This window comes from Chlamydotis macqueenii, chromosome 3, assembly GCF_036417535.1.
Source record: "Chlamydotis macqueenii isolate bChlMac1 chromosome 3, bChlMac1.mat, whole genome shotgun sequence".
NCBI classification, from domain to species: domain Eukaryota; kingdom Metazoa; phylum Chordata; class Aves; order Otidiformes; family Otididae; genus Chlamydotis; species Chlamydotis macqueenii.
Window position 1 is genome coordinate 84199242 of NC_141558.1, and position 70981 is coordinate 84270222.

The 70981-nt window shown below is 42.9% G+C and overlaps 2 protein-coding genes across 3 annotated transcripts; one reads left to right on the forward strand and one right to left on the reverse strand.

The window, feature by feature from the left end:
- Positions 1 to 7758: 7758 nt before the first annotated feature.
- On the reverse strand, positions 7759 to 24152 carry SLC4A1AP (solute carrier family 4 member 1 adaptor protein). The gene is made up of 14 exons (XM_086745447.1): positions 23637 to 24152; positions 22610 to 22796; positions 21773 to 21895; positions 20831 to 20891; positions 19835 to 19974; positions 19550 to 19710; positions 18754 to 18823; positions 15473 to 15662; positions 14510 to 14621; positions 13674 to 13905; positions 12860 to 12934; positions 11718 to 11788; positions 9421 to 9493; positions 7759 to 8214 (listed from the first exon to the last, which is right to left on the reverse strand). Exons 1-14 carry the CDS (start codon positions 24150 to 24152, stop codon positions 8165 to 8167), a joined length of 2061 nt encoding a protein of 686 aa, XP_086601573.1. The 3' UTR covers positions 7759 to 8164.
- Positions 24153 to 24234: 82 nt separating this feature from the next.
- SUPT7L (SPT7 like, STAGA complex subunit gamma) lies at positions 24235 to 42963 on the forward strand. 2 transcript variants are annotated; one of them, XM_086744997.1, is made up of 5 exons: positions 24235 to 24267; positions 24720 to 25385; positions 32344 to 32668; positions 34454 to 34691; positions 39436 to 42963. In XM_086744997.1, the coding sequence occupies exons 2-5, from the start codon at positions 24973 to 24975 to the stop codon at positions 39696 to 39698; spliced, it is 1239 nt and encodes a 412-aa protein (XP_086601123.1). In that variant the 5' UTR covers positions 24235 to 24267; positions 24720 to 24972; the 3' UTR covers positions 39699 to 42963. The 2 variants fall into 2 exon arrangements, with proteins under 2 accessions (XP_086601123.1, XP_086601121.1); XM_086744995.1 differs by lacking the exon at positions 24235 to 24267 and adding an exon at positions 24372 to 24436.
- Positions 42964 to 70981: the final 28018 nt, after the last annotated feature.

Below are 70981 nucleotides of genomic sequence, written 5' to 3' on the forward strand. Positions count from 1 at the left end.
AAGAGCAGATGACAGTTCTCAGGCAAATCTGCTAATTTGGAGAGAGAAAACGGTTTCATCTGTTTTGCGGTGAGACACCTGAGAAGCCAAGAGAGCTGTTTCAGGAGGAAGAACAGAGAAGGTCTGTGTACTTACAGCTGTGCTTTCAACACTGGAAAATAAATCATCTTTCCACCACAGGCCCTGTTATAATTACCCTCGCATGTAAGAGCAATTAGGATGTTACCTCCTTGCTGTTACGCAGCCGTGTGGATTGCTGTTTCTTGAAGAGGTGTAATGGGAACGGGATGGTTATTTATGGTTGGGGAATAAGGAGTAAGTTATGAGATTTCACATCAATATTCCTCCGTCTTTTTTTTCCAAAGAAAAGTCATCCCACCCTATCACAAGCTGATGGCTCTGCCATTTCCCTCCTCGAAGGAATTTATAGGAGTAAATCTCAGACCTTCCCTGACTCCGCTCTGACTAGGGAGGACAAGAAGGGAGAGATTTAGCTATCCAGCTGCTCGCGTTGCGCTGCTTCATACCGCGAGCTCATAAGCCAGCAGCCTGCTCAGCTCTGCTTGAAGGGCAAACACACCTCCTGCCCAGGACAGCTGCCAGTTTGGGAGCCAACCCTTTCCTTTGACTCCTGGCAAAGGTAAGCGCAGCCTGCAGACTCAGGCTGCGGCTGGAGCTAAACCAGGCAACATCAGGTTGAGCCAGAGACACTGCCCACTTTGTTCTGCACTGGATGGACCCCCAAAAAAAAGGCTCCCAAAGAAAAGAGGCAGCTGGGAGACAGGCACCCCACAAAAAAATATTTCATTCAGGTTCCACTGGGACTGGAGGTTCTGCTCAAAGTTTTAAAATACAGGCTCAGATTCAGTTTCTGCTTGGGGGACGGGAGGGGAAGGGAGAAAATTGTGGTTCAGGCTGGCTTCTGGTTACGTTCAACTCCCAGCAAAACCACTTGTGCAACTTGGGCACGGGACAAAAGTATGAAGGGGATGTTTTGGAGTACGGCTAAGGTGGAGGAGGAGGGATTGAGGCTGAAGATGAACAAAGGAAGCAACTCAGCATAACACGGTTCTGCCCCATGGGGAACGATGAAGCTTGAACCGGACTCAATGTGCTGGAGAAGCAATGACAGAACAGAGGAGAACCAGCAGCAGCAAAACAAACCCGACCAAGACTGGTGGGAGAAAAGATACAAGATCAAATGAAATCAGGAAAAGTTGTTTTCAAGGGAAGGCTTCAAAATGTGTCTGCTAGTCCCTGGCTTCTGCGTGAAAATAAAATAATTGATTGCCCAACAGAAGAAAGTGTAAGAAGCTGCTGAGTAAATCTTTCCCTTTTGGAGTAGACTCTTCCCACTTGTATTACATACTCCAGCTCTTAAAAACTCCCTTTTGCATGAAGATTTTGCAGTTCACATGGACATCAATTTTTGTCAGAGTTCATGTCTTGCATTATAAACCAAAGTAGTGCACACATTGCGTACTGACAATATGGTCAAGACTTCAGCAAATACATCCTCATATGCAGGGGTACAGACACGATCCCTATGAAAATGGAGGCTCCGTGCCTTTGCCTTGAGTCTGGGGGAGCTGGTGAGCCTTCCACGGTGCGTCTGAGTGCGTCCATTGCTTGGGCCAGCACAGGTGAGTTTTGATCTTCTGTTCCATGAGCCCAATCTCAATTAGACTTCCCTTGAGCAATCACCTGCAGGTGGATTCATATCACACGCTATTCTTAGTCTGCATATCTTGTTTCTAGGTGTTACAAGAAACTGGATTTGAAACAGGTACTAGGCGTAAACAGCAGAGCCGCTCGAAATGCTCTAAGACTGCAGTTTCAGCAGACAGCATCCAGCAAAAGCATAAACTTGCGTTTCAAGCGGTTTAACAGGTCAAAGCAGAGAAACAAAGCAATATATTCATGGTCGAAAGCGTGCATACACCTGCATACACATCCACTCAGCTGTACAATCAAAAAAACACTTCCACAATTTAAAAGCATAATTAAGCACATCGGGCTGATATATAGACCTTTCACTTAACTTAAAGAACATTTTTCACATCTTACCTCACATCCACTTTGAAAACGAAACTGAGAGCTCCTAAGACAGCCCTTCATTTTCAGAATGTAAAAATTAAACCTAAACCTCCCCCCCATATCATGTCTACAGCTATGCTGAGTGTATGTGTATAACTCTGTGCCTCAGAACAGCAGAATGTGTTGCTATACAGGTATCAAAATACATATTGCTTTGCACATGGAACTGCAAACCAAAATATCTTGCAGCCAGCTGCCCAAATATGAGGTGCTTATGGGCCTTAGGGCTTTGATGCCCCATAAATTTAAGAGTATTTATTAGGTGAATACAGAACTGGAAGTTTTGTAGCAATGGAAAATAAGTATGGTAATGAGGTAAACACATGTTGCAAAGAAAATACCAATTAATTGTGTGCTTTATGCAGGAAATAGCAGTGTTAAACAACCAATTCTTGAATGCTGGAGCAAGGCCTGTGAGCTGGCTACAGGATGGTCTACTTGTTAATGACATCTCTCCGCCTCCTGCAGCTTTTTACAGTGCTGTAAACCCAGTTTGACAAGTAGGTAACCAACCAGGTGTTACGCTCCTTTGAATGCTTTGAAGGACTTTATTAATGCTCCTTTCCATTCCAGAAAGTGGAGTGCATGGACGTGGCTTCAGTTTTGCTTAGGTAAGCAGGAGGAAGCATTCTTTAGGGGACCATACCCACAGATACAGCCGAGATGGTCGGAGGAGACCTAAGGTAAGGTGAGGTCTGTGCACCATGAGCTCCATCTGGAGGTTGTTTGCTCTCATCTGTGGGTTTGAAAGAAAGAAAATGCAACAGTGCTGGGTCAAAATCACCAAGTCCCAGGGGCACCTGGAAGAAATGACCTTGCAAACCAGAAGATCTGACTGATGTGGAGGTGGGATGCACAGAACAGCAGGTGGTGGGATGAGCTCCATTTGCCTTTGGTGGTGGGGGACCTTACAACTACACCTGAGATGCAAGCCTTGTTTTCTTATCCATTGGTCAATCAAGCAATGAAGAGGCAGAAAACCCAGCACACAGTCAAAACTGTCCTGTTAGAACGCTTAGGGCAGAAGCAGCTGCCTTCCCAAGGTGGGTATTTGAAAGTCTGTCTTTACCCCCACCCTCAAATGTAAGAGTGATGGTGGAGGGAACATCAGCCTGACCTGTGGCTTCCACAGAGCACATGTGGCAGTGGGAATAGCCCATCCAGAAGTTTGGGGCTAGGTAATACATGAAAGAATACAGGTTTGTTAATTTGGATGAGGTATTGCTGCATTACGCTTACAAAGCACTTGTTTGGGGTGTAGAGTAAGTTTCCAACAACCTCTGCCAGATGTTCAATCCTGGTGATTCTGCTCAGCTCTGTTTCGAAGCTGTCAGCTTGCACAGCTTCAACTAGAGTCTTCCACTGTTAATTTAAGCACTACAAATTTAGAAAAAAGTTTCAGACTGGGTCAGTGCACTTCTACAAAGTCAGAGAGAGCTGAGATGTGATCAGACCTTCTGCCCAGCTACTCTTAGTCCCCCTTCTGATGTTACAGACAAAAAGTGCTGTACGATTGAGCCCAAAACCACCAGCGATGATCTCCATTTTGCTGGGTCTCACACCACTTCCAGCAGTGAGGAGTCTGACATGCAGAACTGCTGAGTGGAGCAAAAGAGCTCCATGAAAAAACAGAGTGAGTGGTCTGTGTACAGGCAGGTCGTGGTAGAGCAGGATCCTCTTGTTCAAGGACCTGCTGTGTGTTAAGGTACTCATCATCCTCCTGTCTGAGGGGGAAAAAAACACTGGGGGATTCTCAAGCCAAACAACAGTTCTAGATATCCCAAGACCCCTTTCCTCCTCTGACACAGTGAACACCATTATGGTATTGGGGGGGTCAGGAAAGGTATTTGGGGCAAGAAACCTTTGTGAGCTTTGCCGCACAAGCTATAGTCACACCCGTAGCTGTAAATATTATTGCTGTCTCTGCTTGGTACATAACTGTGCACCTAATACCACCACGGGAAGAAGATGCCCCAGCTGCAGGCTGCAGCGCAGGTCAGGGGAACCCAGATTGTTTGGTTCTGATTTCACACGAAAAAGTCCAAGATCTATGTGGAAAAGCACCTCAAATGTAAAGGCTGAAAGCACGGTGTGTGCCATGAACAGGCCTATAATGTAAGCCAGCAGCAGAGCTCCATGCCCGTGCTCAAAACCCAGACACAGGGCAGGGCAGGGCAGGGCTCTCTTCTCTGCGAGATGGGGCACATGCAGGAAACTGGGTGCATGGCCCAAATTACATTTTTGGCACAGAGTTAGTACCAGATGCCCTGTGGGATGAAGAAGGAGTGGAAAGGAAAACTGAAGGAGAATGGGAGCTTAAGGGAACACATAGACTTTACTCAGCTTTTTAATGACAAGAAGTTTCAGGGCTACGCTTCTCTAATGCCAAAGGCCGTGATGGCTACTTGGTTGTCAGACAGCTTCTGAAAGAAAAAATGAGTGTGTAATTAATCACCCAGGGTGCTAAATTGATGTACAACTAGAATTTTCCTTTTCATAGACTCTTCAAATTTTTCACCCATGAAACTAAGCACCCTTCCCTAAGTGCTGGGTATCAAGGTCTGCAAAAGTTATTTCCTCCATTTTTTTTCAACGCTGCTGAAAATCAAAGTTATATAGGCCCTGTTCCACAATGGGATTATGAGAGGGTGCACAGCATGATGCTTAAGAAGAAAAAGCAATTCTTGACACGTACACAGACCATCAGAGGAAGATCTTTGCCTTGCAATAAGAACTAAGTTACTACTGCCAGCAAGATGTAAAAATTTTGAAGGAGGTCTGCAGATCATACAGAAATAAGATTATGGTGATGGCCTGTCAGACAGTCTATGAGACAGTGATGCAAAGGTGAAGGTTTATCACTGTATAGATCCCTTTCTGTTTAATACAGTGGCCTCTGCTTGCATATCTGCTTTATGGCTGTCATTGGAGGAAAATGACATATTTGACTTCCTCTATTCAATGATATATACCGGGCCAAAAAGGAAAATATTCAAATCTGTCATATGTTACAAAGTTGTGAGCATCAAGTGTAAACCTCCATACTTCTGGAATGGCTAAGTGATCACTGATGGGACGCCAACACCTTTCAAATATAATGGGTGCTTTTTCCACAGTTGTATTGAATGCTACCATGAAAATGACTGGAACCATCCAGTGGGGACCACCGTTGGGTATTCATATTATACAATGCAACAAAAGATGGACCACCTAAAGGCAGCAGGTTTTAACATCAGATCTGTATGGGAGCACAAGTGAGCTGCTATGAAAAGAAAGAGATGGGGAGCTCATGGTCTTAGCCAGGCCCAAACTGCCCAGTCCCTGATCCCCAGAGATGTGCTTTTTGGCAGCAGGACAAATGCCATTTGTCTGTACTACAAAGCAGCGCTTGATGAAAAGGCACATTGCTGTGATTTTGCTAGCATCTACTAGCATCTATCCTTTCATCAGCAAAAATAAAAAACACCCTCTGGGGAACCCAAAAGTCCTTTTTTTTTTTTGAGAATTTCAACAAACTCACCACCTACTTTGGGATGGTCAAAGTAAAGGTGTATCCACCTTATGGGCTCTTTTTCCCTGTGCTTCTCACAAGCATAAATGGCAAACTATAATTTCCCTTGTGCTGCACTCTGTCTGAAACCTGCCAGGCCCCCTGCACCCGCAGCAATGAACAGAAGTCCCTTGCAGACACCTGCTGCACCCTGGAACTGAACAAGGCTCCGGAAAAGAAGGGCTGCTGAGTCTGTGAAACCTATGAAGTCTGGCATTTTGAATGGAAGAGCAACAGCCTTTCCTTGGATTATGTAAAGCTATGCCTCTGAGAAAAGCAGGAAGCTTCAGCCTGCCCAGCCTGGTGTACAGATGCTGACCAAAAAAAAAAAAAAAAAAAACCCAAAAAATAAATGTGTTGAAGATTACAGGCAGAAAAAAGATATTGTTTTGCAGCTTGAGTATATTAAATAAAACCCTACAAAATGTCAAGCTGCCAAATCGTTTTACTTCCTCTATGGGGTAAAATTGGAGTGAGCTCCATTGCTCCAACATCACCGTTGCGAGAACCAGAGGAATTGTAGTGTTATCCCTTCCCCCCAGCCTCTGATGCACCCTCCTGCAATTTATCCATGAGGATGCAGCCACTGTCCAGTGGAAGCATGCCAAAGGACGCATGACCCTGGAGTGCAACACTAGCATTTCTACAGCTTTCCTCACTGCTGTATGCTTGTGTCTAAAGCTTTACAATCCCTCACATGCCCTGCATGACCCTTACCTTTACCTGAACACAGGCTCTGGGACAATTTTGAGTCATCCAGGGGACTGGAACCCCTCGAGTCAGTGACTGTTCAGGTGAGCTGAAAAGCAATGACCGAGTTGGAGTCTTCAGGTCCCAAATCCTACCACTACTTGCAGTTTGGAGAAAAGCATTGCTTACAAGTTAAAGGCTTGAATCTAAGTGCAACAAACAGAAAACATCCATTTTCTCTGAGAGCCCAGAGGGACTGGGCAGTGATAGACAGACCTGGCAGCCCCTTGTTGGCCTCAGAGTCCATCGCCCGGGGGCACGCTCCAGCTTTCTCACACCCCCCTGCCTTCTTTAACTCCCCACACACACTAAACAGAGCTTGATCGGCAGCCTTGGAAAATAGGGGGCATGAACCCTCCCTTTGCTTTTGCTTAATTACTTCCATTCACATTTAAACTTTCATTATTAATTTCATTATTAAGGAGTGTTTATCCAATTTATACCTGCATTTTTTTTATATATATTTAAATTATAAATTTGTTTATATATAGCATATGCACACTAAATAGGCACACATATAAATATATATAGGAAATAGACGCATAAATAACACAAATATTTATACATATTTGTGTCCTTCTTCAGATATATACATTCATATTTGAGACATACAAGCCGGTATTGTTATATTTGAGCACTTCCTGGTCCAAAGGAAACAGGCAGCCAATCAGAGGATGTTTTGGGATCACATGAGTAGGGCGGGCTCACAAATAAATTGGCAAGCAGCCAATCACAGAGCAGTATGAAAAGAGGTGAGGCCTGGCCTTGTGCTGTGAAGCAGCTGCCATTGCTATAGGGGGAGGGGTCAGCTGTGCTTACATACTGCAGGGTACGAGGAGAGGATTAGGTCCTTCCACTGACCGTTTCCCTCTTTATAAAGATACCCGTTGGGTGTTTGAACCTTACTGTATTGTAGCTCTAACAACCTTAGAATTTTGTAGCCTAATTATAGACAATCAAAAGTGTATTAATGATAAATTAAGAGCTGGCATGCCTCAAATTGCATTAAGATGTAGCTTTGCTCTTATGTTGTGACAGGAGAAGAACAGGCTTCACTGTAAGCTTTTCCGGGATACCCTTCCATTGGTTCTTCTGTTGCCCTCTGACTCAAGATAAGCACTGCCAGCCTCTTCAGTTCTTTGGCTTCTACACTTTATAACACTGTACGCTCACCATTTCCAGTCCACTCCTTACCAGGTATTCCAGCAGCTGCACAAGGGAGGAGTGAAACCAGGTTTATTTTCAAAATACAAGGTTTTTTTTCCATAGGAAAGAAAAAAAAAAAAAAAAAGAAGCCTTCAAGTTTTAGGTTGTGTTTACCTTGACAGTATTTTCAAACAGCAGGCACGGAAGCAAATCAGTAGTGTTTCTCATTTTAATTGCATAAAACCCAACACTAATAAATTTTATCAAGTCTGTAAGTATACAGAGGTGTATTTTTTAAAAATACTTTTTGTATATTTTTATTTACAAAAGGAAAAATGAACCTACAGTTTCAAGCCAAATAAAAAGGACAAGGCTAGAAGTGAAAGATATGGCAGAAAAATGTGTAAGGTTTACTTTAAAAAAAAAAAAAAAAAAAAAAAAAAGTATCTGGAAGACAAACAGGACACACAGGAAGAGCTAACAGCCAGAGTGGCTGCTGATGCCCTTGAATTTGGAACAGCATCTGAAAACCCAACTCTTATCCCTCACTTAATGTGTGGTGAAAGAGTCCAAAATAAAGCAGTCCTTCAAACCTCAGATTCGCTCTGGGGCACTTGCAGCTTAGTAGCCATATTTTTCATTGAGATGAGTCTTGCCATCACCACTTTGACCTAATGGACAAAAAGGAAGAGTTGCATTATTTTTTTTCCTCCCTCATCCAAGATAAATTTGTATCCAAGTATGAAATAGCATCTAGGCACCAGTCAGACAAGCACATAAGGACTAAAAGTCAGACTGGATATTACAATTCATCTTTTGACTCCTCTTAACCTTACTAATAGTGTCAAGATTACATCACTTCGTTTGTTGTTTGGGCTTTTTCCCCCCTCCTTTTTTTCTCCTCTGGTGTCCTCATTATAGTAGAGGAGTATAGTAGACTGAAGACAAGTCTGATTATTAACAGGCAGAGACAGAAGAAGGAGCTCCCTCTTATGGACACAGCTTGCCTGGCTATACCAGATCAGACCTTTGAGTTTCTGAATTGGGTATTTTGTTCCAGTGGATTCATATGCCAGAGAAGTGCAGTCTTTTCACTGAAGGATGATTCATCAGGTTATAGTTTTCTTCAGTGAAATTTATTCTAATTTTTCTTATTCCCATTGGAGCCTATCTATATTATAAGCCTGCCACAGCCTTATAAAAATTACAGTAATGAATCTACCAAATGAAAGCTAAGCTTTGAACTTACTAAGAAAACATCAATGCATGAAAATGAGTTTTCCATTTTAGGGAAACTGAAAATTTATTATACTCTGTAAGAATAACCTCACTTAGCTAAAAACACTCTGGAACAAAAGTACAAAAATTGTTCAACTGTAACATATATTGGATATGTTCATCAATTATTCAGTGCCTTCATCAAAGCATTACCAAGACTTCTCTCCAAAACACATGACCCAAAGTTTGTATTCCAGTGATTTTTGCAGAGGATTTTCAGATTTCACAGACTTCTATGAAAACTGAGAATACCAAGATTGCTGAAGCATTTATCCCTAGGTTTGAGCTTGTTTTTCAACTAGGTCATCATATTACTATGTGTGAATGGAGTTAGCTCGCTCAGTGTTACAAAACTAAACAACAAACTTCAAGTGTATCAAACCATTGAGAAAAAGCCTCTACAGATATGGTCTGTATTTCACTGTAACACTTGCATGGTGATACAACAAATATGGGGCATAACATGCCAGAAAACATCGGGTTTTGGATAAAGTATTCCTGAATTACTTTTTTCTCAAGAAGTTACAAGGACAGCCTGACTACTTATTAGGTAGATTCTTGAGTTGTAAGGCTAAAAATGGTACGGAAATGGTTGATACCTGCAGGAGGAATCCATATGCAATAGTCTGGGTCATCATCTGGGTACTGCGAGGAAAAGAAAGGTTGTTGGACCTGCAAAAGGAGAAAGATTTTTCATGTGCTGCATCCTTCCAGCAATGTGTCACAGCCACTAAATCTCTCATTAATTCAGAGAAAAATACTGAAAGGTGAGGGTTATTTCTATAGAGTCAGGGATGAACACAATAAAACTGAGGAAAGAAGTATCAGACCCTCAAATAGATCCAGTTTATTCCCAGTAGAGTCACAGAATAATGGAAATGTTGGTTAGATGGGACCTCTGGAGGTCATCCACTCCAATTTGCCCCTCAAAATAGGAATATTGCCAACTGCCCACTTCTGGACAGTTTAATCTTGTCATCCTAATGTTTGGTAATGTCATTCAACACAGAATTTCTTTATGCAGGGAAAAGCTTTAAGTGTCATGGTTTAGCCATGCTTTACTGATTTCAACATCCAATCCCACTGAAAACTTTAGGTTGAATGTGAGTTTCAATATAAAAGTTCAGCTGTTATATAAGGGTAACTTAGTTTTTCAAAAGAAAAGGAAAAACAATTTTTTCAGGTCTTACTGGCATCACTGAAATGTTTAAAGCAAACCAAAACAGGTCACTTGCAATTCAAATGTTGACACAGCAATGTCTTTTAGTCCCCAGATTTCTAAGTTTTGCCACATCAGCATCATTTTCTCAGCAATTTTTATTTTCAACAACTGCAGCTAGCTATAAAAAAAATTCATACAACTATAGAGTGCAAGACTTATGAGCTCAAAATGTAGCCAAGTTACTCAGCACTGATTTGCATTACTCTGTAGTATCATGACTCAGTCTTAAGTTATGCAGTTGAAGCAATTTTTCATTCCCTCAAAAAACTTTCCTTCCCCAAATTAACCTCTAAAACAGTTCTTTTGAAAGACTAATTTTTCCAAAACATTAGACTGCAGACTTGAACAGTTTTTAAATATATGTCTTGTGAACCAATCACTTTAAAATTGTTTTTCCAGTTTTACATGACTCAAAGTTTTTCCTCAAATATTAAAAGAAGAGAAAAAAAAAAAAAAAAAAGCTGACTTCTGGTTGATATTTTCCATGCAAGATCTCAGCCCAAAGGCAGAGACAGCATGTGGAAAAAAAGTGATTTGTGATGGGAGAGAGAATACAGCTAATCCATCTGGTATTTGGAGAATGCTCAGTGGCAGAGTGAACAGCTCTGTGCTGATGAGAGGTGCTGACTTGACTGCCTCAGCATGAGAAGCTGCCTTGTTCTCCTATATTCATAGAAATGGTATACCTTGGGCTTTAACAGTATAAATTTACTCTTGCTTTCTTTATCAATATGCTTTATAAGCCAGCAGCAAAGGACAATTCTCCAGGCTGTGCCCATCCAGTCCTTGGATGCTTTGCCAGGACTGACAAGGCAGCAGTTAGCACACACAGGCTGCAGGCAGTTAAGCTTCTTTAAGTGGTGCAGGGCTAAAATTAAAGGCCACCACAAAGAAATTGTCAAAATGCTCAGAACTTATAGCCCACCAAGTACAGTTAATCTTCTTTGACAGCAATCAGCAGAAGGGCGAGATGCACTCTGTAGGGAAGAACCTCACAATAATCATTAGGCTAAGAGCACGCTGTCAGAGAAGTTCCTTCCCAGCTCCAGGAAGGAAACAATTGCCTGCATCCCAAAATATGCAAGGCTCATATACTTTGCATTTTAATGGAAGTCTTATGCACAGGAGGACCATTGTCTGGTACATCTACTCAAATTTAGTAAAAATTGGTTGGAAAAGACAATATTCTCTTAGACTTCTCTCCTTCCACATCTACAGGGAAGGATAAAGTTTGGTAATGGCAATACAGACTAGCTACAATTTTAGTCCACCATGTTCTGTGTCAGCCAATACACGCTTCCCAAGCTACCCTCCAAGGAAAGTTTTGCAATGCCATTCCTAAAGCCCAGAGAGCACCTATGTCCTACAACACTTGTGACGCAGGAGAAGCAGCAGTTATCAGAGGCTAATTGCCAAGTGAAAAGCTGAAAAAACAAATTTGTGATTGAATTGAGAGCCTCTATCGTACTTGAAATGCTGTGCTTTACCTTCTCATTGGAGACTCCAAAATCTGCGTCCAAAGGCAGTGTGTGGTTCTACATTTGTGTCTTGGCAGAAAAGCACTACTAGCACCAAGTTATACTCAATCAAATTGTTACTGTTTCACTAATAAAGAGCCTACTAAATGATTCCTAGGAATTCTTAAGCTGCAGGAGTCATGGTATCATAACTGACCTTGCTTGAGCTATTGGTTTTCTTAACTTTCTCAGATGTCTCTTCAGGTTCCTTACATACTGCCTCAGAGGCTGAGAAGAGAGAAGATTTGTTTTATGACACATCATGAATGATCAGTTCTATCAGAAACAACCTTACAGAAAGGTCACATAAAAATGGATAAATCCAGAAGGAAATCCAAGACAGCTCACTGCAACAAAATTCTTACTCAAGATTGCTGAACATATATTTGGTTTTCACAGATTTATTAACTTATGTTTAATACACTGTCAGTCACCTATCTGAATGCAGTTTAATAAGGTCCTATATTTGAGGTTCTGCAACACATTTTTAGTTAATGGCAGATGTTTATCTTCTAAAAGATATTCTCTATCTGTAATCACTGCAATGACTTGATTTAGAAGGAAACAGTAGGAAATGCACAGGATCAACATGCTTTTGGGTTTTTTTAATCTTTAAAAAAAAAAGTGTTCAGTAACATAGGTGAGAGGAAGACAGAAAGATAGAAGTATGCCTGTTTTTTCTGCCACTCAATCTGTGAAATATTGAGACTCATGCAACTTAAGTGTATGGGTGAGATGATGAGGACAGGACTACATACTCTTAAGAGCCTGAGCCATGACGAAATAGAAAATTCATACAGATCTGCTCCAAATGTTCAGTATACCAAACACAGTCTTCATTTTGAGGATCTGATTTTGGTTTTGGTATACATATGGAGGGTCATCTGGGTTATTAACAGAGTGCTAGCTAACGTTATGTAGTATTTGTCACTTTATAAAAGGAAAGTTCTGGCCGCCTTTGCTGTTATGAGCTACTGCAAGAGAATAAGGCAGGAAAAAACCATTATGTTTATGCTCCTAAATGAAAATAATTTTTTCTCTCTTCTCATGCTATTTTTTAAAAAACAAAGGATCTCAAATCTGTTAGCGACTGTGAAAAGCAACTGAAACATAGTTGAAGCAACCTGTCTTCACTTACCACTTTCCAAACAAAACTCAATCCTTCATTTGAATTCTAGATTCTTACTTTAGGCTCTAGATTAGGCTTAGTTTCCTTCTACTGACAGAAGATGACAATAAGTCCTTTAGACAGTTTCTGAACCCACATGCTACTGTACAAGTCTAAATTGTACTGCTTACCTTGAGATTTCTCTTGTGAGAGTCCCATCTGAGATTTATTCCTTAATACCTTTGGCTCAGGCAGAAAATGAACCTCTTTGAAGGAAAAAAAAAAAAAAAAAAGAGCTAGGTGAGCACTCTGCAGTAACTCTGATGAGTAGGTGCTAGCATCCCTGAGATGAAGTACAAAAAGGGAACTCTTAGCTACATTTGTCTCAGGAAGAACTCTTCTCTCAAAAGTCCTCCAAATTATTTCATCCACCAAGTCCATCACAATACAATATTAAAGCAAAAGTTGTGACCACTTAAAACATACTTTTCAAGAGGAATCTGTCCAGCATTAAGACAAGAAGTTAGAATTAGGTTTCCGTCATCAAACACATCATTTACTGAGAAATATCATTACTGAGTTTTCAAATGCATCAAGTTATAGAGAAAAGGATGGATTGGAGGTAAACCATACAGATACAAGGAAGACATCTCTCCATTACCACTTAAAAAATTATTTTCCTCCTTACAAACTGGTCTGAAGCTTTACACAGACATTTGTTTTCTTACTAAGTCACTCTCCCTGCCAAAAATTTACTGTATTTGTTATCATATGGTCACTTACTATTGAGTCCAGGATATTATCACCAAAAGCATGAAAAACTGATGTGAAACTCAGCTGTTGACTCACAGACTTTGGACTCATGGCAAAAAAAAAATCTATGGAAATGAAATCTGCTGGAGAACCCGTGTGTGACTCAACCCTTAGGAGATTCACACAGCTCTGAAAAATTCAGCAGTAACAGGCTCAGTTTCATTACTGGAAAAATCAAATCCAATGGTTTACCATCCTGAGGGGATTCTAGATTCTTGTTGTTGCAAGAAGAACCATTGGGAGCATTAATTTCTTCTCCTGTTTCTTCCTCTGCTGTCATTTTTATTTCCAGGTTTGATGCTTTGCTGTTTATTGCATCTACTTCTTGCTCTTCCTCCATTTCTTCCTCTTCTTCCTCCTCTGGTCCATCATCTTTCATTTTTAACAAGCTTTCAGGGACGTCTGGACGCTTAGCAGGCACCTTCTGCAGGAGAAAGACTTGTGCATTAGTGCTAAAAATAAATGGAGGTAGATGTCACAGACAAGCATTACAGGAGAAAGTGCACATATTGCTGTCAGAGACAGCTGGTAAGGAAACAGTTTCAGGATGAAGAATAGTTACGTTTTAAGGAAAAGTTATTAGTAGAGATGGAAGATGAAAAAATATGTCCAGTCCACAGACAAGAAGTCCAGTCTTTTCATAAGAGACACACTGGAAACTGAATCAATCTTGGATATGATCTTTGTTAAAAGATCAAGAAAAACAAAAGATAGTAAAGCACCCACTGTTGAAGTATAGTAGCAGTTCAGCCTGATGTCCCCGGACTGCCTCCACTCTATCCACTGCCTTTGGACCGCAGCCGTGCCCCAGGAGACTGGCTGTACAAGGGCACAGAAAAGCAACTCCTGGCAGCAAACAGCGTCTGACAGCCATTGCTTGCTCCCTGTGCACCTTTCACTACCGCAGGCTTGTGCCGCCATGCTGTTTTCATACACGTGAAGACATAGTTGCCACGTACACTCTCCATAGCCTGAGAAGATGTCTGAGAAACAGCCTCTGACTCGCAGCACTTATGAGTCCAACTCACCCCTAGGCTTCCAGTTTTTAGCTTGAATTTGCTCCCTCCTTTCATTGCACCAAAGAGAGGCAGGGTAATCTTTTTAGGCTTGCTCTCTGCTCCCAGACTGTAACTCCCACTCCTAATAAAAAATAGATACAAAAGAAAACAGTGTACAAAGTATCAAACAAGTCTTAGATTTAAAGATGTAAAAAGTCTGCAAATTAGAAGTAGATACATAAAAATGATTTCATTTCTCTCTCACTTGGAGCACCCAGAGAGGAGGCTGCAGGAGATGACTCCTCTGTCATACATTCAAGCTGTAGGATTCAGATACTTGCCATATAGGAAGAAAACAAAAAAACATGTAAGGAAAAAAAAAAAAAAAATCTCCATCAGACTCCCTTAAATCCAATTGCACACACATACTTACATATGTATATACTACATATGTATCTATAAAAACACACTCAGAGGGCAAACCTCAATGTAAGTAAATTAATTAAGTAATTAAAATTCTACTCAAGCTGCCACTAGCAAATGATGAACCCAGCACACCCTCGTCTGAATTGCAGCAGTGTTGCTAGGCAGTAGTTGAACAGCCACTACACTTGACTTCCAGCTACGTTTCACAGAGTGAAAGTGGTTTACATGTTGTACATAATAAATAAAATTTTTCAGCTCCTTTTGGATGCTGGTTGGTGGGAAAAAAAAAAAAAAAAATTTAAAAGGCTGACTCCATGCTTCGAATCCCTTCCCTGTTATCCTCCCAGCGTGGGCTTATCTTACTGCAGTGTTGTGGTGCATCTGCCTCAACCATAGATGCAGCAACGGCCAGAAGCAACAGCAGCCCTTTAAAGAGATCAGCCAGGTAGTTTGGAAGGCCCTCCTGCTTTTGTGTTTGGAAAGCTGTGTACTTACTGGGCTCCAACAACTGCCCATGGACAGTAACCACAGTAGAAGTAATCATTTTACACTTTAGCCAAGACTTACTGGGGCTTCAGCTCAGGTAGTTCTGCAGGCTTGACAAGCTTTATTAACGCTTTCAGTCTCTGTTGCTCTTTCCTCAGTTCAAACGACCGCAAATGAAGCTTCTTTCGTGCCACGCTGTCTAAGGTGCATCCTGATTTCATTTCGGTCATGAATTCATCCAAGGAATCCTGAGCTGCTGGCTGGGACTGGACTAAAGGGAAGGTACATGTTGTTATGAGTGTGGAGTTGTACTCAAATCCTACCTTTAGAGTATAAGGTATATAGGAACAACCATTCTCTCTGTTGAATGGTGAAATAATGGAGGTTGTTAGCCCTGGAAAGATGAAAGCATTTCTCCTAACAAAAGCCCAATGGTAAACCTTAATCCACTTACACAAGAAAACCTCTCTTAAAATTGAATGTTTTTTATGAGTAAGTGTCTCTGTTCTAAGTTGTTCATCTCACTTCAAGATCTGCTGTCCCTAAAAATGTGGCTTACAGATTCTTTTTTGTAGTCACAGACTAAAAAAAGCGCAGCTACAAAGAATCCCACACCACTGCATGGGGAATGCCATTTTGGCTTTCCAGGAATGTTTATGTGGTAACATTTACAAAGTTAGAAATGAATCAACACATGATGCTGCCTCCTACCCCTGGATGACAGAGTCCATACAAGGATAGTTTCATACGTTAAGCCAAGCACACAAAATTTACATTTGTTTTGACTGGATTTTCTAACAAGAAAACACTTCTCTGTACTCAAAAAAAGAGTAATGACAGTCTTTCTATTCCTCCAGATTTCAAATATTAATTTTATATAATACACATATTCGACTATTTAAAATAAAACTCAGGAGGAAAAACTAAACTCTAATGACTAAGAAGACTAAATACAGAATTCTAACACATAGATTTAAAAAAAAAAACTAAACAAAAAAACCCCAGGAAAACTCCTTTCTTGGGCTTGAACAATGCTTCAGAAGTTTTTATATTGTGTTCAAAAATAACTTGGAGGTAAACAAAAGAAAAATGTAGTTCCTAGAATTTTAACAAGCCTTTTGACAGGCAATCTTCTGCCTTTTCATATTATATGAAAAGTGGCAAATCTGATATTTATTTGCTGCATTATAAGCATTTATGAATATATGCAGAAGAATAATTATGTGACCAATGAGTTATTTTCAGTTCAGCTTGAGCTAGATAAGTAGCACTTGAAATTTTAAACGTGTACAAATAAAATTGCATAAGTTATTGTTAGGAGTACATATTCAAACAGTTTTACAAGACTTAAATATTTAGAGAAAAGTGTAATAATACTCATGTTTACAAATGGACTGACTTGAAAAGGATATTTCTTATCTATATACACAGCTCCAAAAGATAAGAAACAGTTGTAGCATCCATCTCCATGCAAATATAAATGATGACAAAACATGTCAAAAAAGAAATTCAGATAGAAGTACTCTTTTATTTCCTCCTAATTATTTGTATAAGCTGAGACAAAAATCATCAATGAAAAGGTATTGTTAACAAAGTTTCAAACTCCTAGCACACAGGAGCTGAGCAGGATGATCACTTAATTTAAACACCAATTTCAAAGATAAGGTTTCGTGCCTAGACAGATAATTCAGAACAGTTAACCGTACAGTTCCACAGCTCACTTCTTTAGCTGCAGAACAGTGTAAGAGTGCTTCAATCAGTGAGTGATCTTCAGCGAGTCAGACTACCCTTCTTGCAAATAGGATTCTCTGCTTGATTCCACCAACAGTGCCTAAGATCAGGAAGTTCAGCTTACAGGGTTACTGTTAGCATTCAGTATCTGTTGCAGCAGTTTTCTGCAGTATTGAAGTAAAATTTTACATTGCTAGGAGGTGAATCAATCATGGCTATTATACTTTATATTCCAGGAAAAAAAGCTATAGGGCTATTTACTGCACCATCAACTTATTGATAATTTTCTTCTGAACAGGCAACCAAAGATGACACTGAAGAGCTCTATGTACCTGATTTTCCTTCAGCGTATCAGTGAAGGAGATACACCAAGTCAGTCCATCAGTAGTTAGTTCTGAAGAACTCTAGAGAACAATTTGTGAACTTCTACTGCAATCTTTTAGACAACCACTTAATTTCTCCAAATGCTTGGTAAGAGGTATTGCGATTTAGCCTGTCATTCACTCATTGATCTCTCTACACTCTTGCCCTTAGGCTAAAAATAATCATTTTGTGCAAGCAAAACTGTGTTAAGGTTTCAGAACTGTATGTAATGCAGCAGCTTTGCCAGACAGCTCATGACAATGGTAAGATTCACCCATGATCAATAAGCATGCTCCTGGCTTACACTTGTACTTAACATCTGTGATTAACCTGAGGCATCCAAAGAAATCAGAGGAAACACAGGTATCTAGAACACACACACACACACAAAATAACTGATGATGCAATATGTTTTATCCTGGCCTAGTTGTAGGAGATTCCCATCCAATACTGAATTACACTGTATTGCAGTAAGTGCTGAGACTGTAGTTTTCCCAAGGCACTTAACTAGCCATGTAACCAGTTACAATTTACCAAACCATGATAACACATATCGGAAATATATGCTGTTAATAGAAGTCTATAAATGAACCAATTCTTCCTTCTCCCGACCTCTACTAGAATATGATTTAACAGTCTTGTTGAGAAACAGTATCAGCAGAAACAAAGGTATTGTTACAACTGGAACTACATGTCTCAGACAATATAAAGCATTAGCTTCTTCTGCTAGTCAATTGTTAACCACTTATCAGTACAGTCATGCTGAAAACAATTTCTTCAAACACACTGAAGCAATTCATCAGTTAGAATGCTTAGTAGAACAGCAAGGTTTTCTGAACAGAGATGTGGTATAATCAATCACTGACAGAACTGCTGATACAAATGAGTTTCGGTGTGGGGCTGAATTACTAGAGAGAAACATACTCGTATAATGCACAAAAGATAGCCCAGCTGTCAGATTGCTGCTGGGCTTCCTGGAGACAAAATTCTTCTAAGAAACTGACATTGCAAACTTTATTAATGCTAACTCTGTTAAAAAGCTTTTTGTATGAAGAACCAGGCTAAAAAACATTTGCTTCATGAAGAGCATAAGTATCCTTTCCAGTTAACTCAGTGACCTGCAAATCTTCCTACCACTTTGGAAAAGTGAACACTAAAAAAAAAAAAAAAAAAACAAAACTCTTAAGACAGATATCCATAAGATATATATTAATCTCTCTACTGTTCTTTATGGAAAGCACTACAATCAAATAAATGTCATGCATTACCTTTCCCTGAAGCCTTCAGCTTCTCTGTTATCTCAGAAAGCTCATTTTCAGCTTCATTTAGCTTTGTGACCTAGGAAAGAACAACATCCTTAGGAGATCTTTTTATCTTCTTAAAATCCTCTTTTATGAGTCAAATATCCTACCAAATTATCTCTATTTTTCTGCTTCTGATCTTTGACCAGGAGTTTCTAAGCTCAAAAAAAAAAGAGTCTAAAGCGTTCCTAAACAACTTATCAGTCCTTTCACATACTGTTCAAATAATTTTCTTTCCAAAACATGAAAACATGTATAATCCTTCTGCAGTAATGTTATGCCACCATTGTGGTCCTCCAGCCCTCCCTATATCCTGCTCTCCTGCGCCCTATTGTTTGTTAGTTGTCATACGCCTGTCAATCCAGGCTGCTTATTTCTTGAATCAGAATGAGATCCTTCTGTGGAATGTGCCCTGTGCACTTGAAAGCTTGCAATTACTTTCTGATGCTTTAAAAGTATCCTGTTCTGGTATTTCATTCACCCATTGCTGCAGTCCACCAAGTAGAAGGAAATACTAAGACAGGCAAAAGCAAGGTAGTATCATTCCAGTATAATAAAGTAAGCAATATTTTCAAGTATTTATAGATATTGTCCAGAAATAAAAAAAAAAAAAACACTATTGTATTCTAACTTGGCCAATTGAGAGCTAAAGGTTTGAGTTCAGGCTATCAGAAAAAGATGAGAAAATATTTTTTATTTTCCTTCTTAGTAATAATACATGCGTAAAAGAGTAAGTCTCACATGTCATAATAATTCCTCTTACCAAGGAGTCGTAAGTCTCTGGTTTTTCTTCTATTTTACCAGCTTTTTTCATTCTGTTCAGTCGTTTCTTTTCTACAGCACCAGTTCGATCAAGGAAGGTGTCATCATCACTGTCATAAAAATCCTCATCTTCCCAGTTCTTTGATTTCCTTTTTCGGGATACTGGGAAAGGTAAGAAACAAATTTATTTGCATAGCAGTAAGTAATAAAACAAATTCAAGATAGAAATCTCAAATCCCAACTTTATGGCTTTTAGAATGATCACAGCACTTGACCAGTTATTCACCTGCTTCTTGCCTCAGTACTCCCCGAGCATCGAGTAGCCTGCAAGCTTCCAGCGCGCACTGTATCATTGCTTCCTTCTTCTTTCCTGAATGGAGAACCTCTGCCACCAGCTGCTTCCCTGATGCATCATCCACAGGCAACCTGTTCAATTTGAAGGATGAGGAGAGCAGCTCAGATAAAAACAGCTTTTCACAGATGCTACTCAGATATTGTATTTATCACATTGGCAGGATAAATGTGATAAATTGTTCTTTCCATTTCATTCTAGTCTCTTTTTGAGGGTTAAACATTTTCACTTTTCATTTCATGCAGTACCAATCAAAACACAAGCATCGATTTCCTAAAGCATGCAAGTAATTTTTTATTTCACTAGTCCAAACAATAATTCTTCCTATATTCATTTCATTGGGAATACCAGAAGTTAAAAGGTTAAACATCAATCCCCAAGTCATTTTAGGCACCAGTATCTTGCATCCATGCAACAGTGACAAATATTTTACACCATGCTGAAGCAAAGGTTTCTTAAGCAGTTCAATCATGGCAACGCTATACTATCCTGCTGACCTAATTTCTCCTGTCTTATAGAAGAATGACATTAGTGGCCTCTTGCAGGAGTATGCCTTATACCATAAAAGAGCTGAAACTCAGTAGAATGAATGATTTTTTTCTCTTTCTCATTAGGAATGGAAAGATATTGCTTCCTAGTTTTTTTTTCCTCTTGTATTTCAATTTAATGTATTTCTCAAAACAAAGGAAATTGAAAGAACCTACACTCCTGCTTTCCTGATTTTCATCTCTAAGGAAAACCAAATGCTGCCAGACCAGAAAGGAGTGCAGACACTGAACTAGGCACTGATCCTTGAACTTCTGTCTCAGTATCAGGGCTTAGGTCTAATTCCAGCTGGCCTCCTGACAAGACAAGTAATTCCTTCAGCTTTTGTTCACAAATTCAATGAAGACAGCTTCTGTGTACAAAAGTGCATGGATATATACGTACTTGATCCTGCATAGCCAGCTGTTGTGCCCACGATCATCATATTCATATTCTAACTCTTCTCCTAGAGAGGAAAAGAAAGTTGATGTAGTAACCAAAATTGAAATAAGCAGGAATAATCTTTACAGCAGAGAAGAATGTCATTGTTAAACAAAAGAGATAAAATGTCCTTGTTACATATCAAAGGACTGAATTTGCCTTCTTTTTCTTTAAAGCCATGGGATCTTCAGTTGGTATTACGCTCATCTGGTTGGTTTTCACAATCAAGGCTTTTCCAGATTTGGAAAAAAAAAAAAATATATATATCTCTAAGTGGCCTGCTCAGGAATATGTAGTTCAAAGAAAAAACAATCTTGCCACTGTACATATGTGAAAGTAAATGACATTGAAGTAACAACAGTTTGCAATCTGGGTTCACAGATATTGTTTATCCTGAAAATTAATTTTTCACTTTAGCAAGTGAGTCATCTGTAAGTTTCATTAGCAACCATTGAAGTTTAGTCCAATTTATTATTGCCTTTTGTCTTTTTATACTTTCCAATTCTATCTCACATCATCATTCTATCTCACAGTCATCTCCAAACACAACAGTCTGGAATTTGATGGGTTTGGATTTTTCAGCATAGCTTCAAAGCATGGGTGTGGTTTGAGAGTCAATCCAAAGGAATATAAAGTGCGCTCTGCAATTCCCAGTTTAGAAATCAGTAACTAAGTCTCAGATATACAATGGTGAGCTAAGTTTTAATTAAAAAAAACAAAACAAAACAAACACCATCAACTCCCCCCTAAAGCTTGACCAAACAAAAAATGTTACCCACAATGTAACAGAAAAGTTTAGCTCCTACACCTTAATTCCCAAAAACATGAGCACAAATGTTACACTTGGCTAAATAGAAAAAACTAATTTAATGGGGAAAAAAAAAAAAAAAGAAAAGAAAAGAGTACCTTCTCTGTCAAAAAAGCCCTGTAAGGCCTTCCTAGGATCTTTCATATAGAAGGCATCTTGTATATCCTGAAAATCAATAGCAATAGGGTTTTCTTCAACCTCATCCTCCTCTGCATCCTCCCCTAGAAGAAAACAGTGAATAAATAAATAAATAAATAAATGGTGAAACATTAGAAAGAGAACACTAGTATATTTCAACTGTCGTTAGTTTGAAAGAAGTATCAGCTACATATCCTAAAATTATTTCCCTTAATTTTAATATTATTTCTGCATCAAAAAACCCCCACCCTGCTTCTTTTTTGCTATTAGTTATTCCATTATACAATAGTTTTGCAGATGAACATCACTGCAGTTTCAGCGCTTTCAAGGGTTTACATACTTATATATTTCCATTAAAAAAACTAACTCATTTTGTACTGAAAAGCCCATTAATTACAATTTATCTAGCTTTAAGGTGTGGACTTCCTGTTTAAATACAGCTATACTGCATAGAAGTCTCAAGCAATTAAATTTAACCTCTTGGGCAAAAGTGTGGGCATCATCACAGGAACAAAACACACAGCATTGACCTCAACTCTCAGCTTCAAGGCCCTTTATAAGCACGGGCAAATTACTTCCCTGATTTTAGAAGGAGCTCTAGCATACTTCTCACCAGATATAAGATTGCCTTGTCACAGCACTCTTCTTTTGAAAAGGAAAAGGATTAATTTGTTCTCAGAAACTTCCACTGGATTGAGGCACTTGGCATCCAGCTGGAATTTCAACCCTAGCATACACTGAAAAGTGGCTTACAGACTTTCCAAGGTGTATCAGCCGACTTATGCTTCATCACTTACCCATTCCCCACGAGCAGCTCATATCAGTGTTCTGAATCCTCTCATTTCTTCTCTCTTCTTTTTCCTCTTCCTCATCAGAGTCCTCTCCCAACATTGTCTTTTCTAATTTTGCTTGCTGCTGCTTACGTAGTGCCTTCAGTTGTGTCACAGTTAGTTCCGACTCAGACTCCTGGTCCTCTTCAGGTCCCTGCGTCACAAACAGTAACTTCACATAAGTGTTTTTTAAAAGAAAAAAAAAAAAAAAAGTATTTTCAACACACATGGAGATTTTGTACAATAACATACACGAATCATTACAGTGTATTTCAAAAAGTAGAATTATTAGACCATGTTATGATTTGCATCCCCAAATATATTAGTTTTAATATCCTTTCTAGAGGGGGGGAAAAAGAAACGACCATTACTGTGTACTGGGAGGGAGATCAATCTCAACTATAACTGTATTTTAAAAGCAGAATGCAAATTTATTTTTTAGCAGTGCCACATAGGATAATTTGAGGAACGAGCAGCTAAAACCTCTGAGTGCACGCGGGGCGCTCTAAGCTCTTACTAATAAAAGTACCCCTCGATCACACGGAATATTAGCGCTTTACTTTCCTGATGCATCATACTGTCAGAGACTTTCCTGATACATCATGCCTTTTGCACTCATCGCGTGTCGGCAGAAGCTGCCGTGCCTGTTCTCAAGCTGCACCCTCGGCAGAGCCGCCCTGTGCCCAGTGCACCGGGGCGAGGGGACCCCACGGCCCTGCTTTGTCCTTCAGCCCCAAACCTCACGGCAGAGCCACCAGTGGATTCCTACGGCTGACTGCTTTTCCCCAGCAAAACAACTACAACCGCGCCGGGCTCCTTGCAAAGCATCCAAACCGCCTCACAACCCAGAGGCGGCTTTCACCCCCCGAAACGCCAGGGAGATGGAGAGGGAGCCGGGGAAGTCCTGCTCTGGAGCCGGGGAAGCCGTTACCACCCGAGCCACCCGCCACACGCCCCGGGGGGCGCGGCGGGGCCCCCTGGGCCCCCGACCCACCTGCAGGAGGAAAAGGCGGGAGCTGCCACCGAAGCGAAGCCCGTGGCCCACCCGCACCCGGCAGTAAGTGCGGGGCGGCACCCGCGCCTTGTTGAGGAAGGTGCCGTGCGTGCTGCCCAGGTCGTAGACGTAGAAGCCGGCGGCGTCGGGGCCGTCCCCTGCGCCGCGGTACTGCAGCACGGCGTGGTGCCGCGACACCGAGGGGTGCTCCAGGGCCAGAGCGCAGCCGGGCAGCCGGCCCACCAGGAACCAGCTGCCGCCCTCCAGCCGCACCGAGCCCAGCGCCACGCCGCCCTTCAGCACCTCCAGTCCGTAGCCGGCGTCGGCCGGCGGGCGGCTGCCCCACGGCGGCTCCTCGTAGCGCACCGCCGGCGCGGCAGCTGGGCTGGCGGGGGACGGCGGGCTGGGCCCCGGCTCGCCACCCTCCGCGGAGCGAGGCGCGGCGGGCAGCGGGCGGCTCGGGCGCTTGAAGCCGGCGGGCTCAGCAGCCGCCTCCGTCTCCATGGCCTCCGCCATCTTCACGGTCCGTTGCTAAATAGAGTCCTCCGGGAACGAGCACCGTCGGGGCTGCAGTACCGGGGGTACAGTGCAGCTCCGAGGAAAGGCGTCGCTACCTCAACCGCCGCCCGAGGTACCGTGAGGGGTGAGGTAGGGAGGGAGGTGGCAGCTGGGGAGGCAGGAGCGGCGGCGCTCGCTTGCCCACTCCCGGCCCGCAGGCGCGCTGGTGGCGGGGGAGCCGCTTCTGGTGGCGGACCGCGGCCGACTTCCGGCGAGGCGCGGAGCGGCGGGGGCGCAGCGGGGTGCGGTGGGGGCTCCGCGCCGGGCGGGCGGGCTTGGCGAGCCGCGGGCCTGGGCGAGGGGCGGCTGTGGGCCCGGGGCTAGGCCCAGGGAGGCGGGGCGGGCAGGTAGCGGGGCCTTGCGGGCGCGGCGGGCGAACCGAGCGCGGCCCGCGGAGTTTCTCCCCGCGGGTCAGGGCGCTCAGCGAGGGGCCGGCGTGGCCCAGGTGGAGCCGCACGGACCCCGGTGACAAACAGAAGTAATTTCCGCCTCACGAGTGCGTTTCGTTCCTCTTTCTCCCCTCAGGAGAAGCAGCCATGTGATTTGTTAAATGCCAGTGCTGCGTCCTGATGCCGTCGTGGAAACCGTGCTGCTCAGTGGGGCACTGAGCGAGAGCCCTCCTCTCCTTGGTAATTCACGTTATCCGGAGCATCATCCCAGCCCCAGCTGCTGTTGCTGCCCAAAGTCTTGCACTTTTCCCTGCAACGAGACTCCTTTGTACTACAGTGTATGATAGCTGCCTTCTGGGCTCTGAGGGCAACACGTGACCTGTGTAAAAATGCTGCGATATTGGGGTGAGATTCCAGTTTCATCTAACCAGGCCAACCGCAGCTCCTTTGACCTGCTTCAGCGAGAGTTCCGTACCGTGGAAGTCCAAGATCCTCCGTTGCACCAGCCATCCGCAAACAAACCCCGGCCGACCACCATGTTGGACATCCCCTCAGAGCCCTGTAGCCTCACGATTCACACCATTCAGCTAATCCAGCACACCAGGAGGCTGCGCAGCCTGATCGCCATGGCTCAGGCTCAAAACCAGCAGCAAGCGGAGGGCATAAAAACTGAAGACAATGAACCTCTGCCATCTTGTCCGGCCTCTCCACCTCTCCCTGATGACTTGCTTCCTCTGGATAGCAAAAACCCCAAAATGCCATTTCAGCTGAGGCACAGTGACCCGGAGAGTGATTTCTACAGGTGTGTTGGTATTTCTTTGGGTCAGTTCTTGGCTGAAGGAAAGCTGAGTGTTTTTAAATATATATGTAGTTATGTCAATTCCCTTGGGCTGAAAGGTTGAACAGTTGTATGCAAAGTATAAAGCAGGCTTCAAAAAGGAAAGATGGAGATTTCTCCTGCGTGGATAACATGCACATTGTTTAAAATAAATGCACTTTTTTTCCCAGTCTGTAAAATGTGGAAGTGTAGTGCTGATTTCTGTCTTGTTAGTGCTACACTAAATGTTTGTGAATGGTTTTGCTATGTTCAGTAGCATTTTGACGAGTTTAGTTATAGGATGTGAAGTCTCTTTTATTTAGATCATTTACTCACAATTGTACTTCCCTTATCGTAACTGAAAATCCAGAAGACGTGTGACTAGGTTTTGACTGTTTAGTTGTAGCTTCTGAAAGGATGATTTGATAACGTATTTGTAAGATTTCAGTGGCCAAGGACCTGTGAGGGAGTAACTATCACATTTCACCCTGTTTGGTAGTGTTATTCTGGTCAGAGGTGGCGATGAGTATGGGTAAAGGGAATTCTTGTCTCTGATCCTGGCTCCACCTGCCAAGGACTGGAGACGATGTAAAGGCAGATTGCATTGCTTCTACCTCTGCAGCCAATCTTTGATTAAATAACATTGTCACCACCTCCCTGTCTACCCCTCTGACAAGCCCCAGCATGGAGGTGTTCCATTTCTTGCAGGATATCCATATACTTTGTAGATTATGTGCATGTAAATTCAGGGATTAATCCTCACTGCTACAACTTTCTGTTCTTAGGTTAAAGACTGTCGTGGTTTTGTTAGTGAGGGGGGGGCCTCACTATGCTAATTAACATGATGTAGGAGAGGGTAATACATTTGAGTTTTTAAAATGGGGAAAGTGTGCATCAGTAAAATATAATTTATTGGTTAAATGCCACTGAGATCTTTAAAGGCTTGAGGTTGTATAAAATGCATTTTACTGAAAGATGTCGCTTTTGGTAACATAGTCGCTCTGAACAGTAGAGTGATTCTTTAGTGCTGTTTGTGGAGGAACGTCATCATCATTCTTCGTACAAATAAAGTAGTTAGCCTGGAGGAGTGAAGGGAAATCTAGTTCTGTGGGATAAAGTCTGAGGCCTGCTCTTTCTGGCCCTGTAGTTTGTAGAACTGAGCACCGTTCTGCTGTGTTCTCCCCTGTGGCTTCAGCTTTAGGTTCAGTTTTCTGTGGCTCTGTCCATGTTTTGGGGGCTGCTTTGTCTTTTTCTTGTCCCTTGCTAGTTTCTGGGATCCGAGTAAGTAAATGTTATTTAGCAATCAACCGCTTGGGGGAGTTTAAGGACTAGATGTGAAAACTGGAGAGACAATTTTGAAATGAAGTGTTTTGTGTCTGGTAGTGGATTTTTAATGAGCTGCAGTGTAGATTAGAATTCAATTGTGTGCTTGCTCTTGCTAAACCAAACAAATTTATGCTTTTCCAAGAGGAAAGCTTTGAGTTTGTTGTTGCATGTTTGTTCTTACCTGTTTAAAGACACTTAAATGAGTTAAGAGCAGCAGCTGCTGTTATAATAGTAAAAATGAAGTTATATGATTTGCTGATGCTTGTTCTTAGTATGTAAAAACAAATTAAGGAAGATCATTCTTCCCCTTGATAAAACATGGTAGTACTTAATTTTATGCTGCCTTCTGAAGTGCTATTGTCAGAGTTACAGTATTTGACTAAATTCATATTTTAATTCAGTTTTCTTTGGCAGTAACCTGGATCTGAGCAGCAGTGTATACGTATATTTAGACACAGGAAGAAAGAGATAAGAGCAGCCAGCCTGAATCAGACCACAAGTTTCTTTATTTTAATCATGTCCTCTTCTGTTTCCTTGTTATTCACGTTTATCCTTTTACCTTACACCCTTGGCTTTTATTTTGTTATTCGCTGGATTCATTTTGATTTTCCTCCTCTCTGCCCCGCCCTATACCTGTAACCCCTACTTCCTCGTCCCTTTTGAGATGAGGAAGAGGCAGAACCTAATTTACTGCTATTTTTCAGTTCAGTCTTTTCGACTCTCCAAAATCTATACCACCAGCAGTTTTAATCACTACACTATTCCTCTCCTCCATTTCTCCAGATTGTTTATAAATATGTTGAAACAAACCTTGATTCTGGCACAGATCCTCAAGGGAAGACCTGGATTCTGCAGTGGAGATCTCTTAGGTACTTCCTTTTTAATGGATTCGGAGGACTGTAGTAGGTTTGTGAAGCAGGTTTTCCATTTACAAAATCTGTCTGAACTCTTTCCAAGTGTATCGTATTTACCCATGTGCCCTCTAATTCTGTTCTTATAATTTCTTTAAATTTCCCTGATGCACCAGAATATATCAGGCTTCCCAGCCTGCAGTTCTTCACATCTTTTCTGAAGGTATTAGAAGAAAATGTTTTCACTTTTTTTTTGTCTTCTGATCCTTGTGGGCCAGGGAAGTTTAAAGCAAGAGGTGATTCACCACAGCTATTCAACTATTGCATCCCTGAATTCCTTTAGTATTCCTGGATGAATTACCATCTGGTTCTGGTGATTTGCAACTGTTGATGTTACGGTTCTTGGAATACACAATAAGAGATTAACATTTGGTTTTGGTTGATGTAGAAACAGAAGGTAAGCTTAAAGCATAATCAATGAAGAATTAGTAAGGAACTGTAGACTTCAAACTACCATTTGAACAGGTGGCTCTTACTTTTTCCTTCTTGTCTGTTCAGTTTCCTCCGATTAGCGGGGATCTGTCTTCAAAAGAAACCTAACCTACTCATTATGTGCCTCTTCAGATGCTTTTTCTTGTGTGTGCATGGTTGCTTTCTTAACAGATTTCTCTGCCATTCTGTCATTTGCATTCCTGACCACATCAGTTGTGTGCTTTGCATTGAAAGAAACTCTGGACAAAATCGGGAGCTTGCAATGGGAAAACAGCTCACGGCAGAAGGACTTGTAGTTAAGAAATGTCTGTTCAGGAGCAGGGAAGCACGTGCCAGTGGGATAGCTGGTTTGATGCTGGGAAGGATTTGGAGCAGTGGAAATTAGAGCAGGCAGAACGTACTTTCCTTGCTGGACTAAGCACTTGGCTTAGCCCCTAAACTGTCTGGGCTTCTGGGTTGGGCCACTGGGACCCAATTTATTTGCCAAATATTATCTATTAAGTCTTGTCATTATCTATTGAGCAGCTTTTTTTTTTTAATACCTGTGCAGCAGAGGTATTTAAAAAGAGGCTTACTCAGGATGAGGTGGAAAGAGACCCTTTTCCAAAAGGAAAAAACTTTCTTGTTTGAGTTAGCGTGCTGTGTTCTTTGGTGCACTGACTAGTATAATCTTGTTTTTCCAATGTTCTCCTTTATTTTACTGTTTTGGGGGAAATGGCTGTGAAGCAACCTTGTTGCACTTCATTTGGTAGAAATTCAACTCCACAATGTAACGTTTCATAAAACTGATGTGTTTGTAGGAAAAACAACCCCTCCCTCCATCTGCTGCTAGCTTACGCTCACCTAGGAGGGAGCAGAGCACTCTGATCCGTTACTGCAGTTGATTGAACCTCAGCTGTCGATCCTTGTACTGACTCAGACCAAACAGTTTCCCCTGAATGTACTTGCATGGGAAATGAATAACGAGATCTCAGTCCCTCTAAGAAAAACAGCCTTACAGGTGAGGAGCTTGGGTGAATGGATTGTAGTGCCTCTGGGGAATGTCTTGTTGACACAGAAGATGGGCCTTTCATGAGTTCTGAAACCTTACTGATCCTGAAAATAAGCCTAGTTGGTATAAATGGACACTTTTTTCTGTTATGAAGTTCTGCATGTTGAAGGTTTGCTGGCAGCAGTTGGAGAAGGTTGGGCTTTGGGTCTGATGAATTCATGGACTGGCAGGTAAATTTTTGTCTGGAACATAATCTAGCATTGGTGTCTCATATATGGAAATATAGATCCTGTTGGAAATACAAAATTGGAGAGTGACAAGTTGGCCACTGTTTGTGGTAAATGTCATACTATGTATTCTGTAGAGATGATCACCTCCAAGTCACAGGCCTAATTGCCAGTCTTGTTAATCTCTGGTGACAGGATTTTACGGATTAAAGCGCTCTTCTTTACTTGGAGCTGTATGACCCTGGTAATATGTTAAATAGGCTTGGCTTTGTACCGTAGCTGGATGGGGAGCCTTTCAGGAAAGCAATAGGTGCTGCGGAGGCTGGCATTCTGCATAGTGATAGTATCTGGAAGGGTGTTTTTATAGGTTCTAGGTATCTGGATGAGATCAAAGAGCAAGGCTTTTCACCTATGATCATCAAGAAAAAGTAGTTTGCTACTCCTTTTTGAGAAGGCTTGACATTAGCTAGCTGCTTTCAGCTTAAATGTGGCTGTATGGCGGTTTTGTTTATGTGCATTCTTATCCAAAGGTACCTGAAGGTTAAAGGAGATGAAAAAAAAAAAAGATATTTTCTCATTTGTTGTTTTCCATTAACATTACAACAATATTTCAATTGTTGCTGTCTAATCAGGCTTTTAATCATCTTCCACTATTGTTTATTGTGGGAAACAGGAAAACAAGAGAAGAAAACGTAAGAAAATCAAAACATAATTGACTGACCTTACCAAGAACAAGAGGTGGGAATTTGGATTTGAGTACAGTACCTGAAATTTCTTTTCTCTCTGTCTTTAATTGATTAGATTTCAAGTTGATTGTATTCCTTTAGGCATAGTGACCTGGCTGCATTTTAATGCTGGCAATTAGTTTCTTTTCCTCTAGGAGTTTAAAAGAGATATAAAATTCTCTGCTGCTTCTGAGCAGTGATATGCATTGCTAAATGGTTGTTGTGCTCCTCTTTACAAGTGGCTGAGTATCCTGCTTGGGCTTGCCAGATTCTGTGTCTAGTTTATGTTTGTCCATAGTGTTTTGATTGAATGGCAGAGCGTCAATAATGGCTGTGTATTTGTCTCAATAGTAGTCTAGTGTTTGGGGGTTTTGCTGGTGTAAGATGCTCTCAACTGACGGCTGCTGGACAGCTAGGTATCTTCTTTATATGTGTTAAAAAAGAAGAGATTCTTTTTTGTAGGCATAATTTTTGATGGTTGTTTTCTGGTTGGTTTGGTTTGATGGTTGTTTTCTTCTTTTGTAACCTCCTGGCCCCAGTGCTGTATGAGACATATGGCTGTTTGTGAACTTCAGAAATCTGTCGCTTGGAGGTGGAGCGGAGAGTGAGCGAGACGTAAAACCAGTATGGGTAACACTTGGTTTATAAGGGAACTGATGATCTTTTAATTCATCTTGTCAGAGCACCCGCTGTCTTCTTTACAAAGCAGTTATATAATTGAGTAGGAATTGGAATGTGAGTCATTTTCCAGCAATTAATAACTGGGATGAATCCATGACCTGAGATCCATATACTATTCTTGATATCCGCTTAGAAATACCATCATCTGCAGCTCTTCATATGGTGTGATACACCCCCCCCCCCTTTATTTGAATAATCGGGAAGTGCTGAGCTGTGTTCTTGAAAATGGATGATTTTGGTCCCGATACTCTAAGTTTAACCTTCCATTTTCACTCCCCTGAAACGCTGCCTTTTTTTACTGCTTTGTTGCAGTGGTTTTCAGGAGGAGCTGAGACTCTGTGCCCAGTGTCTCAGCAAGACTGAAGGGTACCTAATGCACCTGTTGGAGAAACAAGAGTAGTGAGAATTTTTATCAAGGCATCAGTGCTGTCTGTGTACTGTTTAATCAAGTCTTATTACTGGAAAGAGTGTGTGGTGATATGCAAGTAATGTAGGGTGAGAGTGAGGCAAATCTCAGGGTGGGCTGAGGAAGTTGTTGAGAGAAATTGATCAGAAACAAATGAAGAGTGAAATTGTTAGCTTAATTCTGCCATTGGTGTTGAATGAAGTGTAAAAAAGCATATAAATACCATACTTAGCAGAAAGGAAATTTGATTTTTTGATGTCAGCATTTGAAGACTGTGTTACTGATATGGGCAAATACATCCCATGCATTTAATTGTGAGTTGAGAAATCTGGTAGAAATATATTTACCTTTCAGAGGCCTTGCCTTATCTCATCTTCTCTTTTTCCTATGTGGAATTTCTATTTGTTAACTCATCTTAATGAAAAATTCGGTTACCTGACTGTAAATGAATGATGTTTGAAGTCCTCATGTCAGTTGTTCCCCATCTCCTCCATCCTGTGTGGTCACTCCTTCCTGCTTAGCAACACCGAGAAGAGAGATCTCAAAACCAAGGCTGGGGAATGCTGCTCTGTGGCAGAAGCTCTCTGGGCCTGGTGTTCACTTCTTAGATTGCATATGGGGATACTTCTTTCGGTGTCGTGCTTAGTGACCACTGGAAATGAGGGCACGGAGACAATCTTTTTGGCTACAGTTACCTTTATGAAATGTATGTATATGGCGTTTCTTACTTATTATGTATGTCTTTTGCATTATAAATTCAGATCTTGTCTATCCCAGAAGCCTTTGTATCTGACTATTAGGCCTGTGACATCAGAGATAATAAGGAAGAGAAATTTAATTAACTGAAAGGGGAAATGATTTGCATTCATGTTATTTAAAATGCTTTTTTTGTGTGTGTGTGTGTCAAGGACCCATTTAATTCACATCTCCAGGAGAAAAGCTCTTGGGTAGGAAGGGGGTTGCTTAAGGGTTCAGAATATTTGCATCCCACATTCGTGCATCACTCAAGGAACCTTTCAGCATTAGAAGGGAAAATGAGAATTGGCAGTGCTGTTTTGGAGGGAGGGGAAGAAGGGAAAGCAGATAAAGCCTTTCTAGGTAGTGTTCATATGTAACGGGGAAGTTGTGGAGAACCCCAGTCTGCTTTCCCTTTCTGCATCACCTTGGTATTGACAATATCTCTTCAACTGATACATTGCTTTCAGTTTGGGACGCCTGTTATTTTTGTCTTTTCTGGTTTTTAGAGGAAAAGGGGAGCCAGTGACTGAGCTGAGTTGGTCCTCCTGCCGGCAGCTTCTCTACCAGTCAATGGCCACCATCCTGGCTCACACAGGCTTTGAGTGTGCCAATGAGAGTGTCCTGGAGACCCTGACAGACATTGCCCATGAGTACTGCTTGAAGTTCACCAAACTGCTGCGCTTTGCTGTGGATCGAGAAGCTCGACTTGGGAACACCCCTTTTCCTGATGTCATGGAGCAAGTCTTCCATGAAGTGGGCATTGGCAGTGTGCTCTCACTGCAGAAGTTCTGGCAACACCGCATTAAGGATTATCACAGCTACATGCTTCAGGTGAGAAAAGCAGTAGCGACACGGTGGCACCAATAAAGGTACCTCCAGTACAATTGCTTATTCCTGTAGCAAGTCCTAGGTCTTACTGAAGCAAAATCTGATTAGAAAACCTCTTGAATGTGGAGGGGAATCATCAAGAAAAAGAGTAACGGGATTTTTTTGATTGGAAGATGGAGTCCCTTATTTGTGTGCCTACTGATGGGATTAAATAAGTTTTCTGCTTTAATGAGAAATTTGGCTGCTTACCATTTCAGAAAACAAGTAAGCAGATGAACAAAAATTACTTGGCTGTACAGTGGCTTCAGTGTACAGTGTTCACTTAAGCAAAGAGTGACTTGCTTAAGCTTTAAGAGTATAGGGTAGTCTTGTCTAATCTGAGTTGTTGCACAGGTGCTACCTTCCACTTTAGAGGGGACTGTGCTTCTGTGGAGAAAGAGGAGGAGTTGTTAAATTCCTTGGAGTAAGAGGTGCCTTATCAACATAGGTTGTAAGAGTAAGGGTATGGTTTCTCTTAGTCCAGGTATTCTGTGAAATTAAACATAAGCATTTTATTTGAATGATACAAGACTGTCTGCCTGTTGTGGATTTACAGAAATGCAAGGATTTGATGTGGGAATTTTACTCCTAATCATCAAAAACCAAGACTTGAATCAACTAGGTAGCTTGTGACCCAAGGCAAAACGTGCCATCCCTTCCTCCTTGTCACATTATCTGAGCGCCAGTTGACTCATCCTGGAGCAGCTACATTGTGCACCTTCTTTTCCGAGGGTTGGGACCTTGTGTCTTACAGAGGCACCTGTAAGTGCATGTAGTATGTAAATTGCGATGGACTCTCAGGTTTGTGCATAAAAGTAACATAATTAAGATCTGTCTTCATTAATAACATTTTTGTTCAAAAAACCAGTTTGTATTTTTTCAAATGTTTTTGTTCAGATGTCTCCTTTTGTAATTTGGGTTTTCTGCATCATTCTGCTGATACAGTTCAATCTCATCCTGCAGATGGTCATTTTCTTATTTGCTCTCTTCTTCATGCAGGGCTGAGGTCCACAGTAGCTTCTGTATTTGCAAGTATATCTAGAAGGGGAAATAAGCTTTACTCTTCTTTTTCCTTCTTGCTTCTGCTGTTAAAAAGCCTTGGGCTTTTCCTGAGCACAGTTCACTGACTGTTGGGATTCAGTGGTATAAACAAGCATTTGTTAGAAGCAGATGAAATCTGATTTTTTTTTATTTAATTGCATACAGTTGTTAAGTTTCTAGCACAAGGTAGTTCTAAATCTCATTCCTATATTTGTTTCACTTCTTTGACTGACAAAAACTTCTGTATTTTTTGCTGTGAATCTGACAGAAGTTACCCAGGTTTTTGCCCAGTGGTGACTACAGAGCTGATGAATATCAGCTGGAGTAAATTTGTTACTGGCTGATGGGGGATAGTCTTCTATGTAAAACCACAATGTAAGACTGAGACACTTTGCTTTTATTTTGTGCTCTATTTAAGTTTCTGGGCCTCATCATCACTGCCTGTGAAATGAAGCTGCTCATATTTATCAAGCAGATGGGTTAATGGATTAAACCTCTTATTAAAGTCCCCTGTTACTGGACAGAAGGTGTTCTTAAAGGGAGAAAAAAAAATCTTTCCTGTGTAGCTGATAACCTGTTTACTTGTTCGTTCGGGTCAGATGTTAATAATATTCTGGGAACAGAGCGCACTGCAATGTAATTGCCATCGGAGTCTCTGAAGTCCCTCTGACCTTTCTGGCCTCTTTTTCACTCCCTGGTCTTTGACAGGTTAGCAAGCAGCTCTCTGAGGAGTATGAGAAGATTGTCAACCCTGAAAAGGCAGCAGAAGACACAAAGCCTGTGAAGATTAAGGAGGAACCTGTTAGTGATATTACTTTCCCCATAAGTGAGGAGCTGGAAGGAGATCTGGCTTCTGGTGACCAGTCTTTGCCCGTTGGAGTCCTTGGAGCTCAAAGCGAGCGCTTCTCTGCCAACTTGGAAGTAGAAGCTTCCCCGCAGACTTCAGGTAGGGGTTTCTTGCTACTGCTGGCAAGTCTGTCAACTGTTCTGTGTGATCTTGTTTCAGTTTTTAATAGCAGATACCAATGTGAGAAAGGAGAGGGAGAAAAAAATTGGGGGTTTTAATAAAAAGGTTTGGATGGGAAAGAAACGGTTGCTTGCTTTCTAAATACAAAACCAAAGAATCAAAGGTATCAATTACAAGGGTTTGTTAGATATTTACTCCAGCTACAGACCCTGTAAAACACAAAATGCTTTATATGGTGTTTATTTTTATGAGATTGTTGAAGTTCTTGGCTTTGTTATTGGTGTGAGGTAGATTGTTTTTCTACAGCGATGGCCCAAGGGCTTTATTGTTGTTCTGTTAACTAGAATATTTGCTGCAGATGTGAGGGGTTTTTTTTTTTCTGATGTAACAAAGACAAAAATAACTTTTGGATGTATATGTGTATTTTAGTTTAAAAGAGACTACGGTTTTATCCTTATTTCTAGTAAGGAGAGCACCAGATACTTTTTTTTTTTTTGCTTTTTCCTGGGTAGTTTTGGATTCTTGTCCCAGAGATTCGTGTTACTGAAAAGGTGAAGGTCGTATGCCTTGTGGCTGGAGTAAATACAAGACCCTATATAGGTTAGGCACCGAGTGAGTTATGGAAATACTAATTATACTTGGTGCAGTCCTCCTTCAGAAGTCACCCTGGTAGTGACAATCATTGTTTTATGAGAGCTATCTGTGACTTATGTGAAATGGGCTTGTGGGAGTCTCTCCTATTTTAGCGTCTCTACCTCAAAGCCTCCTGTAGTTACCTGAGACTGTGGAAAGTGAAATGGTGAGTGAAGTAGTTGGGTTCTGGAGACTGCACTGTTCCTCAAGTTCATCCCTTGATGTTGGCGTTGAAGCACACTGGTGGCCAGCATGGGATAATCTGCTACTGCTGTGCCTTTTCTATATCTATATACAAGTTTTATTCAGTTTAGTAGTGCTAATTTTTCTGGAAAATGGAGAAGACATTCTTCTCCCAAAGAAAGCCAATTTTTATTTTTGTGTGGAACCTTCTGAACTCTGGAAATCCTTGCAATAACAACTGCTTCACTTCAAAATCTGGTTAAAAAACAGTGAAGCCTGTCCTCCTATTGACCCTAAACTAAGTAGCATATGTAGTTATTGTAGTTCAGCCCCAATCAGGACCAGACTACGCAGTCTCTCTCTCATTCCCCCCACCCTCCGAGAGAATGGGGGAGATGATATAAAGGCTCAAGGTTTGAGATAAAGACAGGGAGAAATCCTTAAAGTCACCGTTATGGGCAAAACAGACTCGACTTGGGGAAAACTATTCATTTATTACTAAAAACAGCAGGATAATGAGACAGAGAACAAGATAACTTCCCCCCATGCCTCCCTCTTCCCAAGCTTAACATTATCTCTACTGCCTTCCCCCCCCCCCGAGCAGCATAGTGGGGAAGAGGGAATGGGGGTTGCGGTCAGTTCATCACGCGTTGTTTTATGCCGCTGCTTCATGGTCGGGGGAAGAACTCCTCACATTCCTCCCCTGCTCCATTGTGGGGTCCCACCCATACGCCACAGTCCTTTGTGAAACTGCTCTGGCGTGGGTCATCTCTTCCACGGGGTGCAGTCTCTCCAGAACAGCTGTCCCAGCGGGCCCTCCACAGGCCACAGCCACCTTCAGGCATCCACCTCCCCTGATGTGGGGTCCTTCACGGGCTCCGAGTGGATCTTTGCTCTTCCATGGACCTCCATGGGCTGCAGGGGGACAACCTGCTCCACCATGGTTGTCACCACAGGCTGCAGGGGAATCTTGGCCAGGAGCCGCATTACTCCTCCCCCTCCTTCTTTACTGACCTTGGCGTCTGCAGCCATTCCTCTCACAAGAAAAGTTCTTCACAACAGGCTGGCAGACGCCTCTCAGAATCTCTTCACATCATCCATCTCACCTCCTCTCCACTTCTTGCAGCCGGGCTGGACCGAGTCGGGCCCAGTCGGCTGCCTGGCAAGAGGCCCAGAGGGTGAAGCCTGCAAGGCCCATGAGGCCTGCACCTCCCCCTCTCTGCCTCTGCCCCTGCTCAGCTGCTTCACATCTTCTCTTCTCTTTTTTTTTTCCTTCCTGTTTTCCCCTTCTTAAATATGTTATCACAGAGGCGTTATCACGGGACATTCTGCTACCAATTGGCTCGGCCTTGGCCAGCAGCGGGTCCGCCCTAGGCCCGGCCAAGTCCACTGAACAAAGGGGAGCGACTTCTAGCAGTTTCCTACAGAAGCTACCACCTTAGGCCCCCCCTTACTAAACAAAACCAGAACAGTAGTGAGGCTAGAGTATACCTTTGAATCCATTACTTGTTTGTTTTTTTTTTTTAAGTAGCACATTCTGCTGAGTTTTAAAAAAGCATAAATCCATCTAATATTTTTCTGGAAGCTCATATTGTTTTCCGTAGTACCTCTGAAATGTGAAGTGCTCGCATTTTTGTGGGAGAGGGAACAGCAGACTCCTCTGGCCCATCTGGAGTTGTGAGTGATTCATCTAGAAAGCTTTGTATTAGCATCTACCTCTTGAGACCCAGAGGTTAGCATACTAGCTGTATATTAAATGCCTCTTGCCTCTCTGATACTGAATTGATGTTTTCTAATTAAGAATACAAGTGCTCTGTTCCTCCCCGAACATCCCTCTTCACTTCACAAGGGCCTTTAGAAGTCTCATCACTGTGAGAAGTCCCAGTCTAGGGCTGGGCAGGCTGGAGAGTATAATATCATAGTGAGAAAAAGCTGCTGCAATTAGGACACCACCATCTCAAAAACACCAAGTGTGAGGCCCATAGAGAGGGCAGCAAGCCTTCAGTGTCTGAGGGCAAAACTCTCGTTAACACCCTTCCGTGTTCTGCTTGTGTTTCTGCTTATGCCTGTCCTTGCAGTTGTGGGCTAGCTGCTTCATTTCATTGCACTTGGGGAAATGGAGGCAAAACTGAGAACCGTGTTCCTCCACCCAGTAGGATAACATGAGGATTAGCTCATTTGTAAAGTGCTTTGAAATTAAAGTGCTTTGAAGATGAAATGTCCTGTGTAGATGCTTAAGTACTTTTAGTCATTAATGGCACTCAATGACAGGTGATAGAGCTGAGAGGGATAAAGCTCGGCAGTGAAGAGCAATTGATGAAAGAAGAACCACAGTACCTTTAGTGAGCATCTTTGATTATCGCGTAGACTGGAGCCGCAATCTGTGGAACTGGTAGCGTTTTAATGACGTGTCCGTTGTTGTTGAGAGGAACACATTTACTTATAATTAACATAAAAAGGACTTTTCATTAAGGCAACTGGACACCAGCAAGCACTTTCATCCTGGCTTGCTGTCTTGCTGCTGAGCTAATGTAGGCTGTGTTACCACAAAGTTCTTCTAAACCCTGGTTTGGGCTAAGCTGCTCTGGAAAACACTCCTGACTCCTTCATAAGGGAGAATTCACAGTACAAACATAGAATCATAGAATCTTTAGGGTTGGAAAAGACCTCCAAGATCATCAAGTCCAACCATCACATGTGGTAGAAGATTTATTCTCTGTGTAATTGCTAGTAATAAGGGACTATTGTTAGTAGTATATTGATAATAGGAAATAGTAGCAGGTTTGGCTCAGTACAAGAGGGTTGGTTACGCTTTCAAACTGTAGCCAAGCTCCTTGAGACGCAAAGTTTGGAAAACCTACTGAAGCTGGTTTCCTGTTTTGGGGGTTTTTTTTTTTGGTTTTTTTTTTGTTTTTTTTTTTTTAATGTGAATTTAACCCCACACAAGAGAGACCACATTTAAAAGTGAGATTTCAGTCTTTCTTCAGTTCTGGGCTGTTATGCCCATCTCAGCAAGGGGCCCAATTAGTGGATATTTAATAGGATTTTTGTCTCTCTTAAAACTGTAAATAAGCAGAAATGATGCAATCTATAATTACTGCTCTTAGGGAGAAAAACATTTGCTGTTATCAAGAAATATGGTTTTGTAATCTTGGACAGAAGATCCTCAATCTGTTCAGATTGCACACTAGTCTAAAAGTTTAAAAAAAAGAAAAAAGGGAGGAGAGGGGGAATTTCCCAGCAGGGTGTTTGCGAGGTTGAGCCAAGAGAGTTTCTTTCCATTCTGCTGAAGGATGGGATAAAACCTGCAGGTGTTGAGTACAAGGAGGCAGGCAGTTCGAAGGCTGTCTGCAGCTCTGTTGTCCCTGCATTTCAGTGCTGGAAGTGGTGTTTAAGACTGTTCATCTACTTAGTCCTCTGCCCTCTCGCTTTACCTCCCCTGCAGAACTACCAGAAGTCCAGTATGTCTTGACAGCTTAAAGGAAGGAGGTTGCTGATGTTGCAAGGACCTTATCATCATGAATGACTTCTGGACTGCCGCTAAGTCCTGCTTATGCAGGATCTAGTCCATTGGTGTACTCATTGCTGCTAAGACACTTCTGGAGAGTGTTATGGACTTCTGAAGTTGTTTCTCATGCAGAAAACCATATGGAGGATTGCTGTGAAAGGACAGCATTATATGTTTGAGAGTGGCAATTACGGGGCTGTTAAAAAAAAAAAAGCCAACAGATTTTTTTAGTGTTTCACACTGATTAGTGTGTTTTGTGGTTTTTTTTCCTCCCAGCCTAGTTCACCTGTAGCTTTGCTTTTACTCCTTCTTCGCCAGTGCTGTTATCCCTTGCATCTGCATGCCATTTGTAATTTGTCTTTTTACTCAATTACTACTGTGTGCTTTTTCTTTCTCTAGGGGCTGAGGTGAATGCTTCCCCGCTCTGGAACTTGGCACAAGTGAAAATGGAGCCACAGGAAAATGAGGAGGCCAATGTACATGGCCATGGGGTTCTAGGCAGCGATGTTTTTGAGGAACCGATGTCAGGCATGAGCGAAGCTGGGATGCCACAGAGCCCCAATGGCTCTGAGAGCAGCTATGGTTCTCATTCTGCTGACAGTCTGATAGGATCCTCGCCTGTCTTCAACCAGCGCTGCAAGAAAAAGATGAAGAAGATGTGAAAAGAAAGAGTCTTTTTATTTAATCCTGATGGTATGTAATAGACTTGAAATGAACTAAGAGAGCACTGTGATGGCTATGATTCATAAACAGGGCTGGCTCTGCTGTATGAGGGACCTTGCATCAAATTATTATGAGACATTTGCTGCATAGTGCGCTTTGGCTCCCCTCTTTACTGGCTTCTGTACTCCATCCTGATTCATGAGATTGAAGATCAACCTGTACATTTGATGGTGTCATGTCTTGCTTTGGCAGATTAACAAGGAAGTTACCAGTGGAAAGTTGTGAAGAAATTTGCTAAGTTGTAGAATAATTGAATAATTTGGTTTGAAGAGATATCTTGAGATGTCTAGTCTCTAGTCCAGCCCCCTGCTTGAAGCACAGCCAATTAGATCAGGTTGCTCAGCTGAATTTTGAATATCTGCAACGATAGTGATGCCAAACCTCTTTGGGTGTTTTCCCACATTTGACTACCCTCATAGTAAGAAAAAATATGTTCTTGCATCCAGTTGGAATTTCCCATGTTCCAACTTATGTTCATTGCCTCTGTTCTGTCATTGTTCATCTCCGATAAGAGTCTGACTTTGTCTTCTCTAATCCACCCATTAACTGGTTGTATACAATGAGATCTCTCTTTAGCCTTTTCTCTTCTTAAGTCTGAAGAAACCAAACTCCCTGAGCTTCTCCTTCTATGTCCTGTGCTCCAGCCCCTTAACCAACTTTGTGGCCTTCCACTGAAATTGCTGCAGTGCCCTTCTTGTAAGTGGATGCAGTCCTCCACATACAATTTCACAAGCGCTAAATAGAGAGAAATTATCATTTCCCTCAACATGCTGGCTACATTCTTGCTAACTGTTGTGGGCAACAAGACAGTCTTAAGTCAGGGTATTTCACTGGGGAGCCATTGTTGATGGTGACGATGACATCTCAAAGAAGCTGTAAAGTGGCCTCACAGTGCCATTAGCCAGCTCCTTCAGTGCCTTCAGATGCATCCTGAATAAACCAAGCATTTTTGGAATAAACGAAAATATGTTGTCCTAAAGGTCCAGGAGTGTTTATCTTGTACACATTTCTCAGAATTTTAAATGCCACAATTCCATGTCTGCTGCAGCCAAGACCTTCACATTCTCCACCAATGCTGCTTCCTTGTTAGTAACAAGTCCAGTACAGTTTCTTCTTTAGTTGATTTCTTGATCATCTAGTCAGGGAAGTTGATGTGGTTTTCTGGAGAGAATTAAGCAGCTTTTAATATTGGTGTGAGCCAGTACTGGCAATACAAACTTTTCCTTTGCTCTCCTTGGATTGAGTGCACCGGCTTCAGGCTAGCTGAGGTTTCCGATTCAAAGTTGTTATCTTGACAACTTAGTCTGAAACAGAATCTATTTTGCTGCTTGCTTTTATGGCTCAGCTGACTGATGGCATTTTTTTTTTGTTCTGCACAATCCTCAGTTGATCAACTCAGTCTTTAACTTGATTCAGCGAGTATCTCTCTGAAAAAAGCTAGAATGAGCATGAATCAAGAATGAACAGCCACTTAAACTGGCTGTAACCCATTGGGATGTTTGAGGGAGATTTACCAAACCTCCCATTTGTCCTTACAACTGCAAGTTTATCTTTGGAAAGAATGAGCTCCAGGCATACTATTTTTGTTTCTGTATAACATGCCTAGCCTTAACTCTTTTTTCCTAACTGTATTTCTCTTTCACTTTATAGAAGTGGAAGCCAAACATAAAATTCCTCAATGTCTAGTAAGAATGTGTGACCACAGGCTTTTATGGACATTGGAGTTAAAATTGTCCATCACAGTTTTAAAGATTTCTCCTGGGGGGTAAACTCTAGCTATTTGGAGCCTAGTCAGTGGTAGAACAGTGAACCAGTGTATCAGGAAATCTTTATTTTGATTCCCTCTGAGTCACCATTAGGCATGCTGCAATGTCGCTGTTTTCTGAGCTGTAAAAAAGAGAATAGTAGAAGCCTCTTAGAAGTGTGTTTGAGGTTTAGTTACTATTAAAAAAAAGGCACTGTGATCCTTCAGAGAGTTTTGTGAGAGTTGTGAGCCTTTCTTCCCTTTGGATAGGACTGTTGCTGGCTGGAGAGTGCTTAGATGGACACTGAAATGTTACTGACCTGTATGATACAGGTTTTAAGCAAAACTGCTTATCATGAAGAAATACAGCACAGTTGTACTGTTGCCCAGGTACAAGGAAGGCATTTCGGGTGGTATCTTCTCACTCAGCTTTAGATGTCTGCAGCTAAATTTGTTCCTCTGCAGCCGAAGAGAAATAGTGATTCTTAGGTCACCATTCATCTGGCCTTGAAGCAGAAGTATAGAGCAGGTCAGATGAATGGCATTTTTAGAAATGTCTGTTTTTCCTTTGCGTTGCCCATAAAGTGAGTTCAACTTGACTACCTCAGCTGAGGACATCCACACCATCAATGTCTGAGTTAAGTGACCTTTAGCCCTTCCTGTCTGGGAATCAGAGGAGACTTCCTGCTGGGCGGGTGCGTTTTCTCTTCTACATGTTTTGTAGAGCTTGCCATTGAAATGGGTAGTACTGGGCTAAAGCAGACTGCCCATCTTACCTAACCCAGCAGATCCAGTCTTCTCCACAACAAACAGAATGTGCTAGGCTGGGGCCTCGAGACTCAGCTTGATTTGGCCCTTGTGTCTTCGATATTGTGTGAGAACACCTGTCATTGGGCCTTTCCCTGTACATGCTTTGCCAAACTGTTGTAGTAAAGTATTCTTGAGGCTGGGGCACCTAAGTGAAGTCCCTTGCACTATTTTCAGGAGCTGGAGGACAGAGTGGCTGCTGCCAGCATCCACTCATTTGCTCATTTGCAAGATTTCAAGTGGGCTAAAAGTGAAAATCTTCTGTTCTCCAAGGGCTTTGCTTAAACCTCCTAAGTGTCAATCTTAGGTGCTTTCTTTATATTGCTCACATACAGATGTTCTGTCTTAATTTTAATTGTGTTTTTGTAATTCACATCACTTTTCCACGCCCATTTCACCCTGTAACACACATTCTGCAACAAGCCAAGCCTGAGTGTTTCAAGTGTATTTAAATACAGTGGAAATTCACCCTCCGTTGATTCAGCTGTGTCGTTGCAGTGTAAGAGAGAGGTGTTACTGATTCTCTTTAGGATGCATGTTTGTGCAGACATAAGAATTGCATCAGCATTGCTTGTAGATTTAAAAATGATAGCAGAGTAAAATCCGTGCCTCCCGTTCCCCCCATGATGCTGTATTGCTTCTGACATTTGTGTGCTTCATGTTTTGTTTTACACATATGGAAGCTTTACCTTCTGGTTGAGCCCTTTCCCTCTGAGCGTTTACCGTCCTTAGATTTACAATGGTGTTCATTGCGCGTGAAATAGTGAAATTTCAGATCTAGCTCACAAAGTCAGATACAGACAATATGCTTTTTTGATGAATCAAATAAGATTTTGTTAGGTGTTAATGCAGCCTTGGGCAGCTAGTGAGGAGTTCATTGACCATATAATCCCCGAATTTCAAGCCACAGTTAGATTATGCAGTGGGTTGGAATAAAGCTCAGCTCTCGCAGTTGTTATTTTTTGCTGGTCGCTGGTAAATCGCTCTGCTGACTCATCTGTGTCAGTAGTCTGCAGTTTTGTTGATTCTTTCATCTTCCTCCCTTCTCTTTCCAAAGCTGGGTGGATGGCAAATTGGAATATTGAGTATTGACCATGTCCATATCCAGTAGCATTGATGTCTTTAGTGATTTATTTTGCCATGATTGAAATCGGTGGGAACTTTGATATCAATTTGGAGAGCAAGATCTGTGACTTACTTGGCTTTTGAAGTGTTTTGCATGGGAATCATACAGGATTGCAGTTGAGAGAACGCTGTGTATCATATTCCTTTTTCCCTCTAGCAATACCTTTTTATTCCTTTTGAAGAGTTTTGCCTGGTATCCAACAAAGTTCGCTGCATAACAGCAGTGTAGCAACTTCAGTATACAGCTGTGTACACTGTGCTACGTAGTGATTTAATTCCAAGACCATCCGTACTAATTTGAATATGCATAATGCTGTGCAGAAAAAGAGACGTTTCCTGCATAGAAATTTACATTTTAAAAAGAAAATGGGAAAATAAGATTAGGTAGGGTAGGTGAGGCCGATCTGATTATGTGCTCAATTCTGAGACTAACGCACATGTTATGTGTGAAAGATGTTTTACTGAAAATGTTTTTGTACATGCATGTGAATCAAATATGTAACTTTGATTGTGTTTATATGGAACAAAATTGCTTGGAAATATTTCAGGGTTGTTTGTTTTTTTTTCTCCTTGCTCTCCCGGAGAGAGATTCCTTGTAATTTCTAATAAAATAAAATTAAAAAAAAAAGATTCAGAAATAAAAATCCTAAAGGTGTTCTGTGAATTTTTTTTTTTTATTTTGAAGAATGGTGCTGTGAATGCAAAGCCCAGTCTTCGAGTTCTGTCTACCCTTACATGGGATCTGGAATAGGCCTGAATAAGGTACTGAGATGATGTCAGTGTTAGTGTCACAACTAGGGAGACGAGATGTTATTCCAGGATGTGGCCAGAGAAAATTGAAGTCTTATCTTTCATGGGTGCCAGTGCTAGTGAGCCCCAGAAGTTATATTAGTACCACAGTGCTAGTATTGGTATTAATCTAGCATACACCGGTCACTATAGCTGAAGCAAGTACTTATATATCCTTCTGCTACTTACATTACCAGACTACCTAGGAGCCCAGCTCCAAGCCTTGTGCTTTGCTCTTTTGTGTGCTGGTCTACTTGTTCTACGTACTGCTTTTTCTCAGGGACTGCTGCAGGCTGCAGTGAATGAAGCACAGCCTATTTGCCCCTCTGCTCTGCCTGTCATAGTAGAGCTGAGGGAAGATATTTGATGCTTGGTAGCCCTGCTAAGCAATTCCAAATAGCGTATCATGAATTAGGATGTAGGCCTGTGTTGCTTGCCAGGGGAGAGGGAATAATAATCACAGTGCTTCCCATCACCCCTGTACCCGAGAGGAGTCTCTCCACGCTGCTGTCCTCCGAAGCGTATACTGAATGGATTTCCCAGTCTGCCGGTGAGCTTGGGGTGTGCTTTGCACTCTCCTGGCAGGGCCTGGAGGAAGAGGACAGCCGTCACCCAGATGGATCACGTCCCACCAGACTAGAGCACGAACCCGCTTGCGTCCCGGTTTTACTGCCCTCAGCTCCAGCGGCCTGAGGGGTCTGTGCTGCGGCAGCCTTGAACCCACAGGCTGCCGAGAGCCTTGGTGGCTGAGACCCCACCGCCCTGCGCTGGCTCCGCTCTGCCCGTGACCACTGACCCCCGCCCTGCTGCAGGTGCGGTGGAGGCTGGTGGTTCGTGGGGCCGGTGGTCCACGGGTGGCTGTGGCCGCGTGGTGGTGCTGGCCACACGCCGCTGACAGGGGGCTGCCGGCCGGGGGGATGCTGCAGCCCAGGGAGAGCTGCTTGCAGCTGCAACAACAGCCTCTGCCCTCCCCAAAAAAAACCCAAACCATGTCATTTTCGCTGTGTCTTTTATATTGGAGATTAGAATCGCCTCTTTGTTGCTATGGAAACACTGGCATGAAAGAAGACGACCTCATTATGAGTTATGATGAAATCTCCTTTGGGGTGAGCTCGGTGCCCAGCACCCTTGCAGCAGGGAGAGTGGGGCTGGGGTATCTGTGACGGACGGACGGGGGGGGCGGGGGGTTGGTGTCACCCCTTTTGCACTGATGCTGAGCAGTTTGCAGAGATCGTGGGTCTTTCCCTCCCGGCTCAGCAGGCCAGAAACAGCCCCTGCTCCCCGACCAGCCCTTCCCCTTGGCAATCGGCCTGGGAGCCATGCCTGCATCACTTCTGTGCCTGGGCTGCATGTGCCCTTGGCATTTCTGCACCCTCACTGCCCCACTGTTCCTGCCCATCTTGAGTTGCAAAACAGACTTAGGAAGCAACTGGAAAAAAAAATCTGATAAAATTATTTTTCTTAGTTTTAGCCAAAGTTTTCTCTTTTTTTTTTTTTTTTTTTTTTTTGGGTGAAGGAAAGGAGGTTGGAACTTGGATCTCCTTTGAAAGAAGGATGCTCTCTAAAAAGGCCAAGTTTGGTTGTGATGAAACTTTTGGGGAGGTGACCCTTTATCCTTCTGTTAAGAGCTGATACCCTGATACCGTCAGGCTGAAGGAGGGGGAGATGCAGGACTTGCACAGTAGGAGAAGATCAGGCCTGGGGGCGCCGTGGCAGCCTGGGACAGACATGGAGCATGCTCTGGGGTCTGTGTTGCCCTGCTTTGCTAGAGCTGGCGGTTGTTAAAATGTAACGCCGTGAAAGATTTTGTGAATTACAGAAGCTTATGCTTTCTGGGTATCAATTTCAGAGTATTTTGAGAAAGGCTGGAAAGTGATAGTGTTTGCCAATACTAACACAAACAAACAAGAAAAGCAGCCTTTTTTTTTTTTTTTTTTTTTTCATTTTCATTACATTTTCCAAGCATAGAGTGGCCACAGTGTTGGTTTGGGTGTTCCTGATTTTGCTGGAGGAAATTTAGTGTGCTTGGTAAAAGTGATGTGTCTGCTGCTGCTGCAGCTCCTTTGAAGACAGTGATGCTGAATGTTTAGCAAAACCATTATTTTTCATCTGCAGTGCCCTGTAGTGAATGGACTTAAATGAATGTAACCAGACCAGTTTAACACTCTTCATCTTCCCCCATTGTCATTCTCTTGACTCTTGTAATACCATGATTTTGCTATTATTCGAGTCGATATAAACTCTTCTATTATACAGCAGTCCTGAATTTCTCTACTAAAGAAAAGAAGCAAGGAAGCCAATTGCTGGTAACTCTTAATGCCTAAAGAAAATGACATGAAACAATTCTAATCTAAAAAACTCTAGTATCTAAAACCCTTCCTCACACTCTCTAAAGAAACAAAGGCACAGCTTCACTTCCCAGCTGCTTTGATGGTCACATTGACAGCAAGGTAGTTGCATTTATATTGTGATATCTGAATTAAATTAGTCTGATATGGCTGAGATGTCACAGCCATAGAAACTATAGAAACCTCATAATACAGTGTATTTTTAAACAGGCAGGTAGGATAAAATATAATTGTTTGCCTACTGAATAGATTTTTCTGTGGGAAAGAGTGAGCAAACCAGTTATATCTCAGTATATCCATATCTTCCACAATAATTTCAAAGAAACCAGAGAAATTAAATAAATAAAAATACACTCTCCTTCATGTATTCAGGTCCTCTAGCCCAAAGCTCAGAGACCTTCCTGCACTCATTTCCAGCCTTTAAAAAAAATGAGCTTTGCAGCTTTGCACATGAGGTCAGGGGGGGTTCTACAGCTCTCAGCAGTGATTTCTGTTCCTCTTCTCTCTCTGTCTTGCAATTCTGTTTGCATGCTTAGTTTTGATAAGCTGTGTTCTTCCTGGGCTGGGCGCAAAATGTACTTCCATATTGAATGAATGTACTTCTCCTTATAGAGCATCTAAGAAGATACCTTGTAGGAGGCTTATCTCAGAAGGTATCTAAGTGGGCAGAATTACCCCTTGAAAAGGTACCAACTAATGGCTCGGTCCTACTGAGTACTCCTGAAGCAAGTGGAAATTAAAGATGCCTGATCTTTCGATTGGGGGCCAGAAAGGAGATTGCTTGTTGGCCTGGCACAGACCCTTACGCATAGGCTCTGTTTATTTCATAAATTCTTCAGAACCTACAGACGCAGACTCTGGTGCTGTTTGTGGGAGTTTCTTGGGTGCTTTAATGAGGCACAGAGGTAATTTTGCGGAGTCATGCTGCAAGTAGATGTGTACCTGTGAGCGCCAGTGTGGGACTGTGAAAGAACTGAAGTTTCTTTTTGGAAAGACAGATGGAAGAGACAGTGACAGTCTGTGCTGAAAATCTGTGAGCAGCCGCACATGGAGGGAAAGCGTGAGCTCTTGGAGTGTCTACTGAAAATTCGTACAGAGGTGAAAGATCTAAAAGTGAAAGGAAAGGCAGAGAAGAGAGAAAGACGAGACATTCTTCTAGGAACTGCAAAAGTTTAAAATTACAAGTCTTGATTCCTCCCTCTCCCCCTGCTGTGAATCCTGCTGCGTCTGAGAGATTGCAGTGATTCAAAGTGACACAGGAAAGGCTGAAGAGGTGGAGAGGGCAATCTGTGTAGGTACGTATTTGGGCAATACTGATGTAGGTAGTATTTGTATATGTGCTTATCTATGCAGAGATGTACAGAACAGTCATATATCTGGCTATGCAGTGACTGTCATATCATTTACAGTTTCCAAGGAATTGTGAGTGGTTCCCCTGCTACTTCTGTCAGTATCTTGGCTTCGTGGGATGTGTGACCAGTTTTGATACCTTGCTTGAGATAACTATGTAGTGCTCCTAGTTTTTTATCTAGCAATTCAGATAAGCACATCTGTAATTTTAAGTATATGAAGAGCAGGGCGTGGAAGTGTTTTGAATTATGCGTATACCTCAGTGCTTTGCTGGGTAAGAGCAGTACAGCAGAGTAATGAGCAAAATTAAAAAAAACTAAAACCCTCATCAGGCTAAATTTAGGTCAGGATCTGCAGTTCATCTCTCTGGACACCTGATGCCTCTAGCTAACTGGCATGACTGGGCTGCTCCAGGAATTATTTTTTATTCCACTGATCTGACAGCACCTGTCATTTTCTTATACACAAGTGTCCATATCACTAAATCACCTCTGCCATCGTTAGTGCTAATTGGCTCCCTTGCTGTACCCTCAGAGGAGCATGAAAAGTCTGAATGGAAGCTGGAGGCCCATTTCCCCGCAGAACAGCAGGGGGACAACCTGTGAATATATAACAACTTCTGCTTTCACATTATGCTCCCGGGTCTTGCTACAGAGAGGCTTTCAAAAGCCGGGGCTGTTACTCTCACCATTTTCTGTCAGGACTGAGTTTGCCCACACAGAACTTAAAGCGTACTAGCCACTGGTAATCGTTTGCTTTCAATCACATTTTTTCTGCTAGCGGATGCCTGTGTCTGCAGTCTGGTGCTCTGGACAGGCTCCAGCCCCTGGTAAACAAGAGAGACAACACCGGGACGTGAGCGGAGTGGGAATGCTGATGGGCGTTGGCATGACGTCAGTCTCTTTCACAAAATATCACCCCTCATTTAAGCTGTGTCATGCTTTCTGATGTATCATATCTTGTGATGGATAAGACAAAGCTAGTAATTTTTTGGCGGACTGAACAAAGCTCATGCAAGAGTACATCTTATTCCAAAAATTTCTCTTTCAGGACCCTTCTGGAAAATCCCCAATTGTCCCGGAAATTCTTTGTTTTACATGCAGATGTTCAGTGTGTAATCCTGAAACAAATCTTCATTTTTGAGCAATAATTCTTTGAAGACTAAATAAAAATACATCCTTTGTCTTATGAAGAAATTTTTCTAGCCTTTTCCAAAAGGAGGGATGAGCTTCTCACCTTAATAAGGACAAGAGAGAGGGAGAAGGAGAGAGGCAGAGCTGACATCTGTAGTTCGTGCATCTGAATTGTGTTCCATTATTTATTTTAGATAACCAGAAAATCTTGAAATCTGCTTCTGAGAAAGACGAAATGGAGCGGGCTGTGGAGAATGGAAATGTCACAATTTCATTCCAAGGAAAATGGGAGAGAAAAACCAGAGTCTGGCCAACAGAAAAACAACACTCTTTGTCACTTCCGATGCTGTCCCCTAACTATGGTAGAGTCCCTAGGGGAAATAGAAGTAACCAGAAGGCACAGAAATAATTTCATATGTTCTCAAAGCCTGTTCTCAGTCGACGCTATTTACATTCTCTATCTTGTCAGTTTTAGGCTCTGAGGGCCTTTCTGTCCTTTTCCTTTCAATGTGTGTGGGTGAATTGTGGCATCCTTTCTGCTCTCCTCTGTCTTCTTTAAGGCCTCCGCTTGGTTTCCTGGTGAGATGCACATGGATTTGCTATCTGGGAAAACGCAGCATCACCACTGCGTTCCATACTCCACTCTAAATCTCATGCGCCAGTCTCATTCCAGCTTTGCAGGTTTTGTTTACATAAATGCGCGGACTGCTACTGAAAGAATCTGGATTGGCAGCTCTGAAGACTCTAATCCTCTTTTCACCCACAGAGCAAAAATAATGCAGCAGCAGTGTGACGGGGATGACTGCTATGCTGGTTAACACCAGAGATTGACCTGGGGAACTTTCAGAGCTTAAAAGCGTGACCCCTGTTATAACCTGAGCTGAAGGTAGGAGGTTTGTAAGCTCTAGGGACTGGACTTGCAGAGGGAGAGCGAGATCACAAACTAGCTGCTCGGTTACATGTGTTTCCTCTGAAAATGAACGTTTTCCAAGTGTCTGGGCTTTACAGCATTGCAAATCCTGTGCAAGTTGCTACCTAAGTGATGACAGTCATCTTACTGGCTATACCAGAAACTGTGATTCATTCCTAAACTAGAGGAAAAATAATCCTTAGGCCAAGTTAGTCTTAGATTCTCTACAGATGCTACTAGCAAATTCACTGGACCTGTTGTACAGTAATGATTCTGATGTAATTGTGCCCCTGGCTGTCTCAAATGTCCAGCCTCTGGTCATCTCTGGGCCTTGGATGAACTTGGTAGTCCTCCTTCTCCCATGCCTCAGCTGGAATCCTCTGTGCAGCAACAGAGCGGTCCTGCAACAGAGCGGTCCTGCAACATATCTAGCTCATAGCTCCATAGACATATAGAGCTGGAAAAGGTGTAGAAGGTCCTGTGGTCCATTGCCTTGTCTCGTCTAGGATTGCTGGTATGGAAATCACTCCAGACTGACATTTGTCCAAATCTTTCCTTGAAGTTCTTGAGTGATGGGCGACTCCTCAGATGGTTGACTTACAGGCAATCTATGTGATCAAGCTGCTTTCCTTTCTTTTTCAAAAGTATTTTCTAATGAGCAGCCTGTATGCTTCTTGCTGCAGGTTAAAGTACCTTGGGGTCTGTTGCTGATTTTCTGTAAAGCTCCGATCCGACCCATACCTTTCCATCCTGTTTTTGTGCTGCTGGTTATTCAACAGCCTGTTTCTACAGTCTGTTAAGGTCATTCTGAAGCCTGACCCTGTCCTACATTGTACATGCAGTCCCTTGCAGCTTAGTGCTACCAAATTTAATAAGCATAATCTCTCTTCCATCATACTATCTGTAGTGAAAAAACTGGATAGAACCAAACCCAAGACAAGACATGCTGAACAGTTTTGGAAAAACAACGGCAAATAAAAGGAGGCAGGTTGTATGATTCTCAAAGCTAATAGTTTTTGTTTTTCCAGTAAGTCCCAGGATGTCTTTATCTGGGAAATCCCTGTTTGAATTAAAGATATTTATTATTAATAATATTTTCACTAGCTGTCATATCACTTGGATCTCAGTCACTAGGTTACACTTCACTATTCTTAAATGATTGCACAGGACATCAAGGCTCAATTCATAGCCTGGATCACCCCTTGGGTCACTTCCATCCAGGTGGCTCATCTCTCCCTGAAGAGAGCTGCATCTCTCTGCGGGATCATTGCACTGGCAGGTCGGCTGTGCCAGCCAGGCATCACGCTGCCTTCAGCATCCAGAACTGGGACAGCACGTGGCAGCTGCTCTCCAAGAGACAGAGGAAGTGGCAGAAAACACAGGGTTGTCCCAGTAAGGTGAGCAACATGCCATGGTGTAAACCCCAGGATACCAAATCTGTTCTGGATGGGAGATTCCACTTTGAGGAGCTCTGGCACATAAGTTTCACAGCCATAGCTGATACCTGCTCATTCAGCAAATAAATAAAGCTGAATTTAAGAATTAGTAAATTCACAAGGATTTTTTTTTTTTTCTGGGTGCTGATGTCATTCACTTAGGCCTTAAGAAAGGTATCTGAAATAACTACTTGTAGAAGACATTGTACCCATTTTTAAAAAAGGTTAAAAGGAGGATCCTGGGAACTACTGACCTGTCAGCCTCACCTCTGTGCCTGGGAATAGACATAAGGAAGAAGTTCTTCACAATGAGGGTGGTGGAACACTGGAACAGGTTGCCCAGAGAGGTGGTTGATGCCCCATCCCTGGAGACATTCCAGGCCAGGCTGGACGGGGCTCTGAACAACCTGATCTAGTTGATGGTGTCCCTGCTTCTTGCAGGGAGATTGGACTAGATGGCCTTTAAAGGTCCCTTCCAACCCAAACAATTCTATGATTCTATGAACTACAGGTGGGTATGCAGCTTCCGCCTTTGTCCATCTCTTCTTAATCCCAGCTTGAAGGGGGGGCAAAATATGTAGCCCCTCAAGGGGACCCTTGAGGAGCTGCCACAAAGCAGGGATCAGACCTTCTGGTTTCTCCTCTGCCTGGGTCATTAATTCACTCTGTGACTATAAGCAAGTGTCTCGTGTCCTGAGCCACAGCAGTAAAATAGGAGTGAAGATCCAGCCAGCCAGCCCTCAATAAATTACTTGGGAGACTGAGGGACCTTCAGTAGCCTGTCTGCTTTTACAGTCTCCTGTAAGGAGGGGAGGAGTTCAGGACCATCCCACAAGATCGACAGCTTGACGAAATGCAGATCTTGTCCTGAGCCTGTTGCCAAGGGTTTCAGGAGTCCTAAAAGTAACACTGGCCACTGAGCCCTTCTTTAGCTGGTAGGAAGAAAAAGATGCTGGTGACGCACATCTCAGCCCAGATATGTATGAGTTGTTGTGCTTATCATTACCATTGTTCATTTGCTGCAAAGCAGGTGTTAGCTCAGAAAAAAACATAAAAGCTGCATTCTGGATTGTTTGTTCCTTGTTAAAATGATCTGAGCCCCTGTGGGCATGTGTTGTCTTAATATTCTGATGCTGAGAAGCACCGCATTTTCATAATGAAAGCTGTTGCAGGAAAGCAATTCTGACCTCAGATAAAAGGAGAAGATTACACTTGCCACTCGAGTTATGGTATTAGAACAATTGATTTTATTTGTTTTCATTTCATTTTCCCTGTCAGCTGCTGCTGAACCTCTGTGCAACGTTCTTCAGAGATGTTAATTGTATTTTGTGTGTCTGGATCCCCCTAAGAAATGACAAACATTTTCACTCACAAATTAGATGTCTCTTTTCATTTAAACACCAACAAGGAAAACTAATTTAAAAATGGTGGAGCCGTTGTTCCAGCAAGGGCCCTGATGTGTGATAGAAACTGACAGATAGATTTACGGACATAGAGCAACAAGCTCTGTGTTGGGAATGTAGATCTAGAAGATACTGATTTAATTTTTCCCTCAGCTGGTTCACAAGTGAGAAAAAAAGGGCCTTGTCTATGCAGCAGGACACAATAATAACTCAATTTTCAGAGGTACAGTCACATAATTTATGTCCAGCACTGAAGTGGACACAGCAACCTTCAGACAAAGATCTTGGGGACACCTGCAGATGCTTTGTCTGAAGAAGAAAGACTGGAAGGCTTTTGCTAAATCTTGAATGAATGAAAAGGAGGAAAGAACTGGTAAATAACATGCAGAGAGATGGGGACAATGTTGAGTACAGGGGTATGTGCAAAGTGGGATGTAGGGAATATATCGGTGGTACTCCAAACAGCTGAGCTGCTGAATGGAAAGGGAAGATGACCAGAGCAGACCCTGGTCTTCTGGCAGAGGCACCTAGGGAAATCCACTCAACATGACCAAAGGCATGCTAGAGTTGCACCTGAGAGTAGTCATTTACCTCTGGGAACTCAAGCCCAAACTTGAGTCTGACAGCTACACAAACAGGTGTTTCAAGAACAGCTCCCCTTTCTGTGCTAGTTACTAGGACTTCACAATAGCAAAGCACAGGTGCAACACAGGTGCTCAGCAGGTGTTAATGATTCTCTCAGTCACCTTGGAGAAGAAAAGACACTGGCAAAGCACCTATCCCTCTTTCAGGCAGCTCTCCCTTCCTGCCTTCTGATTCTGTGTGGCCAGATTGCATGTGGAAAATGAGCATGTGAACATCTGGGGAAGCAGTAGAATATCTTTCCCTCCTTTGCAGGTCACTGTCCAACACATGTTTCAGAGGTGGAGTCCTCCTATGTCTTTAGGATCTGTTGCTTGTGGTTCTCTTTTTTTTTTTTTCCAAGCTAGTTTGGGTGTGCTCTGAGCAGAGGCAGCTTTGCAGCATTTAGGCAGCAGATGCTTCTGATAGACTTTGTGCTCCCTTAGGAAAACTGCAAAAATCTTTGACCAGAGTCAGTCATTGTGTTCATCGGTAAATGCTTGAAGGTGACTCCAAATGCATCTTAGCCACATTTTTCTTGCCCTGGTGCTCAAGAGAAAAGAAGTCATCCCGTAGTTCTGCAGCAGGGCTGCCAGCTGCTGTGGATCCTGGTGGACCGTGACCTCAGCCATTGTGGAATGGGCTTTCTTATCTGTGGGTTGGCCAAAGCAAGTTTCCAACTCCAAATTTCTTTGTCTTTCCCTGTGTCTCTAATAACTTGTCAAACTGTCAGCTCAAAGGAATCCAGAGCAGCCTTGGTCCCCCTCTGTGACTTGTGCCAAGACCATAGACCCTTACGGAGAGCAATGGCCTGTTAACCTGCAAATCAGTTAGCCACCAGGCCCCGTGTGCCAGCGATCAGCCAGGAGGCAGAGGGGACAGGGACCGCCACGCTGTGAAGTCTTTCTGTAGCAGCTGTGTCTTCAGCCCATGACATGAGAGTCACTAAGAGCTCCCCTATTTATTTTCTAATGCCATCGGGCAATAGGCAGAGCTGCAGGAAAGCTAATTCCCAGGGGAGATGGCTCTGGCTGCCTGCATCCCTCAGGGCGTATCTCCTCAGGCACTGAAAGCACACCGCATGTCCCAGCACTGCCTACGGGTTCTGGCAATTTTACCTGTGCTAAGCAGCATCTTCCTCCGTAAGTGGTCCTACTGCAATCAGTGGAGTAAGTTCCTATCTGAGTGAGGAAGTCAGGCAACAGCTGGTCCTCAAAAGCTGTGAGTTAAAAGTCTAGCAAGCAAGCTGATTTCCATAAAAATAGAAATGAGTCAGAGAGGGGAGAACCATATTGGAGTGCAAATTTAAGCAATTAGCTCAAAGCCATTACTGTAATGGCTAGAAAGACTTTTTAAAATTAACATTACTGAAATGCATTAGCAATACCTTTTTTTTAAAAAATGTAAATATACACAATACAATCCCATCTGTCTGCCAGAGCATGAAGTAACCCCATTTCAGTGGTATGTGCAGAGGAGTCTGTGGAGGCTCTTAACCACAAAGACAGGACAGTACAGAGGAATATGAATGAAGGCATTACCAGGCAGCCCTTGAGAAAGGCAGCTGTTATTAGGTACCAACATAAATATTTGCTCAAGCCGAAAGCTGGACTTTCAGAACAATTTCTGGGCATACCTGCCTGGCATTGCCTGCCTTCTTGGCCTTGACCCATGCTGATGCCCCTTTTCCCCAGGGTGCTGCCTTCTTCCCCAGCAGGTCCTTTGGAGGATGCCTGGCTCAGGTACAGGACTCACAGGTCCCATCACAGGGTACGGCAGCACTGGTGTGGGGAACAGAGTGTCGAGTGCAATGAAAATCATCTGTCAGTCTCAGGGTACTCTTGTACAGCCTTGGAATTTTGTTCAAAGAGAATTTTAAGTCCTATCTCTCCACTTCATCTAATCTCACTGCATTTGCAACTACATGGTTAAAATAAATGGTCAATGAATTAAATATCTTTTCTATGAAAAATGTGATGAAAGTGAAAGTTTTGTTTTGTTCAAGCTGGAGTATGTGGAGGACTTCTCACTGATTGTGAGTGGAAGTGGGTTGATTCTTAGATTGCTTTTCTCTGCATCTTCTTTTTGCCCTTGAAACAAGAAGATAAAGTAACAAAAGAGGAAGTCTCCCAATTACATACTGCAACAGTTGTTTTGGCTGGATTCAAAGAGTGCAGCTCAAGATTTTGGAACTCCACCTACAAGGTGGGCAGTGCAAGGCAGTCCCCTGCAAACCACTTTCACATCTCCTTTGTATTTATTTGAGGGGGAACTGTAGCATCGGACTGAGATAACGGCCTGTATGAAACCAACCTTAGACACACTCAGGAGGTTCTCAGGTATAATTCAGAGATGATCAGTCCTCTGAGAGAGAGACACTGCCCTGATATAAAGATCAACTACCCATGTAACTCAATCCAGTAAGCATGAATTACAGCCATTCATGTTTTTCCAGTGCTGACAGAGCCTAGCACGTCCAGGAGAAATATTCTTTTGGCAAGCTGGGGAAAGTGTCCACACTTCCTAGGTTCTGAGCATCACTTCTTCAGTTACAAATTTCGCACCTAAACTGTGCCTTGCCTGACAAATATTTGCATTTGTAGGGATTTGCTTGTGTGGCTACAGTGATTGATGACGTAGGGGTATTGAGCTATGCTCTCACAGCTCTGCAGCCCTGATGCTGTTCTGGAAGAAATGCCCAATTCCTGACATAATTTGGTAGAAAAATACCTGGAAAAGCATAGTGTTACCAATAGGTACATCTTGCCTGGCAGTGCCTTGTCCGTGCAGAAACACTGAATGGCTCTTCTGGCCAAGTCACTGTGTACAAGTATAGTTTTATTCACACCAGTAGCTCTGCTAGCATCTGAGCTGTTAGTGTGATGAGAAGGCAATGCCATGTGACAGTTGGCTTGTTTGAAAATATAGTTTTTTTCTTCATTAGACAGGTAACACAGAGACTGACAGGCTAGGTTCTGCGTTTGAGCACACGTTCATGGTTCTCACTGAAGGCAGTAGAAAGAAATAGACAAAGATGGGGTGGGACAGGTTATTTAATCCTCTGTGCAGTAATTTCCCCTACAGAGAGGTGGTGAATTCACCGTCTTCGGTGCTCTTGGAAGTACCCCTGTGCATACGTGTGCATGTAATTTGTACCTTCCTTCAGGGGCCTCAGTGTGTCTGAACCTGGCCCACAGGTGATACAGAAGACATTGTCTGCTGGAGAAAGATGTATCATATTTTATACTTGTTTGGATTCAATGAACTGACAAATGTAAGCCTGTTTTTTATTACCATTGGCTGCTGTATTTTTCAAAACTGCTTATCGAGGGTTATCTGACAGAGACAGAAAGTCCTGGGTTGTCTGTTTGTTATTTATATGCAAGGCCACTCTCTGTAATCCTTTCAGAGAGGTGACTGATGCCCTCGGCCCCACCAGCCCAACCTGGTGCTCACTTCTCTGCACAAGTTGCTTCCATCCCCCAAAATAGCATGGGGGGGTGCTTTCAGCTGGGGCACTCCCCATGTCTTCAATGGGGCTTTGAATCATGTGCTGAATTTTAGACATGCGAGCTTCAAAAGTTTGTGGTGCAGTTTGTAGATGTGGCTGTTTCCACCGAACTCGCATTGTGGACCAGCAGAAGACTTTGGGGCAGCCATGGCCTGTGGCCTCCTGCAGCACCAGTCCATGCCAATGCTGCTGCTGTTTGAACCCCGCTCGGACCCGTTGGCTGTAAGTGCTGAGGGCATCTTGCGGCTTGTCATGAGCCCGACAGCTGCTACCCTCAAGGTGGGCTTGAAGTCATAGCACAGTGATGCTTTGGTCATGGAAACCTGGAGGTGCGCTCCTGGAAGGATCCGACAGCAGGAAAGGAAGGAGAGTGCCCCTACTTGCCTCTGGGAGTTTTGCCAGGACATTCCACTCAATTTAGTCTTATCTCTGGGCTCAGGAAATGGGGGCTGGTTTCTGGGATGGGTCGCAGAGAGCCAGTGGCTGGGGTACTGGCTGGGTAGCTGGACATCCTCAGTTGTCCTCTTTCCAATTTACCTTTGTAAGAGGCATCTTCCATTCCTGACATATTTTCTTTGTGGAAGTGGGAGATGTAGCAGGAGAGGGCTCGCTTCCCTCTGCTTCCCCAGCAGAAAGCTTCTGAATGGACATGAAATGCTCTTTTGACCCTCTGGCTGGTGATCGGCTGCCCTGTGCTGCTTAAATGGCAGAAGAGGTTGGTGCCAGATGAAGGAGCTGCAGCCCTTCTCGGGGAAATAAGGTGGTGGCATTTGCTTTGAGAGGAGATCCCTCCATGGTGGGTCTGGAAGGACTTCATAAGTCAGTATGTGGACCACTGCCGGAGCAGGGAACACTGGGGTGAAACAAGCAGAGAAAGATGCAGTTCATTTCAGCTCAGGACAAACATCAGTTACTGACACAGTCCATTAGTGGAGCTGTTTGTTATACCAACTTAATTGTGTTTTCAGAAAGAAAAGGGGAAAAATAATCAATATGCTCAGTTCATTTTAAAACGATAAATAACAGCACGTCTCTCTCCTGTCTCATTTATAGTATTGCTCTCAGCTGGGAGAGCGAAAGGTGCTGCACTGGGCTGTTTGGCCAGCAGAAACAGGCATTATGGCTCTCTCTGAACTCTTTTCCTGCCTTCAGGCACTGGAAAGAGATCCCGCTTCTCAAAGGTGATGTGTGGAGCAGCTGCAACGCCATTCTTTGACCTGAGTTTTCACATCCATCATTACTCCTTGCTGCAAGCTGCTTTTTGTGCTCCGGCCATTTTAGCATAGCGGGTCCCAGCACTCACTACTCTGCTCCACAGCTATGGAAATGATTTCCTCTACTCATTACGTCTAAAAGAAGGCTCTGAACCAGAAACTCCAATGCTTGGTGCAAGGACTATGAAGGCAATAAGTAAAAACATCTCCACAGTCCTTACCTCAAAGCTTGGAAGATTTTTTGCTTCACAGAGCACGGAGTCTACACATGCCCTGAGATACCACAGTCAGACAGAGAGGGTGGACAGAAACCACACCAAGCCCAGATCAGAGACTACTCAGCACACACGTGGACCATGCACGTAGCCTAGAAGAGATCAAAGAGCATCTCTTCTGTATACTCTCACATAGCACAAGCCAAGGTATAGGAAATACGATCACGTGTATAAAACATGGGGTATTTCTTTTTTGCTGTGCTCTAAGAGTGTAATTTTACTACCATCAGCTTTCACTGGATTTTCTCATGCATCTTCTGTAGTTCTTGAAAATTCATGGGATTCACTGGGAAATCACATGATTAATAAGAAAACACTCAAGCTCTTTTTTTGGTTTTTTTTTTTTAAGGACTGTTAGATTTCTAAGTCTGTTTTATCTCATTGCAAACAGAAGGAGAAGAAATGTCCATAAAAACAAAAAAAAAGCTGAAAATCTAGGTGGTAGGCCTTTAAGATGTACTGTAAATATTGCAGAAATTATGGGCTTACAGCAGTTTGTGAGAAAAATCTGTCTACTTAAAATACAGCCTCTCAGAGATCAGGACCATAACCTAATCTTGTGCATGGAGAAATATTCTGCAATTGCTTAATAAATTATAAAAAAATAATAAAAATTAATAATGGATGAAGCCTGAAAAAAGATGAATGACTGCATTAGAGAAACCAGTAAAAAACTTTTGTTTCTTGTGACGGATCCCATGCTGACAACTGCATCTACTTACAGCAGCATATGCTGGAAAAGTGAGATAGGCCTTGGATATACAGATTTAAGAACTGGGAGATGGGAATCTGGGCTGCAGCATGACAGTCTTGCGAATCAGCGATAAACCTTGCTCTGCTCAGGTTGCTAAGCCATGCTAAGTGCCACCTTTGTGGGAGTAGAGCGTGGCTTGGCTACATGGCAACGATGCGTCTGGTTCTGGGATGGATGGAGCAAGGTACAGGGGAAGGAGTTTGGAGAGACTGGCATTACAAAGCGGGGGCTGAGATGCCCAAGGCTGTCAGTTGTGGAAAAGACTGACTCCTGATCAGCAGATCTGCATGAGTAATTGAAAAGAGAAATGTTTTCCCGACATTTTCCATGGGAAATGAATTGGCTCCGTATGGACTTGCCAGCAGCCACCGGTGAGGCTCTGTGTGCCTGCCTCCTCCGGCTGGCTCTGGGTGCTGCCCAGAGCTGATCGCGTGTCCCCTGGGGTGTACAAGCAGCCATCACCCTGTGTGCTCATGCTAGGGTACATTTGCTCTCAGAGTGAGTTTATTGTTCACATGGGAGCCCAAAGCAGGTTGCATGCATAATGCAGATCGTTTCCCTGCCCGATGTCTGAGCTCTCCGTGCTACGCTGATCCCAGAGACAGTAACATGCAGTGCAGATGCCAAGAAGAGAGGGTATGTCTCTGCTTTGCCAGTAAAGCCAAAATCCCAGCTAAACAGCTAGAAAGTCTGCCCAGTGCACACCTGAAGGCAGAAAAAGCCAGAAGTGTGTGGAAACATTAGATATAGGGCAGCATTTCCACTTTTAGCATCCTTTTAGAGACACATTTCTACTGGCTTGTTTACTCTGAACTGAACAGATCTGTACATTGGAAATTGATTTTTAGTTCTACAAAGTTTATTTTTGCTATCTTGAAAATGGAAAGGAGCCATAAAATAATAATAAATTACATTTTTTACTATGTGAATTTCTCTTCGCATTGCCAAAGGGAGGAAAATTTGCCTGAGTATAAAGTAAGCCTTAAACCTAAATTGCAAATTGTTTTTCTTCTCTTAACCTCTGTCATCTTCTCTTGGAAGATGAGATCTTGAGATCTGGCTTACAGCATGGCAGCCTGTGGTACACACGTGATAAACAGATACAGCACGATGGGTTACAGCCTGACTTCAAACTGGTTTGAAGAAACAGTGAACACAATACCCAGCTCAGGGCTCCTTATCTTTCAAGCAGACAGAGCTTTTAATGAGAAATTATCAGTACAAAAGGTACTGCAGAAGATTTCTAAGCTGGCAAGTGATGCAGGGAGATTTTCTCACTTCCCCTCTCTTTTTTTTTTCTTGAAACCCTTAATTTTTTTTTCCCATTAGAAAATTCTCTGTTATTATATAATGCTTTCCTCATTGCCTCAGTGCAGTCCTTATGCTATGTTTCAGCTATATAGAAAAAATAAAATCTTTAAGTATTTCCACTGCTCTTCCACCACAGCTAGACAGAAAGCTCTTTTGCCTTGGTTTTTGATGGTGTTTGCATAAAAATTGCATTTAAGCCCCAATTTCATCCTCCTTTTTTTTTTTTTTCATAGAAGTGGAAATCTTTCCTATATTTTTCTTTCCACCTCCTCCTTTCCTTATTTTTACCCAGGAAAATTTCTTTGCTATCCCTCCCCTTGGGCCAACCTTTCTATTAGGATCCACTGCAGGCTCTGCTCTTGCTCTGTTTTTCCATTCACAGCCTCAGAGACTTTTAGCACAAAGTGGTGAAACCAATAAAAGAAAGAATATAAAATATCCATTGCTATTATTAATGGTTACTGCAATTTCTTAGGACAATGAAATACAGCTGTTGGCAGAGCAAGAGCATCCAAGAGACGCTGCCTATGGCCAAAGTCACTTTGGCCAAGCTTTGCACAAACAGAGGGCAAAATGGCAGTTATTGCTCCCAGATGAAAAAAAATCTCAGTTTATACTATGTGGCACAACACAGAGGGGTGGCACAATGAAGCAGATATGGTTGAGTATGGTTTCAGTATGGCAGGAAGGACAGACTTCCCTGTGGAAGGATATTTCTCCTTCCGAGCTGAAACCTGGAGCAGAATCAACCCATGATGGACTGGAAGAGAAAATCAGCTGTGTGTAAAGGTCATCTGAATTTAAAATTGCATCACAGTTGATGAGAACATCTGTCTCTATCTACAATTACTGTCTTCATCCTGGTCCCAGTTACTTAGGGCTTTTAATGCAAGCTCTTTATCAGCTCTTAACTGTACTTGAAGGAAGAGAGAGAAGGGGAAAAATTTCTAGGTAATTTCCATAGCTATGTCTCCTTTCCCATAATCTGAACGACAATCCAACACCAAAGTTTCTATTGTCAGCTGTTCCTGACAAGAGATGAGGGAAGAAAAATTTATTGAGGTTTCCAATTACAAATGTAATGATCTCCACAGAACAGAAAGCAGTATCTGTCTGAAATGCAGACAGGTTCAAACAGAATATGTAGAAGAATAATAGAAATGACAGTGTGGCACACACAGATATTCTTCTGACATCTATTCCCCAACGACTGTCTGTCATTATTTGCTGAAAAACTCAATTTACTTGTTTGGGTATGAAAAGAGACAAAAAGAAACACTAAAACCCAGAAACAAAGAACCATGTGGCTGAAGAAAGGGAAAGTTCTTCTCCCCTTCCACCATCTCCAACGTTTTTGGAAAGCTGATCCCTTTCACACAGCTTGACGTCCTTGTGGGTATCTAACAATGTATAACTCCTACTGACAGGTAGCAGTTGGCATTTTTTTTCATTTTATTAGAATGTTGATATCACTGATTTTGTCAGCTCTTGGACCTGAGTCCCATCCTAGTTGCACTACCAAAGTCAGACCCTTGCTCTGGGGCTGCCAAGGACAGAGCATGATTCACTTCGGGCAGTCAGGTCATGTATCAGCTTTCCTGGTTCTCTGATTGCAGGAAACAATTGCCCATGTCTGGAGGGAATATAATCAGTGTGGTAAAATTGGTGCCATGCAGAAGGTTGGAGGTTCCTTGTGTGGCCACCTGTGGCATTTTTGGGCTTCTGTTTCAAAACCAAACAAAATCAGCAACTTTTCCCTCTCTACTAATTTAGCTTTGTCCTATTTGTTTTCCTGCTTCCTACGGGCTTTTGTAAGCAAGCCTTACAGGCTGTTTGACTTATCACATGCAGCTGTAGGTGATAAGCTGATGACTTATAAGAGCAATTAGTGCAACCAGCAGAGACATCAGGCAGAGCATGGTTTTGCCAGAGTGGTTTATGGAGAAATGTTATCTACTTAGACACTGATCTTTCCTGAGCTTGTTTAAAATTTTTTTTTTGTTTGTTTCTCTAAAATCCTTGATCCTGGTGTCTCTCTGTGGGGTGGCTGTCCCCACATGTGCTGAGAGTGTTAGTGCTCTACCATATGGCAAGGGACAAGGGCAACAGGAATCTTTCAGTTAACCCTGTAAAGCATTCCCTGCTCCACTTCTCAAATGAGAAACCTGAGATGAGCTAAATACAGCATCAGGTGTCCCAGAGCTGAGTGTCAGAGAACAACCAGCACTTCACAGAGCTCATTGCCAGGAGCTGCTGGCCAGGATTCTGTGCACTGGCAGCCTGGGTACAGCCTTGGTACTTTACAAACAGTGGGTGATGCCTTGAGAGTGGGCTCCGAGGAGTAAACCACATGTACAGATATGTCTAGCTCCAAGGAAGGGAGTCTAGGGTGACCATCAGCTACCCTGATATCTTATCTGTTTTGGTCTTCTCAGGGTAGATAAAGGCTTTGGCACAAAGTAAATAAATTCCCTTTCCTCTGCCTGGCTTAATACCGCTTGGTTTTTTCCTCCTGCCTCTGTAAAACTCTCCATGGCACGGTAGAGTGATAGGATTCACGTCCCAATACAGGTCCACCTTCAGCAGCAGCCTTTGTAAGGTGTCCTGTCCTGCAGAGTCTGGAAATGCGAAGGAAGGGCACTGCCTAGTTTACTTCTCCTTCAAGTTTATTCCTACTTTGATGATTTTTCCAGCTTGTTTCCTGAAGCGTAGGGAATTCCAGGCATTTTCATCTTCTTTCATCATCTCACAGGGACCTGCTCTTTGCCTATCGACTCTGTCCTTGCAGCCAGGTGGGGTTTGTGAATCAAGCCAATGACAGTCCTACCAGTTAAAAAAAGATGTTTTGTGGACTTTGCCGCTTATATTAGTTTGAGAGCTGCTCTGAACTAGGTTGACAAAACCAAAGATAATCTGTATTTGTAGCAAGGGAAGTCTTACAGGGATAATTACAGCTCTGTGCCTATACTGACCAGCCCCTTTCACTGCACATGCAGCTTTCAGACGTGTGGGATGACAGCTTCTTTGGGCTCTTGCCAGAGGACTGGGATGCACTTTTCCCCCACATTTTAGTTAAGTGGAAAAGAACAGCCTTCTCTGCACGTAGCGCAGCACGAAGCCTGTCTTGCAGGAACTATAAAAGCCAGGGTCTGGGGTCTGTCTCTGCTTGAGTATTTCAAATGGTGACCTGGAATATACATATAAATCTGCACTAGAGCCCTGACGGTGACTATCAGGCTGTATTCAGGCAGGTTGGGAGTGCCAGGGCACTAGGGCTGGTGCACGGAGGTGGACATGTGGGTTTGGCAGCAAGGAAGGGGCTGCTCAGCCACAGGGTTCGCAGGAGAGCCTGACCTGTTTTTGTTTTTTTTTTTTTCTGCTTAGACGAGGTCACGAACCATCTAAATTGGTTAAAATTCCGTTTACTGCAGCCAAGGCAAGTGTAGCCTAAATACTCGGATCTCTAAGGATGGCATTTCAGCTCCAGCACACAGCCTTGGTTAAAATGCATAGAATTCTGGGCTGGTAGGCTGCTGCTGGGAAGGACTTTGTTTCAGACTTCGTCCTGTACTGCCGTGGGCTCAGCGCAGCCACGTTGTGCAGTGCCAGAAAACTGGGGAGGATTAATGGGAAGTGAAAGTGAATCAGCCCTAGGGCCTGAGAAATCCTCCTCTAATGCCAGTTTTCCAGCTGAGCAGTACCTTGACTTTAGTGGAATTACCCCTGATTCACACCAGTGTACATAATGGTCCTGGAAACAGACCAAACCAGGATGGGTTTTGCGTCTGATTAGCTTGCTGCTCACGTTTTAACTCCTCAATATCAAGAATGACTTGGATGCCAATCCTATCTTCTGTCAAATCCCAGAACGCCTGTCTGTGGATATACGGTTTGGATTTGAGCCCCATCTCTGACAGCCAGTCCTATCTAACTTCACTACCCATCTTAAAGGAAGCATAAGCCTGAACAGCTGGTGTCACTGAGGAAAACAAATGAAATTTAAAGAATGTGTTAAGTTTAAGATCAGAGATGGAGATTGGAACGATGAGAGGTTTACAAGCCCAGGTTGCTTTGTAATAGCTCAAGAGAGGAGATATCAATTCTTTTAACATGATTTCTGCCCTGGTAGTATTCCTTTAAGAAGAGCGAGGCAATAGCGAGATACTGTAAGGTTTCATTCCTGCTGATGGGTCTTTGCTGTGAGTGTTGTTATTCTGATCAGCTTTGACATTGTATAAAATAGCACTTATTCTCCAAGTAATCTGAGAAGCTCTTCAGAATTCATGAGATTTAAGTCCAAATAATTACATTTATTGATCTCGGCTATGCAAAGAAAATTTCCAATTTATTGCGGACCTGTTTGGTGTTAGACCTCGAATTAGGCCATGTCAGGAATTTCTCTTTTTCTGTCTGTTTTTTTTTGATGCTTTTGTAGGGCTTGCGATTGTTCACCTGATAATAAATGCTGTCAAAACTGTTGTCCCTGAGCAGGTGAACTAGGATGCCTGGTTCTGGCAGCAAGCCCTAGGGCAAGCTGACCCTGCGTTGGTATGCAGGTCACATCTCTGATCCCCACCCTGTCGTGGTCTCATGGCAGGAGGCTGGGCGCTAATTGCTCCGATCTCCTCTGGAGAATAAAATGGGGATAGTGGTTCCTCCAGCACAGTGAGGTTAAAGACGAAGCACTTGGAGATCCCCAATGTACCCTCTGCCCAGAGGCTGCTTCTCTAGGAAAAGGAGGCTGATGTCCCTGCTAGGCACACCAAAACTCAAGGGGAGTCACCAGTATGGCTTAGCGGTGGCTAGCAGATCCATCTATGCTCTGTCTCCATCTAGATTAATTCCCAGAGGTACCAGATCTTAACCTTTGCTTGTCTGGGGCTTTTGTAAAGCACAAGTAGATTAAAGGTGTTTGCAGGTGGTCCTCATCCCCGTTTGCTCACTCCTAAAGGACCCCACAACCACAGTAAGGGAGAGGAAGACTGTGCACCTGAAAAGCAGACAGTGCAGATGGGGCCTGAGGTGCACAGACATAGCTACGGGTGTACATACACGTACCCTGGAAGAGAAGAAGTCAGCACAAGTGAACTCATATGGGCAGCACAGTGCTGTCAGGACCAAACTTTGGTTTTGGAGTCAACTACAAGACACCAGACCAGCACCTGCTTGAGACCTGGGATGGATGGTAACGTCTGTCTGGAGAACTCAGCTTCTGGATATACATGTTTCTGCTTCTGAAAGTAGGTCAACAGGTCCCAAACAGAGCAAAACACTTGCTGTGAGCTTTGCCTTAAGCATGGAAATTGTCCAGCTGCTTAAAACAAGCATGTTTTACTGAGTCTGCTAGCTCAGAAGTTCAGAAGCCAAAGCTGATGCATATAAAAGCTATGGCGAAAGTCACAGGGATATCTTAATGTACAGTGCATCATATATTGGCTTTCTTTTGGGGGGATCAAGGACTTCACAGGCTGCTGTTTGCTGTCTCCCTTGCTGCTGGGCTCTGCACCAAGCCCGTGGGCAAGGAGGCTCAGCAGGGGCTCCCTGGTCTGGGAGCACTGGTCTGGCTTGGCAGCGGCCAAGGGAAGAGCATCCCAGTGCCCTGGGGCCATGCAGCTCTGTACTCTTTTGGGGCTTCACTGGGGCTGGTGAGGGATCCAGCAAGGCAGGAAGGGGATGTTTGTGCTGTGGGCTTCCTGTGAGGCTGGACGGTGTTGGCAACAGTTTAATAAATGATGCCTTTCCCCAAATATGCCTTTAAATTTAGATGTCAGTTTAATAAGGCAGTCCTCACATGTTCTTTCAGGGCATATGTATTATTTAAAAAATATTTATAAAGGATTAATGTACTCTGGAGCCCCACTGACACAAATCTCTGTCATTTCCAGTGCCAAAAGCCAAAACAGTCCAGTTTATTCTAAGAAACGCTTTTCATCTGTGTGTTTATCTATAAATCTGGTGGTGGGAAAAGTGTAGTCTCACAATCTTTTATTTACCTACAGGAGTCCTTTGTTTATCCAATAAATAGGGAAAATGTAAGCAGCAGTAATGCCGTCTCTGCCCGTGCTCAGTCTATCCTTTCTGTTTTGCCCATGGTTAACATATTTGCACAGAGGATCTCAAAGCTACTGATAAATTTATGCAGACTTCTGCCTTTCTTTGACTGTGCAGGGTGGTTGCCTGTACCTCCGGTGTCCTGGATAATGATCTGTGAATTGGGAAATAGGTCTGTCTTTTGCAAAGCATTTTTGTATCCGCAGGTGTCGACAGCTAGAGGGCTCTTGCAGATGGAGCCGTTATTATTTTTACGTGGCAGATAGCTGTGCAACAGGCAGAAAGAGCATTGTCTCCCTCCATGACCCCACAGTGGGCTCCCGGTGGCTGCCCACCCTGTTCCGGCAACTGCAAACATTTGAGCAGTTTTGTTGTTCGTTTAACTGGAGCAGGTAGCTTTTCCAAGCGCAGCCCAGTTTTCACATCCTTGATCTGTGGAAGGGGTGACTGAAGTCAGCGATGCTGGAGATGAGCTTTTGTGGGGAGCAGCAACTCCTATCAGGAGAGGAGCAGGAGGTTTGCCCAGGGTCTTAAACATTGCTGCTTTTCTGTCACGCTTCTGGAGGATGGACTTGTGTCAAAACCACCATCTTCAGCTGGGCAGGGCCAGCAGCAACCTTGCTGGGCAGTGGGAGGATGGTGGAGACCAGCTACCCTCTCTTGCCCCATCTGAGCACCCCTCGTGCAGCCCTGTTTTGCTGCTGTAGGCATGTGGCTGGTGTTGGGGTGCACCAGGGCTCCCTCCCCTTGGGCTGACCTTGCGCCCTCTCACCAGTGGAACTGCTTTGTTAGGTAGAAGGGGGACACAGCAGGAGGGCTGGGCAGTGAGTATTTTCCCCACACAGCTGAGCAGAGAGGTGGGATGAGAGGGAGAGCAAGCCAGGCTGTGCCTGTGGTCTCATCCTGCAGAGAGAGGTGGTGGTGGGATGGGTAATGGCCCAGCCTTGCTGAGCCCCAGAGGAGGCACCTTCCTAGGGGATGTCTGCATCTGCACATGGGGCAGGTGACAGCCCTCGAGCCCTTGGCTGGGCTCCCTCCCAACTGCCTGCCTGACTCCACATGCCAGGGGAAGTTGCGGGACCAGGAGGCTGAAGAGATTTCACCACATCATCAGCATTACAGAAAGCAGCTGGTCATTAACAATAAAGGTTTTGCTGACACCTAAGATCTTTATAAATTATTGCTATGCGCTGCTCCTCTCCTGCCCTTTCGTTTCTCTGTGCTCCTTCCCCCAGCCTTTGATTCAATAAATCAAAGCTTAGTGCCAAATCTTGTTAAATTCCAGCTTCCCTGTTATTGCCTCTCTGCCCTTTGGGAGATGAAAGTTTGGAAACGCGTATAATAATAAGGGTTATGAGATGTGAATAAAAGACATGATAAACGTAAACTAGGAGGACGATCAAAGATGATTCATTAGCTCTGATGAGGAACTACATTGTTGCTAATAGGGTGGCCAAACCAATGCAAAACGACAGAAAAAAATTCTGTCGTACTGCCAATAATGTCTCAGGCTGAGTTGTGAGGAAGCTGAGAAGAGAGGGACTTGTGATATCTGCACTTGCCTTTGGTGACAGAGGTGGATAATCTCAGCTCTTGAAGCAGCTGAAGAGCTAAACCATCCAGAGCTGGTGAATAATATCCAGTTATGCTTTCATAGAAAATAATAGGTAGTATTCTCATTTCTTTTATATTTTTTCAATTAAGAAAGAGGAAATAACATTAATTATTTTGATTTTATCTTTAATTCTTTAATTTCCATCTTTGAAAATTGACAAGATAACAAGTTTTTAGTTCTAACTTTTTGACTTTTCTCTCTCCTGTTTACTTGCTCTTTTCATTTTTATTGTCCTATCTTTTTTTTCCTGAGTAGAATGAAGGGAAAATAATAGAGGAGTGAATCCAACCTTCCACTAAGCTCTAAAACAGATGTGGTGAAAGAATGTGTCATTTAAAAAATTTATTTTTTAAACATCAAAACCCCCCAAAGGGGGATAAAAAGTCAATTTCCATTGGAAATCTTTTTCTAACAATTTTTTCTACAAAATACCTTTCCTGTTTTCTAGGCCAAACAGTGCTGTATCCTTCACCACCTCCTCTGGTGCCATGCTTCCTTAGCTTTTGTCTTTCCTGCAACTGTCTTCTACATTTTAACTTGCTTCCATCTTCACTTCAGGTGCACAGTCCTAGATACCAGGCACCAGCCCAGCCCTCACTGCGGTGGGACAGCACAGAGAGATTTTCTCATGATTTCTGGAGACAGCACTGAGTAAGAATTGCCAGATTGAGTCTGAATTTACCTTAGGTTTGCATTTCACTATATCCCGAAATATGTTCTTCTAACATCAGTTATTCCCTGTCTAATGGCTCAGTATTTGTTTTCTTTTTTCCTAGTGTCATATTTTGTTGAAGACTTTATTGAATTGTGGCTTGTTGATTTCAGAGCATTTCTCCAATTTATTGAGATTATTTTGAATTCAGGTCCTGTTCTACAAATGTGCTCTTAAGTCAGATCTGCAGATTTTGTAATGAACATTCTCTTCTTGTTGTTCAAGTTACTGATGTAGGGAACAGATCCAGGACTGGGGCAGATTCTTTTAGGTTCCAGATGAAATCTCAGTCTAGTGGTTAATCACTGACACGCCATCTGTTTGTGGGTTTTTGTTTTTTTTTTCCCTAACTACTTGCACTGACAGGCAATTTTATGTAGGCCAGTGACTCCCACATCATCATCTGTGAACTGCAGATGAGCTGCAAGGCCATAGCACACGGTCTGCAGTTGATCCAAAGAAGCATTCTTCCTTCCGAATGTTTTCCTATTAGAAGTTTGATGGCAAGGCCAGACAGCATTTGCAACAGAATTTATGGCCAGTTATGCTCAAGGGTCCAAAAAGCTAACTTACTGCTAAGCTAGACTCCACTTCCTTGATTTGCTCCTGGCCATGTGGGACAGTACTGAGCGCTTTGCTAAAATATATATTTCAGCTACTTCTTCCTTACCCACAAAGCTAGTTACCTTGTCAAAGAGGAAAAGTAGCTTTCTCTACAATGAACAACTGATTTGACATCTCTTTCATTGAAGTGAACAACTGAAATGATTTTTTTTCTTGATAAATTCATTATGCTGAGCTGTTTTTTTTTTAAACTGGTTTTCCTTTGGGTTTTTTATATATTGATCAGGTAATAGTCTGTGCTGGTGTTTTCCCAGGGAGACTGACTAGTCTACACTTTTCCATGTTCTCTTTTCCCCTTATTTTAAATAAAGATACTGTATTTACACACTTCCTTTGTCTCCTACGACCTCTCCCATACCATTCATTTCAGGGATGATTTCTGAACAGGTCAGAGATTTCTCTTGCTGGTAACTTCAGTGTTTGAGGATGGATTTCAGAAGGCACTGATAATTTGACCATATCTCATTTATCTCAAGATTCTTTTCTTTCTGGCTTGCATTTCTGTCCCCTTGTTCGAATTAATTTTTGAAGTATGTTATGAAGCCTGAAGCAGAGATGGATTAGGCTACTTCATCCTCCTCTATATCAGCCATTGTTTCCTCTTTTCCAATTAAATAATAGCCTGTATGTTCTCTTTTTCTGCCTCTGCTGATACCATAGCACTTTTACTTGTGGCTTTATGCCCGTTACTAATTGGAATTAATTTTGTGCTTTAGCATTTCTGATTTTTATGCTGTTCTTTTATGCTGGTCCTTAACTTTGTGGTCTAGTTTTCACTTTTTCAGTAATTTCGTTTTGATCTTCAGGTCCCTAAGGAGCTCTTGACACAGCTATAATGGTCTCTTATTCTGCTTCCTATCTTTCGATCACAATAGCATAGGTTGCCATTGTGCTTTAACGTGGTCTTTCTCAGTAACTGCCAATTTTTTTGCTGTCCTCTATGCTTAAGTTCCCTCTTCAGGAGACCTTATCTGCCACGTTGCTGAGTTTGTTGGGATCTGGGAGGGAGAGTCTGCATTTTCCTTGGGCTCCTGATAATTCTGCCTTTTTAAAAGAATGGAGGGTGCTGGCGTGCCAGAATGACTGCACCCAAATGACTTCCTAGCTGAGATTTTTAGCTAGCAGCTACCTACCGATTGCAATCAAGCCTAGAAAAGTGGCCTTAGCAGCATCTTCCCTCACTGTTTGAAACACAACCCCAAACATTTGAACAACCTGGCATGCCGTCTGTCCCTGCTCTACTCCTTTTCTAATGTTTGTAATGCCAGATGAATATCATTGCCCACTGTCAGCCACAGTTCTGCCCTTTTGCTGCCTCTGTTGATTTATAAACATAAAAAAGCCAAGCTTCAGCTTCTCCTTGGTGAGATGAGGTGCAGTAGCAAGTCAGGCTATGTGCAATCCTCCATCTGTTTTCATTCTGCCAGTATTCTCCTGGGCAAACTGTACTTTCCCATCCCAACATCCAGGCAGGAGCCCATCATCAGCC

What these genes read in the sequence shown, in the direction of transcription:
- SLC4A1AP (XM_086745447.1), bottom strand. Translation starts at nt 24,152, where the DNA reads ATGGCGGAGGCCATGGAGACGGAGGCGGCTGCTGAGCCCGCCGGCTTC. An exon ending in GGGCTTTTTTGACAGAGAAG is followed by an intron (nt 20,892 to 21,772) that starts GTACTCTTTTCT and finishes TTTCCTCTCTAG; the next exon opens with GAGAAGAGTTAGAATATGAA. An exon ending in CAGAGACTTACGACTCCTTG is followed by an intron (nt 18,824 to 19,549) that starts GTAAGAGGAATT and finishes GTTCTTTCCTAG; the next exon opens with GTCACAAAGCTAAATGAAGC.
- SUPT7L (XM_086744997.1), top strand. Translation starts at nt 24,973, where the DNA reads ATGCTGCGATATTGGGGTGAGATTCCAGTTTCATCTAACCAGGCCAAC. An exon ending in CCGGAGAGTGATTTCTACAG is followed by an intron (nt 25,386 to 32,343) that starts GTGTGTTGGTAT and finishes TCTGGTTTTTAG; the next exon opens with AGGAAAAGGGGAGCCAGTGA. An exon ending in ATCACAGCTACATGCTTCAG is followed by an intron (nt 32,669 to 34,453) that starts GTGAGAAAAGCA and finishes GGTCTTTGACAG; the next exon opens with GTTAGCAAGCAGCTCTCTGA.